Genomic DNA, 72,089 nt, shown 5'->3' on the forward strand with positions numbered 1-72,089 from the left:
TCTGGAGGAGAAAGTGAGGCTAGTGACTTTTGCATAGGTCTCCCTCACTCAAATCCAATTCAATTGCAAGTCATGTTATCATCTTCCTGATGTCATGGCCCTCTTTGAGAATGAAGGACAAACCTCACATACAATCTAAGAACATGTGTTATTAAAGTGGAAAGAATACTGAACTACGAGTCAGAAGACCTCATTTCTAGTCTGGCCTTTACCACCCTGTTTAAGAAACAACATTGACTTTCTATGGCATCTAAGATAAAATACAAACTTCCTAATCTGCCATTCAAATCTGGCTTCAGCCTACTTTTTACAGACATATTAGCTATTACTCTTCTTCGTGCACTTTACATTTTAGCCTAGCAGGAAGACCTACCAAATTGGGGACTACATCTCCTTCCTCTTAACTTTAGCAGAAGCTAAAAAGTGCTAAGGTTTTGGACATCTTTGAAACTTTCCATCATGCCTCTGCAGAAGGGAGTTTCTCCATTCCCCCACCTTTTTCAACTTCCTGTTGTGTGTTGTTTTCCCTATTAGATTGTAAGTTCCTTGAGGGCAAGGACTGTCTTTGTTTTTATTTGTATTTCTATCCTCAGAACTTAGCACAGTGCCTGGCACATAGTAGATGCTTAATAAATGTTTATTGACTTAATGAGTTCTGACTGAGATTCCTGCGTGATACCCCATTCAAAGTATCTATGAGGCAATAGAATCCTTAGCTTCTTTTGAGATTCAGCTCACGTGCCATCTCCTATTGAAGAGGTGTAGAGGTTTTTGGAGTGCTTCTATATGAACAGAGGCACCCCAAGATCACAGTGCCAAGTCTGCCTGAAAGAATTCAACCCAAATCTTCTTCCAGTCAGAGAAAAGGTTTATTAAAGATAAATCACATATTGGCCAGGTGACACCGAGTAAGGATGGGCATGAGAGTCTCAGCCTCTGGGCATGAGGGGTTCTCAGCATCAGAATGAGGGCAAAGGTGGATCTTAAATTCAGAAAGACTGTGGGAGGGATCTAGGAGTGGCCAAGTAGTTTGGGGTGAGGGGAGGAAGGGCCTAGGAAGATCTGGATGGGAGTGGCTAGTAAGCTGGGGTGAATAGAACTCCTGGGTCCTGGACCTCGTGGGGGAGCCTAGCTAGGATTAAGGGTGGGAAATGGCCAGGGGCCATAGGAAGGTAAAACAGTGGAGGGGAGATTGGGTGTAGCCACAATGAAAGGCCAGTTGATGGGAGGAGGTGGTTGGGAAAAAGGGTCCAGGTGAGAGTTCCTTGGAAGGGCTGAGAGATTGAACAGACAATGAGAATAGATATGAAGGGAACTAGAAGGGGGAAGTTTGCTTTCAAAGGGAGCTGGGACCCGTAGACAAACTTCTTTTTAGGGCTAGGGGCAAAGGTGCATTTGAATAAGATCAAAAGCCAAGGCCTTCAAAGAGAGGTAAAGTGAGTCTGCAAGGAATCTAAAAGTTTTAAGGGTTTTCTACAAATGGGAGCCAAATTCCTTTTGGCGAAAAGGGGCAAAGGGAAAAGTGGCAAAGGTCTCTCAGCTTCTGAAACTGAATGAAACCCTCTTCATTATGAGAACTTTTTGGTGCCTTCTACCTCCTCAAACTGTCATGATTTATTTTTCTGTCTGTAAGTCATATCCTCCCTCCATTACAGCGGCTCTTAAACTTTTTGTGTGTGTCATGTTCCCCTTGGGCAATTTGGTGACTCTTAGAGACCTTTTTCAGAATGTTATATTTAAATGTATAAAATAAAATGCAAAAGATATCAGAGAGACCATTTATATTGAAATAACAGTTAAAATATTTTAAAAACAAGTTAGTTCATGGACCCCAGGTTTTAAAAAAAAATAACTTCTCAAAGACAAACACTGGTTTTCTCTTTGCTGCACATAGAGTAAAGGCCTTAATAAATTTTTGTTGGATTGGAAATTGGGTGTGATTGGGTATGTCATTTTCCTTCTCTGGGTCTCAATTTTCTCATCCATGAAATGGAGCTAGTAATACTTGCCTGCCCTTTATACCTCATGTAGGTCATTTCTATTTTTACACATTTCAGGAAAATGGGTATAGATTTGACACGTGGGGGAGACACCTTTTTAGAGACTTTGAAGTCATATTTTGCTTTAATGAATCAAATAATAGTAATGAGGACTTAAATTTTTCAGATAGCTGCTGGAACTCTCATTCTACCAAACACAATTAGCTGATAAATTCATGACTTGTTTCTGGGACAATTTCCTCCTTGAAAAGGGAGAAAAAGCCTTGTGGCAAGGGTGGGGTGGGGGGGATCTCCATAGTATTCTGGTCTTAATTCTAACCAACAAGGAGGAACTGGTTGCTAAAGAAAGAAAAGGAACCTTGGGGAGAAGTAAGTACTCCACCATAGAATTCGTGCCAGAGGAAAGGAAGACCAAGCAATCTAACAAATGGTCTGGATTTTAGGAGAAAAGAGATTTCAAAGGGTTCAGGGCAAGGATAGTTATGATCCTGTGCCTCAAAATTTTACTGGCAAAGTCAGCCCAGGAAAGATGAGAAGCTGTTTGTGAACAGGCAACTTATACTTGAGGGCTGCCACCTATCTATATTGGGATCCTCCTATTCACTTACTTGGTGGTTACAGGACTTTCAAGGTAGAAAATCCCTCTTCACTCCTCACTTCTCCATCCCTAAAGATAAAGCTCTGAGTTTGGGGTTCCTGATGTTGGAATGGAAGGAATCTCAGAACCACAAGACTCTCAACCTCACCCCTCCTCAAAGGGTAGAGGCTATGCTGGTGAGGTCTGGTTTCTTCCTTGACCTTAGCTCTTGGGGACAGGGAAATATTGTATCCAACAAAAGCGAAAACATTGAATTTTAATTAATTGCACCTGGTTCATATCTCCCCTCTCCCACTTACTACTTGTGCGGCCTTGAGTAAGTCACTTTTCCTATCTCTGCCTCAGTTTCCTCATCTATAAAATGAATATTGAAGTAAAATGAATATTGAAGTAGAACGGTTCCTCATAGGCAAGATTAGTTTTTTCTTTTATTTATCTATCTATTTATTTATTTATTTTGTATTTTGCTAGGCAATGGGGTTAAGTGACTTGCCCAGAGTCACACAGCTAGTGAGTGGTAAGTGTCTGAGGCTGGATTTGAACTCAGGTCCTCCTGACTCCATAGTTTTTTCTTTTAAAAGGCAATGAAACTATCATCAATATTTAATTGGTTCAAAGGAATAAGGCTTAAACCTTTGACGTTGCTTTTGAGTTGTCATAAAAAGGCATGACGAGATGGGGCTTCTTAGACTTGAAGTACCCCTACTGCTGTTCAGGGCTTTATTGGAGCCAGCTTGTACCAGCGCTGGAGAGTCAATGGTTAAATTTTCAGAGTGAGCATTTGTATTTCAGAAATTGACAAATGCTTCCAATCAAGACTTAATTTCTTGTTTTGTTGATTGTCTGTAGACTTAAGAAAGCAATGGAGAAAATATTAATAATGCAAATTAAACTTAAAAATGTCTGGTAAGTACATTTCTTGCCCCAGAGAGCTAGCTTTAAACACATTAACCAGCAGACTCTTGTACTTGTTGCAGTATGAGTCACTTGGCATCATTTGTTACGATCATAACGGATGTAAAGGGAGTCACATCCAGCTATTCAAACACTATATCCTTCCCATGCTATTATAAGGCAAACTTTTTTTTATATTGTCTACGAGTGCCTCATCTTTTTTTTTTCTTTTTTCAAAACCTATGCTTGAATCCCTGGCTTGGCTCAGAGCATTTAGAATTACAGTGTTGGTACAGAATGACCTCCTTTGTGTGTTATCTCCTCCAATTAGAATGTGATCTTCTGAGAGTAGGGACTGTCTCAATTTCTTGTTTGTATTTCAAGAGCTTCCTACATAACAAGTGTTTAATAAAAGTTTTTCCTTTTTATCCTATTTGATTTCCAGGATTCAGGGAGTAATGGACTGTGAGAGATGATGCAGTGAAAACCAAGTGATTCCTTGGTTCTCTTCCTCCCCCCATATACACATCATGATGGTTGGGGAGCAGGGGCTCTATCAATTTAAAAGGAGAGATAGATTTTGTTCTTGCACTGGACTATGAATTATCTCTGTATCTCTGTCTCTCTGTGTCTCTCTCTGCCTCTGTCTCTTTGTCTGTCTCTGTGTCTGCTTCTCTCTCTGTCTCTCTGTCTCTCTCTCTCTCTCACACACACACACACACACACACACACACACACACACACACAAAATCCTAGTGAAGAGTGGAGGAGGACCAGTCTTCTCCACTGTAGCAGAAATGACTTGGGCAGATGAAATCTCAAGCTCTTCCCCAGTGACTTTTGAGTGAGGAGTAAGAAATGCTATGAGCATGCTATAACTACCCTATCTTCCCCATCTAGCCACCATGTATCTATGTGTATGATGCCTGGTTACAACTTGGAGTACTTTGAAAAATTCAAAGGACCATCAAAGGTCCTCTCAGGAACTCAATAACCAAGTTTGGAGAGGAGCCAGCCCTGAAAAGGAGCCAGCTGGACTCAACCCATCAGTGAATCAACCTGGCAGTGAAGACACAGTGTCTTTTCATCAAAAGAGTGACTTGTCCATTGACTATGCGATACCTAGAGGTGCACTTGGTGGGGGCTTATCTTGAAGAGTGAAAAAGAACTCTAAGGTCAGGAAATATCCCCACCCCCTGTGAGGGGAATTTTTGGTAGCAGCCACTTTTAAGTTTGAGGTTCCCCTCCACCCCCAAAAGGACCAGGGAGAGTGTGCCCCCTGTTGGGGTTTTCTAATGAAGTAAATGTTCCCTTTGTAAAATCTGATTGTTGTTCATAGATATATGGAGGCATTGATAACTAGTTAAATGATATTGGGAGGGAGAGATTGCATCAGGTAGCGGTTTGTGAGCAACAATAAAACAAAATGAAACGCCACCACCAACAACAAAACCCCAACCCCTTATCAGCTACCCTTTAGATACCTAACATACCAGTTTTAAGAGATTTGAGATAGTGACCTCAGAGCCTTGCTACATAAGAGAAGAACTTCCTAACAATTAAATACATCTCAAGGTGGACTGGTCTTCTTGGGAAGAAGTTTCTTTTGTAGAGAGAATGGCATTTACTCAACTAGGTTTCCTCTGAGAATTCTGCCTCTTATTCCAAATCCTTACCATTGTTCCTTGGCCTGAAAGCCTCCACCCTCTTGAGAGCTAGTAATGAATTTCCCTGGCCTGTTAGCACCTTCCACAGCTATTACAGCTGAGGAGTCAAGGCCTATCTCCATCAGAAACTTGTAGGAGTTTCTGTTTCCTTCTCTTCTGGTACTGATAGTCAGAAATTCCTACTCTGATCCTTGCTCCAGTCACCAGTATTTCTCATAGTAGGGGAGCCCATCATGACAAGGACCAGATAGGTGAAACTAACCTTAAGACCTGCAGGAATTCAGTAAAGGACTGAATTCTGGAGTCCTTAGGAAAGGCTTCATACAGGAGGTAGAACTTAGAGGAAGGAAAGAGAGAAGGCATTTCAGACTTAGGAATGAAGTAGTAGCGACTTATTTTGTTCTCACAGAGGAGCAGGTGTTGGGGAGCCATGGAGAGACCCATTTGACCAGAAAGTTTTCATAAGAGAGAAGTGGAAAATAATGTTGGGGGGATAAGTCGGAAGCAGACTTGTTCTGGGGAATCTCATTCAAAAAATTGAAGTCTGGATTTTATGTGCAGACAATGAGATACTGGATACTTTTGTGCTATGGAGGTGATGCAAAGTGGGTTTTTAAAGGAAGATTAATCTGATAATGTTTTCCAGGATGGATTAGAACGGAAAGAGTCCTAAGGCATTAAAGACTACAAACACAGAAAGGGAGTTACTGTCAATTGAGTTTCTGCCTTCTTTCTTCAACTAAAGTAGTCTCCCTATTAGTGAGTGCTTTAACACATGATACATCCTAAAAGTTACTATTATCCAATAGCTCCCTAAGTTTTGGGGAAATTTCTGCATTTTCTCTCTGCACCCCTTTAGTTCAGTATTTCTGTATCTGATTTCTGCTATGGTAGAAACAGAGACATAGAAAGGGTAAATGTTAGAATCAAAGACAAAAATAGAGTTGGGAGGGACCCCAAAGATCATCGAATTCATTCTACAGAAGAGGAAACTGAGACTAAGATTAAGACTGAGATTAACCCCCAGTCACACAGCACTGCCAGGTATGCTGGTTCATTGTAAGCTCATTTCACGACAGCCATCTCTTCTCCATGACAAAGAGACACCTTGTAGAAACTCCCCCGTATGCCCTTTCAGGGTTTTCCTTCCCCATAGGAAAAGGATAATTATCTAACTTAGCAAATACTTGGTATAGATCAATCTTGTGCTAGGAAAGAAGAGATCTTGGCACTAGTCCCAAATATGTATCTGTCCTATCACATAACCCTGAGAGGGGTTTTTCATCTCTCTGGGCCTCTCTCTCTGATTCAGTAAAATCGGGAAGAGTCTTTCTACCCATTTGCCCCTCATAGAAATACTATGTGAGAAAATAAGTGAAAGTAAGAGACAATAAAATGAAAATGCTTCAAGCTGTTTAGGATGTAAACTTAAAGTATATGAATTAATGTTCCTTCCTCCCCATTTGTGGAGCTTCACCTCAGAGATGATTCCCAAGGGTCATTTTTCATCTTGTTCTCTAGTTCCCCGTGTTCCCCCTTCCCATCATGATATGGGCCAACATAAATATGACATGGGCCAACGTAAAGAGGAGAACCTTGGGGAAGTTCTCGAGAAGGTAATCTGTGTGTGTGTCTCTCTCTCTGTCCCTCTCTCCTTGTTTCTGTCTGTCTCTTGGTCTCTCTCTCTCTCTCTCCCTTTCTTTCTGTTTCAGTCTCTTTCTAACTCTCTCTCTCTCTCTCTCTCTCTCTCTCTCTCTCACACACACACACACACTCACACAATCTAGGGTTTATAATGCTGAGCTTTCCTGAGGTTCTCACAATGTCATTAGGCAGCATGAAAGCTCTTGAACTTGCTTCTGAGAATGTCCTGGGGCCTGAAGGAAATTACCTTGCTAATTCAGGCACAGGTCCAGAGGAGGGGATTTCCTCAACTTGAATTACCTGAATGATTTCAACATCTGAATTTTGACTGTTGGTAACTGTTAGAAGCCTGGCAAATCTGGAGAAGAGAGGTCTCTTGTATTGGGCACTAAAACCAAGTTGGGCTGATGAAGGGACTTGAGATGCCCAAGGAGTTTACCGCAAGTTCAAAAGGTGAGGGTGCCTTCACCAATGCCCTGTCATCAAGGGTGGAGAATGTGATCAATTCTAAATGCTTATTCAATTAACAAGTATATGTTGTGTACCTCCTATGTGCCCAGCACTACTCCAGGGCCTGTGGGAGAGATATGGAAAGGGTCCCTGAATTCCAGTTCTCAATCTAGTTTGGAAAGACAATATTTACAATACAAGAAACAATTTGAGAATAAGACTGTATGAATCAAATTGCTCAACTGACCAGTCTACTCCAGAGGTGTCAAACAAGCAGTCTGTGGACAGCATGTGTACCATATAACTCCTTCATGCAGCTAGAACCCTATTAAACTGTAATTGGGAAATACTTGAAAAATGCAATAAAATATAGGTAATGTTAATATGTGGTTTTCTAAGTCAACATGCAGCCCATAGGGATCCTAATGTATAGTTTAGCGGCCTCCTATTTCTATCTGAATAGGCAAAGCATCCTAGATGAATTTTTTCAGACCTATGGTCACTGGCCTACTCAATTCAACACACATTATTAAGGCTCTACTATGTGCAAAGCACAGTGCTAGGTGCTAGGAAAAGAATGATAGACAAAAAAACAGTCCTTGCTTTCTAGTCGCTTTCATTATACTGGAAGTGGATACAACTGTAACAAGACTACAGTTATCCCTTCCACATTGTAGGAGTTAGGGGCGTGGTGCCCTTGTGATCTGGAATATCTGCCAAAAATATTTTGGCCCTCCCATTGTACCAGAGAAGAAGTCCGAATTATTATGGTATTAAAAGATAAAATATTTTGATATTTTACAATAGCATACATTTATTTTATGTATTTCTGAGTTTAAACTTTTGCTGGCCTTTGAGTGTTGTCTGCTGTCTACCAAACTCCCCCCAAATTCCCGTTTAATTTCTTATGCCAACCCGCAATATATTGAAACTGCAATGGGGAAAATCATGATGTAGACGGGATAACTGTATTCCTTGGAGCATGCTACCACTAGGAAACTTTGGGGCCTGTATCCAGCAATGTATGACTCAGGGCTAAAGGGTCTGTACTTTGAGAAGATGAGGATTCCATGTATTGGCTGCATAGCAAGAATTACTGATAACTCAGTGGATGAACAAAACAGAGTAACTCACCTCTCTGAGTCTCTTCCTTTCTGGCTGTAAAGTATACGAGGACTGTTTCCACCTGCTTCCTGAGAGCTGGGGTGGGGAGGGACAGCTTGCCCTCACCACCCTCTAGCTTCCATGTAACTGTGAGCACATAGTATCTAAAATCTATGTCCTGCCTAGGCAAGCCTCAAACTGGCTTTGGGCTGTCTCTTTTCATTATTGTTGTTTTTTCCCCTCCTGATTTTAGGAGCAAAAGTATCCTGATATAGACACGCTCAAGTTCAGAGGTAACCATGTGAGGTTGACAGGCCCATAGGTCCTATTGGAGGTTAGAGTCTAAAGGAAGCCATCCCTGGCACTACTCCAGTGTTCTTAGGGATGACAGCTAGAGCTACCGCAGACAAGAAAGGGACTGGCCCACACATAGCCATTTTACTGGCAGACATGTGCTGACAATTTTTTGGACAATGTTGAATCCAGATGAAATCTAAATGCCTATTAATACGTCCTGCAGGCTGTTTTATATTCTGATGAGGCTGAATTATTAGCTTCTGAGGAGACTGTAACAGTAGTTATAAGTTAAGTTATTGAATCCTGGTGGGGTTTTTTTTGTTTGTTTTTGCGAGGCAATTGGGGTTAAGTGACTTGCCCAGAGTCACACAGCTAGTAAGTGTTATGTGTCTGAGGTCATATTTGAACTCAGGACCTCCTGACTCCAAGGGCAGAGCTCTATCCACTGCGCCACCTAACTGCCCCACTTGAATCCTGTTTTTAAGTCATTCCGTTGATGCATGTTTGTTAGTGTTCTGTGTTTAGTAATCTTTTTGTGCATAGGAATAAATTACGTATCCCGTTCCTAATTCCCAATAAAAAGGCTTGCACCTTTTTATACCCTATTTTTTGTAAATAAGCTATAATTAAAATTATCCCAGGGGCACCAGGGTAGAATACATGAGGAGTTACAGAATATGAGAATAAGGAGTTTTGCCGTTTTGTTTTTTTTTTTTTTATTAAAAGGCAAGCTCCACAGGAGTAGACCCAATAAAAATCATATGCTTGGATACAGAATGGTATGGAATAGAAAATAGGTGTGGTACCCCAATGCTTGTGGATCCAATTGCGATTCTTCAAGGTAAGGCAAAATTTAAATACATAAAGAAATATGACATAATTTGAGGAGGAAGAGAGCCCTGAAAACTAGGGGAATTAGGAAAGGTTTCCTTGAGGCAGGAGGCCCTTTGGATTGAGCCTTGAAGGAAGCTAAGATAGAGGTAAAAAGGAACTGAATTCCAGTTATAGGGAACCTAAGCAAAGGCTGGAGGTGGAAAATGGGATTGGTGAGTATGGGGTAAGTTGTAGGATATAAAAAAAATAAGATAGGTGAGTAGAACAGTTTGGCTAAAGGTAGAGAACACAAAAGAGAATAACGTGAAATGTTTAGAAAAGTAGGCTAAAGTCAGATCATAAAGGGCTTTAAGCTCTAGGGAAAGTTTATCCTATGGGAGATAAGGAGCAACTAATGTTTCTTGAGCAGGGAAGGAACATGGTCAGATCCATTGTTGTAAGATCGATACTTGTTTTACTCTTTCAGCGGCCACACTGAGGATGGTGGGGTAGAGGGCCATTGCTGAGAAGGAGCAGCCAACCTTCTTAGGTCTCATTCATCACCCACATACCAGGTGGCCCATGCATGTAGGCTGGGCTGGTTCTTTAAGGGCAAGGCCATTTGGCTTTTTTGCCACCTGAAGCCTAACCAAAAGGGAGTTGGTATCAGAGATTTTATTTAAGCTCTATCTCACATGGAATGTCTTCCTGGCCAGCTATGTATTGACTGTGGAGGTAAACAAGAGCAGCATTTTACATCTGTTTTAACTTTAGAAGTTTTTATTGCATTTCATGGAACATAAATCCCTCATTGTATTTTAACCTCAAGCCCAAATCATTGGACTGGCCTGGGTTAGGCCTGTCCTAGAATACAGTACCTGTGCTTTAGAAAGATAATACTGGCAGCTGCATGAATGAAGTATTGGAGGAGGGAGAAACTAAAAGTTGGAAATTCAGTTAGGAGGCTATTTAAATAGATGAGGCAAGAGATGAATGCCTCAAGTAGTTGTGTGAATGGAGATGAAGAAGAGAAGGATGGATGAGAAAGATATTGTGGAAGAAGAACTGATAAGACTTTGCCATTAATTGGATATGAGGGGAAGAGAGGTTGAAGGCAGTGCTAGGGTGACTCTAAGACTGCAAAGCTAGGTGACTAGAAGGATGGTTTTTCAATCAAAATAGGGGCATTTTGAAGAGAGATAGGTTTAATGTAAAATATGAGTTCTGTTTTGTACCTAAGATCAAAGATTTAGAGCTGAAAGGGAGCATAAAGGCTACTGAGTCTAACTCCCTTATTTTATAGTTGAGGAAACAGGCACAGAGAGATTAAATGACTTAATTTTTTTTGTTGTTTGCTTATTTTCTTTTTTTTTTGCTAGGCAATGGGGTTAAGTGACTTGCCCAGGGTCACACAGCTAGTAAGTGTCAAGTGTCTGAGGCTGGATTTGAACTCAGTGACCCCCAAGACTGGAGCTCTATCCACTGCGCCACCTAGCTGCCCCTAAATGACTTTCTTAGGGCCATACAACTAGTAAAGGTCTGAGGCAGGATTCAGACTCAGGACTTCATGACTCCAAGTTCTACACTCTACTATACCACCTAGTTGCCCCAAGTTAAGTTTGAAATGCCTCATGAGACATCCAAGTGGAAATGTACAGTAATATATTACTAAAACTCAGGAGAGAGAATAGGGTTGAATAAATACATTTAGGAGTTGTCTGCATATAGGTGAAAATATAATTCCTTGGCATTAATGACCTCATCAAAAGACAAGATATAGAGAAAAGAAAAGAAAGACCAGAACAGAGACTTGGGGGGACAGCCATGACTTGAGGGTAACATATGGATGGTGGCCCAGCTAAAGGGACAAAGAAGGATGTCATACAGCTAGGGAGATAACCATGAAAGGGCAGTGTCAAGAAAAGTGAAGAAGAGAATATATATATATATATATATATATATATATATATATATATATATGTATATGTGTGTGTTTATTTTTTCTTCCATAAAGAATGAAAACCCCTTGAGTACAGAAACACTTTCAATTTTATCTTTGTACCCTTAGTGCTTAGCTCAAAGTAGTTTCTTAATAAATGCTTGTTGCATGAATGGAAGCAAGGGAGACCTGGTAGGTCACGTCAGTGTTTTCTCTTAACTGTGCCAGTTGGTTCTTAGACTAACAACCCACAGTAGGGTTGAGCCAGGAAGAGGCAACCTGTCACTGAACCAGGCGAAGGCAAGTGTTTATAATCTATGTGTCTGAATTCCACGTTCGAATGTCAGTGATTTTTTACTGGTCACACTTTTTGGATGATCTATGCTTCTTTTCCTTTCTCTTTGTACAGATGATGGAGAACTGAGGGTATTTTGGGACATTAACCACAACCCAAGGGCTATTAGTAATAGTTAGGCAAAAAATTGGGTTTCTATAGGTGATTTCCCAGCCAGACATAACTATCTATGAGCCCTAATTCAATAGTACCTCAGACCTATTGGCAATTCTGGGGAGAAAAAAGCCCCTAAATTTCTGCTGCATTCTCATTTCTCAATGAGCCCCCTTTTCACTAGCTTGCCATTTAGTTTTCATTATTAGCCACAAGTGAAGACCTTTCCAAGTCCTAATCTTTTTCAACTGTCATTTCTGACTTTCAGTCTCTAAATTTCAGACTGACATTTTGAGGAGTTGTAAAACGTAAAAAACTTGTGGCAGAGATGAAACCCACTTTTCTCCAAATCACTAGAAAACCCTATTTTCAGACTCCAGAAAGAGGTGAAACTCACTATTCTGGCTACCATAAATTATTCATTTCCAAAATAAAATGTCCAGTTTATTCTTTCTAGTCCCCCAAGGAGTGTATGTGTGTTGGGGGGAGATTGGGTTAAGGGATACAAGATTTTCTTAATGAAGTAAAAGACCCTCATTGATGATTCTGCTTCACCTAATAACATTACTCTGACTGCCCATGAGTCAACACTGAACCCTCTGGCCTCTGGTCATCCATTATTTAAGAAAAACTCTGGTAATGGGCCATGGTATATGTATGGAACTTTTTTTTCCTCCCTGAAAATTAGGAGCAGATTCCTCCTATCAACTATGTCCTTGCTTTTGATACTTCCTTCATCAGACCACTCAGTTTAATTCTACTGTTATGGGAAGGCCTTAGAGCATGCTTATTCAGTACTTGGTTCCAATCCAACATGTGGAACTTTGGAGAGAATACTTCTGGCCATGAAAGAATCAGGAGTCCATACTATACGATATGAAGAGACTTTTAATTGGCTTAGGAGCTGGAAGGATTGATGGCTCATTAGAGGCACTGAATGTGTATCCAAAATGTTAGAGCAGAGTGGCTTTTGAGAGAGGAAGAACTGCTGTGAGCTACATAGTGAGGATAATGACTTTCTGTGACAGAAAGTTGACTTATGTACCCACTGAGCTGCCACATATCCCTGAATACGTGGTACTTGTTTATTTCATGTTTATTCCTTTCTGATCTTGGGTGAATGAGTGTATAGAGACAGAATTGACCAGGTTATGACCTTGTGAGCTTGGAAAGGTCAGAAGTGATATCACAGGTACCCTAAGTAAACTGAGTTGGTAGCAGACACCACCAGAATCAGTAATGCAGCAGTTGGGTGACCTGATTGACCCAGCTCATCAGATGAAACACTGCATCCTGTAAGGAGCCTGAACAAGGCAGTGACTCTCCCATTGACAACACCTGGCCCCAAACTAAACTTGGTAAAGACTGTGAGAAGGGAAAAACAGATTCCCGGGGCCAGTATTTCCCCTCGGCTTCACATTTTCTCTGTATATATGCATCAATAGCATGGTTCTTTAAATTCATGCCCATTCTTCAACCTCATGAACTCCACTCCTACAGACTTTGTATGCAAGGGGATGACAGTGCCTCCCTGGTTTGGGGAATGCTTTTTGTAACTTCTGTCTTTGCTATACCTTTTCAGAAAATACTCTTATAAAAGCTAATTGAAGTCAATTGGTTGATCAATACTGAGAGGAGTACACTGGATGGCATTTTGTGATCATATGAGAAATCATAACCCTTCAGGGTTACCTCTAGAACCCTAAGAAAAGCAATAACTGAGTCAGTTGCCCTCTAGGGGCCCAAACTGCCAGTGTGAGTTGGGGGATTTATTCAGCATCCTGCTAGACTTTGAGGATATAAGATTTAAAAATTATTTTTTCATCCTTCTCCACCTTTATCCTTTATGAATTATTTGTCACCTCACCCTCCACTGATGGCTCCCATTCATACTCCTTCAATAATTCCTTCCCCCTACCTCTTCCCCAGTCATCCAAAAGTGGAATGAGCTGTCTAGCAAGGGAATGAGCTCCCTCCCCTATCACTGAAGGTTTTCAAGCAGAGTCTGGACCATTTGTTAGAGATATTAGAAGGAGGCATTTCTGTTCAAATTGTTGGACAAGATGAAGAAGTATAGTGGAGGGAGATAATGCATCTCAAGTCATAGGACCCGTGTTCTGATGCAGCTATACTCATTACTGGTGAGATTTTAAATCACTTCAGCTCTCTGGTGAATTAGATTGTAAGCTCCTTGACAGCAGTGACTGGCTTTTGCCTCTCTGTATCCCTGTCACTTAGCACAGTGCCTGGCACATAGTAGGTACTTAATAAATGTTGCTTGATTGATGGGTTCTCAGTTTCCTCATCTGTAAAAGGAGGGAGTTGGATTAGATCTCTAAGGTCCCTTTCAGCTCTAAATACCATGCTTGAGACCTGGGAAACACTTAGCTTCAAAAGGCCAAGGCCTCCCACTGTATCTGGGGCCATCTCCAGTCCTCTTGATCTATATCTTGCCACTGGACACAGATGGCTCTGGAGGAGAGAGAGGCTGGTGACTTTGCACAGCCCTCCTTCATTTAAATCCAGTTCACTTGCAAGTCATAACATCACCTTCCCGATGTCATGGTCCTCTTCAAGAACAAGGACAAATAACAACAACTACGCTACCTCTGTGATTTCCCCAAATTTTTGAAAGTATGATTCTGTGACTCCTCAAAGCCGCCTCCCCACCTTGACAGCAGTACCACCCGCCCAGCTCAGCCAGTGTCCACCTTTCCTCGAACGTCTCATTGGTCACTCACTCTGTCCTATTTAGCCCTTCTCGCCAAGGCCCCGCCCCCAGCCCAGGTCTCCGGTGCGCTGGGCAGCCAATGCTGCGCCTGCGCTCTGGGGTGTGGAGGGCGGCCCCTTAGCAACTGATACCTCCGCAGCCCGAGCTCAAAGCGCTGCCCCCCCCCACCTCCATCCCATCCCGCCTATGCCCCTGACCCTTCTGCCCAGTGGCGGCCAAACATCAAGAGAGAGAGAAAAAACCAGGCCTCAACCTCGTTGCGGATTGGGCCGGCCCAAGGTGGCCAGGTGGGAAGATGAAGCAGGTGAGTGATGGAGGATGGAGTCACCTCCGCCCTAGGAAGTGAGAGTGATGGGAGGGGCCTCGAAGGTTTGGCTGGTGGTGGTGGGGGGTGTTGAAGGATGTTGTGAGGGGCAGGGGGTAGGGCTGGAAGGGGTTAGCGAGAGGAGTGAAGGGTTGGGAGGGGAGATGGAGGAAGGAGGAGGGACTAAAGGAAGAAGAAGGGGTAAGATGGGCTGGAAGAAAAGGGATGAGAGGTGCTGGAGCTGGGGTAGAAGAGAGGGATGGGAGGGGTAGGGGTGGGAGGAGAGAAAAGGGAGGACTGGAGGAAAAGGTAAAGGAAGGGCTCAGGCAGTGGGAGAAGGATGGGAGGGGCTGGGGTAGAGGGAAATGGGAGGGACTGAGACCATGCAGTAGCACAGTGCCTGGCACGTAGTAGGCATTTCACGTAATACATGCTTGTTGACCGACTGACTGACCATAAGGGAGGAAGATAAGTTAGGCTTGTGGTACAAATGCGATTGTTGTTCGTCCTTTTCTCAAAGAGGACCAATGACATCATGGAGAGGGGGATTAATTGAGGCTGGAAGTAGTGGTCTCAAATAGGTAAGGGCAGTTCATAGAGAAGTAGTCAGGGAGGGTGATGGGGCAGAGGGTTAAATAGGAAAGAAGAAACTGAACTCAAACAGTAAGGTGGGACAAGATAAGATCCTAACAGAATAAGCTTTCACTAGAAAGTGTCGTGTGTGTGTGTGTGTGTGTGTGTGTGTGTGTGTGTGTGTGTGCGCGTGCTCCTGCTATTGCTATACCTCCAACTTGAGACGGCATGGTAAAGTATTAGACTTAGAGTTAGGAAAGACCTGGCTTAGAATTCCACTTGACACTTACATGTAACCTCAGACAAGTCACTTCTCTGGGTCTCAGTTTCCTCATCTGTAGAATGAAAGGATTGAGCTCCATCACCTCTACTAAGGTCCCTTTCAGCTCTCAATCTATGATCTATGTATATGACCCTCTGTGATTTCTCTTCATTCCCTATGAGAGGCCAGAAGAAATTTAAGGCAATGTACAGTGTTTCTAGGGGATTACTAGAGTTATGGACTAATATGGTATGAGATAGATAATATGGTTCAGAAGAGTATAACATGTAGGATCAACAATTTAGAGATGGAAGGAATCTTAGAGGATATTTAGTCCAACTTCTTCATTTCACAATTGAGGAAAGAGGGCCAGAGAAGTTAAGGGACTTGCCCAAGGTCACACGCATGGCAGAGTCGGATTGATCTCAACTCTGAATCCAGTACTCTTTCAACTCATAGTAATGGCGTTATTGGTTTTGTTTTCTCCTAGTCCCTGGTGGATGACACAGAGGATGTGTCTCTTGATTTTGGAAATGAAGAGGAAATGGCATTGAGGAAAGCTAAAATCAGGTAAATTCAGATAGTCTTTCCTAGCCTAGGAAATTTTAGTTCTAGTCATATGGCGATGTTTGATTTGGGGAAAGTTTTTTGCCTTCCCTGCTCAATTTATGTAAAATGAGAATAGCAGGGTAGACATTATAAAGAGCAGATAAACCTTTATAAACCCCATTGCAATTTAGAGGGAAAATGAAAAGTACACTGAAGTAAGAGTTAGGTATCCCAGACTTTAGTCTGGAGTCATACATAAGCTAACTGTGTGACTTTGGGAAAATTATCTCACTTTTCTAGACACCAATTAAAATGAGTAGATGATTCCTATCATCCTGTCCAAGGTCTGAAATTTTGTCCCATGGCCAAAAATCGTACTTCTAACTCTAACTGGCCATATCAACAAATCAAAATGTCGATTAGGAGAACTAGGTTCTAGAGTATGAATAGCTCCAGTGGGAAAATAGCTACAAGAGAAATAAATCAAAGTGCCTACCGTAATAGGGGTGCTTCTTCTGGTATATCTTCTTATACAAGGGGCACAGTATAAAATAAACTAAGGAAAGGAAATAATGTTTGGTGATCATGCTATCTTCTCTTTTAGAAAGCCATTTGTTTTCCTGAAATAGAATTGAGTTTTATCAGAACCGGCAGGTTTTAGAGAACTTGCCTGGATTTTGACTTTGGGGAATAAATCATAGTCACTTTGTCCTTCTTAACCTTAAAAAAAAATCTGTTTAAAAATAAAGAAATGTAACAATGTAAGTAATTCCAACAGAGATCAGGTTATTTCATTTTAAGGAACATTCATGATTACCAAGGAAAATAACCCACAGAATCAAGGAACTAAACAAATTTCAGTTCTCCTTGATTAAAGCAGGAAATTACATATTATGAAATTAACTCCTTGCATCTCTTTTGGTTTAACTTCCCTTTTTATTAAGTTTACTTAACATGAAAAAAATTGTGGAAGCTAAGCCATCTGGAAGATGGGTAACTGTTAGATGTTGGGTACCTTCTGATGAGTCAGTGAAAGGTATACCAGGAGTACATTCCGTTCCCTCCCTTCTACCCCAAATCCACACACTACTTCATTTGTCCTATTCTCTAAATACAATTGTATCTGAATCTTTACCTCACGGTTTGACAGGTTTTAGAGGAGTGAATCAAGGGAGTTTCTTAATGAGAGTTAGGTAGGATTTCTTAAGGGATGTCTTCAAATAGGGGGGAAGGATCTTCATTCGAATCTAAGGAGTGGATTCTCCTTCAAATCATGGGGGTTAGAAGACCCAGCCAAGATTATAGCAGCCAGCTAGAATCATCCAACTTGTTCTTGCAGGCTTTCCGCTACTTGGATAGGTGGTTTACCACTTCTCTCTTGGGCCTTATTTTCCAAAAGGAGGAAACATTCCCATCTGACTTTTAGAAGTAAGAGAGCAAGACTTTTTTGTTGAGTGGGTAAACTTTTTTTCCTTTGGTATTTTTCACTCTTTCCTTCTTAGAAGGATTAAAGGTATTCTGCTTGGCTCCAGAGGGCAGAACTAGAACAAATGGATGGAAGTTACAAGGAACAAAAGCTTCTTTTGGCTCAGCAGACAAACTTCCTAACAGTTTATGGAGTGAAATGCTTTCTTTTGTGATTACTCGCCCACCATATAAGTGTTTAAACAGTAGCCATTTAATCATGTATAAATTTTCAGAGGCAAGGAGTTGGATAAATATTTATTGAATAGAGAATTGGGCTAGATAACCTCTGAGAATTCTTGAAGCTATAGGACCGAAGAATTCGAACTGTAAGAGACATTAGAGGACATCAGTTCCAACCCGCTGATTGTATAGAAATTGGAAATTTCCATAATTCATTTTATAGACCTATTAGAAATTTCCTTAATATGGAAATATGGAAATTCTACAAAATTCATTTTCTAGAAATTGAAGTCCAGGGACTTGCAGTGCTTTGCTTAAGGTCACCCAGGCAATAAATGGCAGTGCTGGCATTTGAACCCAGGTCCTCCAACTCCAAATCCCATATTACTTTCACTGTGGCTGCCTCTCTGATTTTGGTGTGGTTTTTATTTTTCTTCTCTCTTTTTGGTGTTGATTTGGCCCTACCCTTCAGCCACTTAGTGCCTGATGTAACTCTGTGGCTGCCCAACACTCCCCATAATAAAATTATGCCCAGACCCCCTCTCCTCCATATGTTTGATGTACCAAGAGTATCTCTCCACAAAAACTTCTATTCTTTCCCTGTTAGGAAGAATGCAATAAGATTAAACTAATTTTCACTCAAATATGAAAGACTGCTACCTTACAGGACATTTCTGAGTGGTAAGTGGGGCAGTGCTTGGGAAGGGAAAGACAAGTAACAGTTTGGGTGCTAGAAATGTTGAAGAGTATATGGATGCTGGTGGAGTCTAGTTGGTCTGAGCAAATACCCAGAAGTGAGAGCCAGCAAAGTTAGAGGAATTCATAGTCTATCAAGTCACAGCACCAGTGATTAGGACATGTGATATGAACCTGAAAACAGAGATGAAATGAATCTGGGGTAGAAAGTCTGAATGGAATCCTTGCCAGGTCAGGAACTGGAGTCAGGGCCCTGATTTCTTTTTTTTGTTTGTTTGTTTTTGTTTTTAGGCAATTGGGGTTAAGTGACTTGCCCAGGGTCACACAGCTAGTAAGTGTCAAGTGTTTGGTCTGAGGCCGGATTTGAACTCAGGTCCTCCTGACTTCAGGGCTGGTGCTCTATCCACTGTGCCACCTAGCTGCCCCACCCCCCCCCTTTTTTTTCTGGTGAGGCGATCAGGGTTAAGTGACTTGCCTAGGGTCACTCAGCTAGTGTGTGTCATATGTCTGAGACTGGATTTGAACTCAGGTTCTCCTGACTGCAGGGCCAGTGCTCTATCCATTGCACCACCTAGCTGCCCCAGGGCCCTGATTTCTAATCCAATAGTCTTTCTACTATAAGGTTCAATCCCAAATGGCTAGAAAGAAGAAAATAGCCAGAATTAAAGGGAGTAGGCCTTGTCTTTCCCCCTGAGAATGTTTTCGTATTAAAAGAAAATGTGTATTAAGCTCAGTGATTATTTTGTTGGTGATTTGAAAAGTTCATTTCGATTTAACATTTATGAAATGCTAATTTTGAATATATAGCATGATGTGAGAGGAAAATAGTTTATGGTCTAAAATGACAACTAAAACAGGGTTGTTTTCTACTGGATTGTAATCTCCTGGAAGATAAAGGCTTGTCTCACTTATCTCTGGTTTCTGTCTCTAGCACAGTGCTTTGCATTTAGTAGATATTTTGTAGGGTATATCATTTTAGGGTAGATCTTAGTTGCTTCGGCTTTTTGGAATATGTTATTCATTTCCCTTCTGTGCTTTCTAATGGATGTATTAATTCAGATCTCCTTTCCTTTATATTTGAAAGTCATTCTCCTGGTCAATTGCTAATTTATCATTGGAATTATTAAATTTTACCTCTATGCATCTTAGACTTTAAAGCATAATAGATTTTTTTTTTTTCCCGGAAGGGCTGTGTGGATTATTTTGATTGCTGCTTTATTTTCTGTATTCAAAAGGTCTGGGTAGGTTGGTTTTTTTTTTGGTTTGTTTTTTGATATGACTTCTTGCATTGTGATGATCAAGTTTTTTAGCTTGTCTTGTTCTTCTGGGAGGCTCTATGGTCCTAAAGGTATCTCTCTACATCCTGTCTTTGAGATCAATGACTTTTTCTCCTATAGAGATCGTGTGTTCTTTTAATATATTTGCCTTTTGATTTTCTCTCTCTCTATTTCTCTCTCTTTGTCTCTCTCTCTGTAGATTGTCCTTCACTGCAGTCTATTTGTTTTTACTAATCTTTTGTTTTCTTTTTCACTTCTTGGAGACTCACCACTATAGATTCACTTTTTTAAAAAAATTCTGCTAATTATTTCTGCTATGCAAGCCATAAATGCTTCCATTTTTTTTCAATAAACATTGAAGTGATAGGGAAGTTTTATTATAAGAAGTATCTGCATTTTATTTCTATTTTTGCAGAGTAATGATTGAAGCCTGATTTGTCTGCATATAGTAGGGATCGTTGATCTGTCAAAGAATAGTGTGATATCAGAATGGGCATGTGAAAGTAATGTGTCTTATCCATAATAACTAGAGAATATTTTTCTCTCTAATCATCAAATGTGATAACACCTGAGAATGTCAAATATATTAACATAATTGGTGCTACCTTATAATTAAGTCTTTTTTGGGAATTGGTCTTTCAAAAAAGTACTTGGAGGTACAGTTGTCCACGTAATAAACAAAAGGGTATTCTGTTTAACAGAGTTAAACAAATGCATCAAATGATTACAATTTGGTGGCTTTCAGAAAAGCTACTAATCAGGTTCAATGATGCACTGTTTGACAATTTCCCAAAAGATTGAGTTCTCTATCAAAGCTGCTACTCTTTCCTTGTCACTGATTTGTTCGTTTATATCTTCTTCTGTGAAATGGGTTCCTTCAAAAATTTATATTTCCAACTTATGTTTGAAAGATAAACTCCTCTGAAGTTTAACTTGTAAGCAAAGCCCAATAAGAGTGGCCAGAGAGCAATGAGGTGCTGTTTGTTAGGTGTGAACCTGATAATAACCAGATAATCTTCTTTTTGGATCTTTTTAACTCCCACACAACTTTTTGTTACCGCTTCCAGTACTTCTAAAATACTGGACTTCTCTGGGTCCCAGATGATTCTAACTAGATGGTACACCTATAGTGCTTTCTTTTCCATGACCTGGGTCTGCCAGGCAGCTCCCAGCTCAGAGCAGCCTGAAAGCCACAGGACTCTGCTTAACACCCAGGAAAACAACCAGGACACTGTCTCCATCCTCCCTTTCTACCATCCCTGGTGTTAGTCTCACCTGAGCACCATCTTCCTGCCACCTCAGTCACGATATTTCAGTTTCCTCATTTGTTCTTTTCTAACTTCACTCAAGATTCTAATTTCCTTCTTGAACCATTCTGGAACATTGTGCTGAGGTTTCATGCTCTTTGGGGAATCCATAGGGTTTTCACTTCATCAGGCGGTGGTTCAGTTTCCTTTGTTTAAAAATATTTATTTAGAAGATTTTATAATCTTTTGGATGTTTTGATAGACAGATCTTCTCATTTAGGCATCTTTTGTACTAATTCGTCTCTTTGGTTTTTAATTGCATTTTCTTCCTCTTGAAATATTTTGTGCTTTTAGCCTTCTTCCTTCATTAACTTTCTGACTCTTAGCTATTTGATTGTACATTTACTCCTGGGGCTAGACAACAAGGCTGCCTCAGCCTCCTCCCATGTTGGGGAATTTGCTTTTCACCAGTTTTGGTCTGGTCTGGTCTCTGGTGTCTTCTAGAGGTTTAGGGCTAGATATGTTTAGAAATCAGTACCACTTCTTCCGGATCAAAATTCAGTTACTTGTTTCTTTCCAGTGTTGCCCAGTTTTCTTTATTCTTTAGTTCCCTGATTGTGCTGAATCAGTACCTGCTGCCTTTTATGAGGTTAGCGGAGTTTGCGTGGGGTGTTCTAGACAGTCTTTGTATCAAACTCTAAAGTTAGGTAACCTAGAAGCCACCCTAGTCAGCAGGAAACCTGATTTCCCTTCTTCTATACCTCTTCATCCTCCTCTCCAGGCTTTGCTTTTCCTATTGCTTATTGTGACAGTATGATAAGGGAAAGACAGATTTGGATGTGCCAGCAGAGATTTTGCAGCAGGAAGGAAATTCCTGGGTGGGTCCAGAAGCAGAGTCCTTGGATTGGTTACAGCAGAGAGGCTGTAGGGGAAAGCCACCAGGTAGGGGTGTTATGGATTAGCATTCTACATTGTTAATTTTTAAGGTTATTACTTTTTGAGGTTTCTTGCTTTCTGTCCTGTGTTTAGCTGTTATTGCTTAACCTGTACCTTAACCTCTTAGCCTCTCTTTTTTTTTTTTTTTTTGAGAGCTGAAGGGGCTAAAGCAAATGTCTAGTCCTCCAGTTTGTGGGTCATAAGCACCACAAGCCCACACATTATAGGTATTTAATAAATGCTTGTTGAATCTATAAAAATGACTTGCCTTAGTTACATTCAAGCTCCTTCTTAAAGCTCCCTCCCCTAATTTAAGACTGCAGTTCTCTAGGATATGTCCTAGCCTTTTGGTCTAATTACATTTTTATTTTTTCTATTGACTCTGTTTACTTGTGCGCAAGTCAGCACTTATTGGAAGCAGTCCTTGCCTTAAATATAGTGTTTAAGATATTCTCCTGTTTCCATAACTACTCTAATAAATCTATGTGCTTGTGTACCACCATACCTTTGTGGCATGTCACATTTTGAAGCCACCATATTAATACATTAATATTGAGCAGCTGAATAAAAGGTTTGGCTTTGTGCTACTAATTGCTGCTTGTTTGAAATTTTCATCAGACTGGATCTCAACACTTCCCTGTCCTCCACTTACAGAAGACACTAGAATGATTGCAGGGGCTAGAGTAACATGAAGAAAAGATTGCCCAAACTGAATCTGTTCATTTTGCTTCCCTTTATTGACTTGTATGGGTTTTGTTCATTCACCTTCCAACAGTTACTACAAGCATCAAAAGCGTGATGTCACTTTAAAGAACAGAAACAAGTGAGAAAAGTAATATGTGGTGATTGAGGAGGGAGCATAAGCTTTTATTCATTTCCATGCCCAAATCTTTATTATTATGACTGTTAGTGGGAATGTATAAGTATTCATTTATATTACCTACTTAGGAGTATCAAGTAGGTCAGAAATAGAATGTTTTCCCTAATTTGGATGGAGGAGGGGTGGGAAGATATGATACCATCTTTAGCAAAATGTAAGAAGGAAATCTTGCCTGTGGAATCTAGACCACAACAACACAATGTAACAGTGGTGAGTGGATTTAATAAATTCAAAGAGGACAGTTGAGTAAAAAAAATTAGTCAATTATATTATTTGACCAAATTCTTTGGTTAAATACAATAAAAATATGTAATCATAACAGTATAGATACAGCTTAGGCTTGTCAGTTGTCATAATCTGATTTCTATTATTTCTGATTTAAGGATACTGATTTTTTTTTGGTCTTGATAAGTATTGATCCTTTTAATGTCTTTAAAATAGAAGCCTGGTTTACTGAATTAGAGCAGGTAATTTCTGAAGAGGCAGCTAAATTGGTATTTTTGTCATTCTGAATGTATTTAACAGCAGTGGTTTTTATAGCTAAGTACAACAACACATTTTTTTCTATAGTATTTAGGACAGTAATGCTATTCTTAATCTGTTGAGTAACTCAGCCCCAGTAGGAAATAACATTTGTTTAAAAAGTGGAGAAACAAACCTAGTGTTGCCAACCTTGACACTTCAATTAAGTAATTTCCTTTCCTCCTTTCAACATGTGTCCCCATATTTAGACATTGACATACTAGCTGGTCAAATAAAGATCTGCTTGGTTCATTAGTTTAAATTTATAGCAAATTATTTTATTTGTAAGTTATAAGAAAAGTGATGAATTCTTATTGGTAGAAAAGGAAAGGTTCTGCTGGGAAAAAATGAAAAAGAAAGATGGAGTGGTAAAGAGGCAGAGATGGGAGGAGGTAGCATAAAGTAGCCAAGCTGAGTTTAGATTGGATTCCATGAATAAGAGAGAACCCACTACAGGCTTTACTTTGAGGAATGGGGCAGGGAGTATGTTGAAGGAGAAAGGAAAGCCTTGTCCTATTTGTTTTTCTGAGTTGTAATTCATGTATTTTTGCAGTGCTGAGAAGTGAATCTGGTCCCTTCAGTGAAGAAGATATTTTAACTTTTAAGATTTTGCTTCTGCCTGAGTACAATATTCTTTTTTTGTGAAAGCAGGGGGAATGCCTAAACCTGTTGGGAATACAAACTTTACTAATACAAGGTTTGTAGGCGTGAAAAAGCAGATTCTAGAGATTGGGGGGATACAAACTGACCCTAAAGAATTTTTAATATGACCTATTCTGAAAGAACAACATGTTCAAATAACCCTCTTGTTTCTCTTGGGATCATTTTCTTTTTGGTCCGGACCTACTGTTTCATTGGTGTGGGGTAAGGGAACCGTATCTACCGATGCAGATCAGTCACTGGTCTGTAACTTGGAGTCTTAAAATAGTTTTTAACTTGTGCTATGTGAACTTGGTGTGTGTGTATATGTGTGTAGACACATATACATATATACACATATGCACACATATACACATACACACATATTTCAGATATGTGCATATATATCCAATATACCATATATATAACTGCATTTCAATATATTTGGTTTCTATTATAATCCTATATATTTTATTTTATGTATTTAAAAGTACCATTCTGAGAAGGTAACCATAGGGCTTCACCAGATTGGCAACCGGTCCATGATACCAATAAGGTGAAGAACCCCTGGTCAGCATCTTAGAGAATTGTTTGAAAGAACTAAAAGGCCATTTGTGGTCTAAGAAAGGTCACATAGTACTTTACATTTATGTCTTAAATAAAACCTTGATTAATCAGAATCCAGTTGACCAAGACACTGAAATTATTGGTAAACCCCTCCCCCCCACCCAAATACCTAGCCTTAAGAAGACAAAAAGACAAGAATACAAGTAGACATCAAACATGAAAAAAACTTCTGGGGTATATCTCAGGGTCGGTGTTTTTTGAGATAATCTCCTAAATCTATGGAGATAACTGATACTCAGAAATGACCAAACTACTGTAAGATCCGCAGTTATTCCAGAAACATTCAGTTAGTATGAAGTAGCTTTATGTGGTGGAAAGTGCTGGACATGGAGTTGGAAAGACCTGGGTGATGTCACATAAAAACCTCAAGAGACAGAGTTTCTGAGTAATTAATAATTTATTAATTAGGCTAGCCAGCAATCAATAAATTGATGGTCAGGGGTTTCTCTTGGTAACCAAAAACCCAAAGGGGGACCCTGAAATGTCTTTAAATCCTTTCTAAAAGGGAAGTCCCCTGGCAAGTAAAACTCAACCCTGATTGGTGGAATTTAATGAGAAGGTGAGTTAAAAGTCTTCAGTTCTTCCTGCTGAGAACATGGCTAGATTGCTAGACTTAGCAGCCTCAAGGCATTTCCTTCCCGACCTGTCTGGCTATTTTTCTTCTTCAACAGCTGGGTTGCCCTAAACTCTAATGGAGGGGGGTAAAGGACAGGAGGTTCCTCCTCCAGGCAAAAGCTCACTCAGATTGGATTCTGTTTATACTATGAACAGAAATTGGGTTTCCCAGTTAGGTGGGGTCCTGAGGTCCCACCCAACCTAGTAAATGAACATGTACCTTGAGGGCTAGGCACAATCTCACTCAGCCATGCCCATAAACCTGACTGACCTTTTCAGAAGTTGGATTTTAACAGAAATAAAAGGAAAAGAGTAGATCAAAAATTAATAATTAGTTATTAATATAATAACATAATGTTGGTTTATCCCAGTAAGAATCTTACATCTGACACTAGTTACTAGTTGTGGGACCCTGGGCAAATTATTTAACTCCTCTGGGTTTGTTTCCTCGTATGTGAAATGAGCGGGTTATACTTGATGTCCTCTGAGGACCCTTCTAGCTCTGCTTCTATGATCTTATGATCCCTAGCACACTGTACAGATTAAAGCAGGAAACAGTACAGTAGAAAGAGTTAACAAGGTTAGAACAAAAAAGGCCATCAAATTAACCTCATTTGATTTAAACACTTGAAGAATGAATATTTAGATCAAATGAGGGTTAACCAAGGTCTCACTGTCTAGTATTTAAGCATTTGGTATGTTTCAAAGGTTGGTTTTTCAGAGTTTACAAAAATAATACAATTGCCAAAAATTGTGAGAACTCAATTTAAAATTTTTTGGTAAATAGTATTTTATTTTTTTCCAATTACAGGTAAAGATAGTTTTCAACATTCATTTTTCTTTATAAGATTTTGAGTTCCAAATTTGTCTCCCCCCTCTCTAGAACATCAAGCAATTATATGCAATCATGTTAAACATATTTCCACATTAGTCACGTTGTCAAAGAAGAAATAGAGCAAAAGGTAAAAAGCACACAAAAAATGAGAATAATATGCTTTGGTCTGCATCCAAACTCCATCAGTTCTTTGGACGTGGATAGCATTTTCCATCATGAGTCTTTTGGAATGTCCTTGGATCATTGTACTGCTGAGAAGAGCTAAGTCTATCATAGTTGATCATTGCACAATGTTGCTGTTACAATGTACAATGTTTTTCTGGTTCTGCTCACTTCACTCAGCATCAGTTAATGTAAGTCTTTCCAGGTTTTTCTGAAATCCACCTGCTCATCATTTCTTATAGCACAGAAGTATTCCATTACATTCATATACCACAACTTGAGAACTCAATTAAAAAAAAACAACTCAGTGGCTAAGATTATTAAGTAAATATGCTGATAGTTTAATAACAGATCTTGCCTCATTCTTTGGAATAATATGAGTAAAAATATTTCCTAAAACATAAGTATTGAATACACATTCACTTACTCTTCCATTAGGTCGGATGGGAACTCTGTATCATATAAACCCATAAATTCTTTCTTCTTACCAGTTTTTTAATCTGAGCAACAACTGATACTTTCTTTTATCATCTCTCCTGACCTAATGACAATTGTATCTAATATTTCATATTCTTCTTATTTTGAGTACTTTTGGTATTCTATAATTATGATTTTTAAAAAAAGTATTGTCCTTTTCATTCGTTGACTAAACATATATTTAAATATTACTTAGAGATTTGTTCTTTGGGCTAGTCAGTGTTTAGATCCTCTCTAACAGTGCAGATTGAAATCATTGGCTTCCCATCCTGCGAAGTTCTTGTCAGTCTTTCCATGAATTCTCCAGAGAGGCCCTGAAATGCTGAGGACTTCCCTTAAGCTCATTTAATAATTGTGAATCCCAGCAGAGCACTCAGGCTGTTCATCTGCTATCCTTTCTTCTCTATACATGGCCATCCCACCACTTTTCCAATTTTACATGATTTCTGATATCTCTTATACCACTTACTACATCCAAATCAATGATAATAATATGGAATTTGATAATAAGCAGCTAGATGGTGAAGTGGATAGAGTGTGGGGTCTGGAGTCAGGAAGATTCATCTTCCTGAGTTCAGGTCTGGCCTCCGACACTAGCTGTGTGTGTGATCTTGAGCAAGTCACTTAACCCTGTTTGCCTCCCAAACAAGGGATAGAGAGAATGACAGAAGAAATAAAATTTCTTTATTGAGAAATAAAATAAAATTGACAATTTTAATTACATAGAATTAGAACATTTTTAGCACCAAAACCTCCAATGAAGCTAAAATTAGAAGAGAGAAAGAATAATGGGGGAGAGAGAAAGCTTTGTAGTTAAGTTTCTTTGATAAAGGTCTCATTTATAAGATGTATAGGCAACAGGTTTAAATTTACATGAATAAGAGCCATTTCCCCATTGAAAAGAGGTCAAAGGATATAAACAAGCAGTTTTCAGAGGAAGAAAGCCAAGCCATCATTAGTCATATGAAAGTTCCCTCTTTCCACCCATCAGATATGCAAAGTTAACAAAAAAGGAAAATGACAAATGCTGGAGGGGCTGTGAGAAAACAAGTATTAGTGCACTGTTGGAACAGCTGAGAATTGGTCCAGGTGTTCTGGAAATCAATTTGGAATCATGCCCCCAATGCTATTAAACCCTTTGACCCAATGATGCAAACTCCTAAGAGATCCAAGAAAGAGAAAAGAGTTGTGTATACTAAAATATTTACAGTAGCCACTCTTTTTGTGGTGGCAAAGAATCAGAAACTGATAGGGTATCCATCAATTGGTGAATGGCTGAACAAGTTATGGTATATGCATGTGATGAAATACTATTGCACTATAAGAAATGATGATGGGGATGATTTCAGAGAAACCTGGGAAAACTTACATGAATTGATACAGAGTGAAGTGAACAGAACCAGGAAAACAATTTCTACAATAACAACAACAAAGACGTGCATTTTTAAAAAAATTTAGGAATTCTGATCACCACAATGACCAACCACAATTCCAGAAGAACCACAAAGAAACATTACCTACCTTCTGATAATGAATGATGGACACAGAATCCAAAATGAGACATTATTTTTCTGGTCATGCAGAACAGGGGAACTTTTTTCATTTAACTATCCCTATTTATAGGAGGTTTTGTCTTTCTTGCTTTGTCAAAAGAGGGTGAGAGGGAAAAAAGGCTCATCTTCATTTGATTTTTTTTTAAATGACTCACCATTTTATTTGTACAAAATAGTGAATAACCCTTGACTAAGAAAAAAAAAATGATGGTTTAAGATAGTAAATTTAAACAAGTCCTTCTGTCCTGAAGCTTCTATTTTGAAGACTTGGGACTATGAAATTTTTTTTTTTTTAAAAATAAGACAATATACACAATGGTTACAACAATGCAAATGGAAAGAACCATAACAAAACAATTGAAAAAGGAATGTTGCAAAATTATAACAAACAAGCTTGGCCTCAAAGAGAGATATGAGAGGATACCTTCCTTTTTTTTTTTTTTGCAGCAGGACGGTAGAAGGAGATTCCATGGTTATGAAATATTGCATATAATTTCATATTCTTTTGATGAATTGCTCAGTTTTGCTGAATTTTTTTCCTTTTCCAAAATTTTTGTTGTAAAGAATGACTGTCTGGGAGGGGGGAGGAGGAGAAGCATGGGGGAAACCTAGGCAATGTAAAAACAAAAGATACTACGGGGTAAATCTAGATAATGTTAAAACAAAAGCTATCAATTTTTAAATCTATTTAAAAAAAACAACAAAAGATGCATTAGTATCAGTAATGCATTTTATTAGACATTTAACTGTTTTCCATCAAATCTACAGTCTAAATTTCCAGCTGTCATAAAATATATTAAAGAATATAAAGTATCTGCATTTGAATGATGCTAATTTAGGGACAGATTCTGCAATCTTGGACTAAAAACGTTTTCATATTTACCTACTAAAGCTAGTAAGTGTTTTGGATTATTTTCCTAGGCATCCACTGGCCACCTTTTTCCACCTCTTTTTCCGAGTGAGTGCTATCATTACCTACTTGTTCTGTGACTGGTTCAGCAAAAGCTTTGTTGCCTGTTTTGTCACTATTCTCCTTCTTCTGTCCTTTGACTTTTGGTCTGTCAAGGTAAGACAAGTCTTGCACCAGCAATGAATTTGTTTCCAATAATTTTATAATTTTTATCTGCTGATTGTGACTTTTTGATTAATTTTGAATTAAAAAACAAATACAATTTGGACAAAGCTATAGGTTTGGGATAGAGAACACACCTGAGATTTCATTGATATAGAGAATGCCTGGATGAGGAAACTGCCTCTGCAGTTTAGAGTCTTAGAGAATTACCCAGGGTGCTGAGGTTAAGTGACTGGCTTGAGTGATCTTAGATTAAGTCCTGTAGTTAAAGCCCTCTATACATTGCACCATATTACTACTTTGATTAAGACTACTATTAAATATTTAAGGATCTGGAAACAGTGTTACCTAACACCGGTGAAAAGTTACAGCATTTATTTCTTTGCTGATGGCAACAAATAAAAATATCACATTTATGAACCTTAGCTAGGATGGCAGTTCTCTGTTATCTACCAGATTCTGGATGATCCTATGTCTCTCTTGTTTTAAAATTGGTCCTGAAATAGATGGGTCAGACTCTATCACTTTTTTTTTAAATTTAAAATCAGATGTCACTAAAAACTAATTTTAAGAAAATAGCATGTTTCAACCTTCCTTCCCTTCCTGTCCCCATGACAGTTATTAATTATGTGACTTACATTTTACCTTCCATTAAAGGGGGTTACTCTTTTTGTGTGGTATGTTTGTAATAACATAAATAGTGAGCTAAAGGAAAAGTGCATCTTATAGTTAATTTGTCCATTTTCATTAGAATGTGACAGGAAGACTCATGGTTGGCTTACGCTGGTGGAACCAGATAGATGAAGATGGAAAAAGTCATTGGATTTTTGAAGCCAAAAAGGTATTAAGAATTGAGTTAAGGAGAAATTAAAAATTGTTAAATTTTTATATTGGTTTGTTTCAGGATTTGTACCTGTCTTGATTCCTGCCCTGCACAAGATGTATCCCTACTGCCTCTTTTCTGGTACATGCATATTGTGAATAGTACAAGTCAAGTCAACATAAACCACAACATATCACATTTTAATTTGAACAACATTCTCTTAACAGGTCTCTTTAAATAATTCAACTGGAACAGAAGCTGAAGCTAGAATCTTCTGGCTTGGTCTAATTATCTGTCCATTGATCTGGACTGTATTCTTCTTTAGCACCTTATTCTCCCTGAAGCTCAAATGGCTTGTAAGTCATTAACATTTTCACTCAAAACTTTTGTTTTGTCTTCTTAAACCTCATAGTCACAGGAGTTTTTGGGTTTTGAAATACCATTTTAAGGCTGCATTCTGCCTCTAACACTGAGCCCATTATTGTGAATGCATAAGTCAGAGTACTAAAGAATACCTAAAGATGCTTGAGCCTATTTACTGCCAAGATTTGGTTTACCTAAAGTTGAAACAAAGTATTAATAGTACAATGAAACCACATTCCATGGTCTTCTGAGAAACAGAATGAGGATAGATTAATATCGGATCAAGGTGGTTGAAATGAAAAAAATCCTTAGGATTTTTTTTTAATACTTTTTTTTTTCTTAACAGGCACTTGTAATTGCTGGAATCTCCCTCCAAACTGCTAATCTATATGGATATATCCACTGTAAAATAGGAGGACAAAAAACTATCACCAAGGTCACATCAAGGTTTCTATCCCAGACAGTATTTCAGAGCGTAAGTTGGAGGTAGTTGTATATCTTGAGTTTGTGCTAAAGCCCCTTAAGTACATCAAAGGAAAGAGCCACTTTATGTATCTACATACCACACCTCAAGTTTTCAATAGTTTGCATGTAAGCCAAGCTATCACTGTTAAGTTTCAAAAGATTTAAATACTATGAAGAAGGAAAGATGAAACCCCAAACTTCCCACTTAATAAGATTAGTATCTTCTGGTAAACACATCTAGATATATTGATTTTAAATTTTGAACAAATTAGTTATGGAATACCATTTATTTCTAAACTGTGATGTCTTATGATGATGCTAATTAATACAACAGTCCTGTGGATTAGTAATCTCTTTCTTAATACTTAAGTAAATGAGCTATTGGTTAGGTTACTGTTTTGTATGCTTAAATCTTTATACACACATAGTACTAAAATGTCAACATATTTTCCATTTTACAGGAGTGTCAAGATGAATTTCAAAAGCCCAGTCTAGAGAGAATGGAAATACACAAAAATTAAATGAGAAGCAGAGGCTCTTCATTACCTCCAGATTAAGGTTCTAACACTAAACTAGCATTGTGATCCACTGAGTAATTTGGCTCCATTTCTCTTTTCAACCTTCCCGGTCTTACTGTACCTTGAACAAGCTATGCATACTTCTTGACTTGGGCCTCATTTAATCCTCATCTTTCCCCCCCCCTGCAGCTTTTCTTGGCTGCTTCCACTCTAGTGCCCTCATATGAATTCATAACTCTTAAATAAATAAGTACCACTTATTTGGTACTTATAGACCATCTTTTGACTTCTTGCTAGTATAATGGAAAAGTGCTGGACTAAGATGACTGGTTCAACTAAACTACTTACTATTTAGTATTATATTGAGTAAGCTTCCTTTCTGGTAAAATGGAGATAATATTATGTTATGCTTCTCAGTGTTGCAAGGATCAAATGAGAATATATGTAAAAGCACTTTGTAAACTTCTGTACAAATAAATGCAAAGTAGTGTTATGTCCAAACCAGACAGTATACTCCTTGAGATCTCAGTTGTCTGTATCTTCCTCAGTGCCTGGCACACTGTAGGTGCTCAAGAGTTTACTAAATATATAAATAACCATTTGTTGGATTTTCCTGATTAAAAACAGTTGTAATTCTCACACTGTTTAGCAGTTTTATAAATGGTAGGGTCAATCAAGAGCTGACAATATATGTGAATGCTTACCTCTCTTCCCCCTCTTCCCAAGAAACTTTAGTCTTATAAAATCTTAGGAAAATGTAAGCCACAACTGTTGGAGATCTTATACAAAGGTACAGAATGGATACAATCTGGGTAGGTGGAGGGAGAATCCATACCATCGAAATAACAGATTCTTAAAGGACATTGAATATATTAATTTAAATTTTTCTTTCTTCTTTTTTTTCTTTTTTTGAGAGGATTGGGAAAATTAGATGAAAGGTTCCCTAACTGAATGCTGCTGCTGCTATTTAGGAAGAATTTAAATGATAACTATTTTGTATATCTGCTTGAAATAAGTCTCAGAAGTTTTAGAGGAGGAAAGATGTTTATTTTTTAAATGGCCTATCTAGAAATACAGTGCCTTACATTATATTAACTCATATCTTAATAAAAAGTTTATCAAAATTAGATGATTAAAGTGTCCTTAAAAAGTGACTTCAAAACCAGGTCAGGCTTTTAAATTTCTAACGTTTATCCCTGCAATTGATTAGATTTTTTTATTATACATAGTACTAGTCCATTTCTTAGAATGTTTATGACTATAGCTAGGGTCCATAAAAATTCATGTTTCAGCAGCTAATCAGCTTTTCTTCTTTTGAACTATGTAAGCCACAAAAGTCTTGAATTCCTAGAAAGAGAAATATTCATACAAGCATTAATATGACACAGAATCCACTACTACTGATTTCCTATAATTTATATTCTTTGCTACGTTTATCACATTTTACTGGAGGTAACTATCTACAAGGAAATAACAGTACTAAAAGCTTTATTCCACAGCTAACTCTGTCTCTACACTTTACATATATAGCTCAACAACTGGTCATAACCACATGGTTGAAGAATTTACATGAATATACCCTAAATTCTAGGATTCTCTGAGCAAAACACTCATTTATCTAAGATATTAGATAAGACAGAACTGTGAACCACAGAGAAATATTTTTAATGAGATAATTATTAACATGTTTTAAACACTTACTTTGGATTATATTTCTATATGCTAACGTAGCTGGTGAATCAGGCACTTCAGTCAAAAAGGATTGTCCATTATCACAACTTTTACCTTGAAAAAAAAAAATCAAATTTAAGCTTATGAACTGAGCATGACATTTTTGTTCTCTTGGTTCTAGTGATTTTTATAATGATCTTACTTTAAAATAAAGGTTTACTTTGAGAATAGTTATCCCGCCCAAACCTACTTTAACTGACATAGTAAAGAGCATAACTGAGTAATTCATCTAACTCATTTTAAGACATTATAGGTCTTTCATATACATGAAGGACCACTCACCTATCTGTGGATCCAGAGGCACTTTACCGAGGAGGGGGACTTTTAAATCTTGGCACATTACCTCTGCGCCCCCTGTTGTTGGAGGAAATATTTGCGATTCATTCTGTAAAGAAAGAACATAGATATAATAAAAAAATTAGTTTTAAAAGCATATTAAATCACTATACTTATAAGTAGGTCATATCATTTCTCTGAAATAGCCTTTGTGGATATTTAATATGCTAAATTAAAGCAGTGTATTCATGAAATCCATAATAAAGAATTTTGTGGACCTACTTTTTGAAATTAAAGAACCCAGAGACAGGTCTATGAAGAAATATTCTTATCATAAAATTATTTCTTCAGTTGTGGAAGATTTTTTAAAAAAATTAACATGTAGCACTATATATACTACACACAGACACACACAGATTCTCTTTCTCTCTCTCACAAAAAAATGTAGATGTTCTTACCTTACATTTGGGGCATATGAAGCCACTCATGTTCTCTACTACACCAATTATTGGCAATTTCACTTTATGACAAAAGTTGATTTCTTTTCGAACATCCTGTAGTGATACTTCCTATCAAAGGAATACAGTCAGTTTTTCAGAACTAACATAAGAAACTACAGTATAATACAGTATAATACTAGTTTCACAGTAGAGAACATGGCTAAGTATCAATTTTGTGCTTAGTATATAAAAAAAGCTATTGATTAAATAGCCACAAGTTCCATATAAGACTGCTAATCTGGAAAAAAGCTCTAGGGGAAGTATGATACTCTAACCTTTCTGGTCTATTTCAAATTGTTGGGCTTACATTTCTAAAGAGTAAGTCCAATAGTAGAGCTGTTTGTCTGGAGTAGATACATTTTAAAAAGGATAGTTCTGGAAATCATTAACTGTCTAGGTAGAAAAAATACCCAATCAAAATGTAAATTTGAAAACTGGGCATTAGTAAAGTTTTGTGAAGAGTAAGTTCTCCAAGACTAGATTTCTGTATCTTGTAATTAACCAAAAGATCAAAGGAAAGAAACAAGTTTATCTTGGCTTTGTATTTTTCCCCACTTAATCTACATATACATATACGTGAGTATTCCTGAGTTACTGTCCTATTATATTTTGTAATGAGAAGACCCTTTACAACCCTATTAGGCATGCCATAAACTTGGAATTTGTTTTCAGAAGAATCAATATTTTTTTTTAAATTAGCTAAGGTAGTAAACTTTTATGGACTTCTTTAAAAATAGACTAGGTTATGATTTATCAGTTATGGTATAATCATGGTACTACATAATATGACCTAAATTGCTCAAAGTTCTTTCCTTTTCTAAGAAGACAGGAGAAAGAATATTAAACATATCATTAGACTGGCACAGATTCAACAATTCACAGAAATTTTGCTATAAACCTGTCCTTGGGTTCAGAACTATTGGATGGTCTAAGGATGATAAAATGAAAGAGACCCTCAAAAACTTACTAATTGAATGAACTAGGTACTTTCAACTTGGTTTCATGCTAAAAATGTCTATCTGCATTAAAACCTATTTCCCTGAACAGCGTTCAAGATAAGTGGTTTTTCTGTCAACTCTCTTTTGATGGACTCTTCCTGCAACTAAAGAGCTTTTTAAAAAAAAAACCAAAAAACTTTATCTACCCTCTTCTCTCACATCTTATCTTGGTTCATATATCCCAGCCTCTTGCCCTCCTGGAAACAACAACATACCTATTCCTCTACTTAACTATGTTAGTCAATTTCTGGATTATTACAAAATTAGCATCTACAAAACCCATGTTTCCATATAAAGCCCACATCCTTTTGGGTTTGTTGGCATAAAGAGATTTAACAGTTACGATATGTCACCTTGTTAGGTCCTTTCAATACTTCAGTAACTAAATCCTTTTAGGTGGGAGTCCATGACAGAATCCTCTTGTGCTCAATTCTGCCCTGCTGTGAATACTGTCATGTAGTGGAATTCTAATGTGTAGATGTGTTTCCTCACAAAAAGCTCCCCAAACATAAAATCTTACTAATTCAATAGGAGAAATGGACCAGAGACTAGAGAAAATTTTCAAATTCAATAAAGTCAATTAACTATTTCTTTCAATTAAATAAGACATTAATAGAAGGTATTTCACAATCACTGATTAAAGTGACCATTGTGAATTTTTCTCATCCCAGACAACTTGAACATTCTTAAGTTAATGTTAAGTTAGATCCAAGATGTTAAGTTTCTCATTCCAAGATTCCTGTCTATTATATTCCTTAGCATCTTCTGTGGAGAAAAATAGGCCCTGAACAGTACTCACTGAGTAGCTAGGTAGTGCAGTAGTTGATAGAGTGCTGGCCCTGCCATCAGGAGGACCTGAGTTCATATCCAGCCTTAGACACTTACTAGCTATGTTGTCTTGGGCAAGTAACTTAACCCTGTTTGCCTCAGTTCCCTCATCTATAAAATGAGCTGGAGAAGGAAATGGCAAACCACTCTAGTATCTTTGCCAAGAAAACCCCAAATGGGGTCACAATGAGTCAGAAACAACTGAAAAAAATGACTAAACAAAAAAAAACTACTCATTAGCAGCTTACATAATCTTTCCAGGCTTCAGAGTTAAATTCATAGGATACTGGGAATATTAATGAACCATTTTTGAAAAATGCAGAAAATGGACCAAAAACTAGGAATTCAGGTTGTTAGCAAGTCTTAATAGGTCTTATGGGAAAGCAGAAACTTTAGCAAAGTAGAATAATACAAAGTTACGTTATGTTTGTGATATAAGTCAAGAGAAAGGGGCTACAGAATAAAAAAGTGTTTAACTTAACAAAGGAAAAAACTGTGTAATGATTTTTTACATTACAGTTGTCTAGATGCAAATAACATGTGTAAAGACAACTGGGCACTGTTCCTAAAGAAATCACAATTTAAAAATCATTATGTTAGATGATCGTACATCCTTCAAGTTTCAAGTACCCAAACAGAAAAATAGGATCACAGATTTTGAACTAGAAGGATCTTTACAGCTAATCAAATCCAAACCTCTCATTTTACGGATAAGGAAACCAAGGCCCAGAGAGATCAAGTGACTTGCCCAAGGACATAAATTGGAAGAGCTAGGATCTGAACTCACATCTTCTGACTCCAAATCCAACATTCTTTAAACTGCTTCACAGCAATGCTTAATATTAGTGTACAGCTTTTAGAAAATAAAAATGGCATTGGTCTCACCTGAGGAGTAGTGATTATTACTGCTCCATCTATGTGTGCTGCACTGAGATACTGGACTATGGATAGATGTTCATCTGAAGTGCCAGGTGGGGTATCTACAATGAGGTAGTCAATCTCTCCCCAATCCACATCACGAAGAAACTGCTTGATCATGCCTTAGAAAGAGAGAAAAGAGAAGGTATAGCTTTCCCCACTTTTATGGCTTCCATTACAAAAAAAAGAAAAGATACGGCTTTAATTTATACTCTATGTAAATAACATTTGTTCATTCATTACAATGGAATCCCACTAAATAAAGAAAATATCAGATGCTACTGATTACACAAGCTTACATTTCTACCTCTAAAGTGCTCATCAGCTCTTTATATTTAAGCTAAATTAAATGCAATGACACAGCAAGGCAAACAGGCACTCAGACAATTACAACTGAGTTTAATAAGATATCTGCATCAACTGAGAGCAACAGTGTGTGTTCTGAAATAATAAGCCAAAATGATTAAAGACTTAGGTGCAAACCATTTTTTTTTGGTCCCCGCCAGATGACAGCATCATCAGGACTGCCAAGCAAGAAGCCTACTGACATCACACCAAGATTTTCTTCAACGTACTACAAAGGGAACAGGCAAAAAGAAATAATCACAGGAAAAATATGTTACTGGAAAAAAAAAATAGGAGAAAAGGCACTTTCTCAGTTTCCTTTTCTGTATCATCATCAAGCTCCCACTCCCTTTAGCAGGAGTATCCCCTAAAGTTCTATCCTGGGGTTTGGCAACCCGCTCAGTGGTCCCACCATTCTCCACAGATTCAGTTATGTGAATTGGTACATATAGTCCTAATCTCTCTCCTGACTAATGTGCCCTACATCTTAACTGATTTCTGGACACATGGTACAGTGGAAAGCATGCATCTGAAGTCAGAGGACTTGACTTTAAATTGTGGCTATGCCATCTCTTATTCACAAGTATATCCACTCCAGGCCTTGTTTCCTTCACTTGAAAATGAGGGGGTTGGACTAGATGACCTCCCAATGCCCTTACCAGCTATAAATCTGGCATCTTCTGACCTCCACCTGGACTATGTCAGTACCTCAAATTTTATGTGTCACAAACTGAACTAATCACTGTTCCCACTAAACACACTACTCCTCCAATCTTCCTTATTTCTGTTGAGGCTTCATGTTCTTTTAGGCTGGAACAAAGAACCCTTCTTCCTTCCTGGCTTTCCTCCAACCCTGGAATACTAGGCCTGCTATCTTTCTTAGTTCAGGCTCTCATCACATCTTGCCTAGACTACTGCAAAGGCCTCCTAACCCATCTCCCTGCTTGAAGTTTCTCCCCACTCCAGTCCATTCTCCACACTGCTGCCAAAGTGATTTTCCTTAAGTGCACACAGAGCTAACTGTGGCACTTTCCTCCCTAATCAATCTACTTGAGTGGTACCCTATTACCTCTAGGATAAAAAAAAAAAATCTTGTTTAGCTTTTAAAGCCCTTCATAATATGGCTCCATCCTGTCTTCTCAGCCTCAATGAACATTGTTCCCCCTGGCATACTGTGTCATATGGCCAAATTGGCCCCCCTTTCCCCTCCTCCATTGTCGTGCCTTTGCACTGGCCACGTCCCATGCCTGGAATGCACTTCCCTCCTCATTTCTGCTTCATAGGATGCCTCTATTCTTTTAAGATATAGCTTAAGCACCACTCTTTCCAAAGCCTTTCCTGATCCCCACAACTACCAGTGCCCTCCCTCCTTCCCACACTCTGTTATAGTTAACTATTTTGCATTAATTTGTATTTATTCTGTATATATCTACAGAAGTGCTTGTTATCATCTTCCTTCACTAGAATTTAAGCTTCTTGCACATAGGGATTGTTTCATTTATTTGTGCACCTAGCACACAGCAGGAGCTTGATAAAATGCTGTTATTGATTTATTTTCCTACTGTATGCTCCCCTCAACACTCATATTTATATGATGCTGAAGTCATCCTTGACACTTTCCTTCACCACAACAACCAATGGGTTGCCAAGTCCTGTTGAAATTGTTCACATATGCCATGTTTTACAAACACAGGGCTGCCACTGTAATTCAGTGCCCTTATCACCTCTTCCTTGACACTTCCTTAAGACATTTCTTAATTGGTGTGTCTCCCACGAGTTTCATTCACTTTCACACAACTGTAAAGTCATGTTCCTAAGCTGTCACTATGTAAATCCCTTGTTCAGGGGTTCCCTACTATGTCGAAGATAAAGTATGAAAACCTTTACCTGGTACTTAGGGCCTTCCACAATCAGGGCCCAATCTTCCTCTTCAGCCCTACCTCACATTATTTCTCTGCACTCCAGTCATAGAGGAAGAAGCAGCATCTTCTACTTCTGTCCCTAACTTTTTTTTTTGGATTTAATATGTTTATTACATAGAGAACAAGTATGGTTCAGTTGTAGGGTCAAAGCCTGGGGATATTATTCCGACTGCCCTCTCTTTACAAGGAAACCAATTTCAGTGCTAACTGTGCAGTGTTAAGGCCTTCAAAGACCTTGGAAATCCTTTTGTAACACAGAATGAACTTGACATACATCACAGTGGAAAGATGGCAGGGAGAAGTGGAGAAGCCAGTCAGCTTTCACCTTGCGCCACACAACTGAGGGGGAGGGGATGGACTCTAGACCTGGGGCTGCCCTCAACAGTGGGCTTCTCTTAGAGGATGGTGAAGCCAGATGGGGGATGCTGAGGCTGCCCCGTACAGCTTTAGAAAGGATGAGATCGGCAGCTGGGAATCTTGTTGGGTTTACTGGAGGACAGATTTTCCCTAAAGTACATCAGCAGCCACAGAGGAGACACCTATTCCATTCTGGCATTCAGTTGTGCCATTTGTCTACATGACGGCAGAACAGTAAGAATTAGACAGGATATCTCCTGCCTCCACGCAACTGTACAAAGCATCCTTCCCTTATACCTAGAACATACTCTCTCTTCTCTGCCTTTCAGAATACTTGCATTCTGTCAGGACTCACTTCAGGGGCCACCTCCTCTGTAAAACCCTCCTTGTTCTTCCCCCTTCCAAGTGATCAGTGCTCTCTCCTTTCATAAATACTCCTGCAGATCTTGTCTGATCTTTCCTTTGTTCTCTTCCCTCCCTGTCCAATACACGTATCTGCCTCACCAGAGGCAGCTGATGGCACAGTGGGTAGAGTGCCAGGCCTGGAATCAGGAAGACCTAAGTTCAAATCCAGCCTCAGAAACTTACTAGATGTGTGACCTTCAGCAAGTCAATTAACCTGTTTGCCTCAGTTTCCTCAACTGAAAAATAAAGCTAATAACAGCATTTACCTTGCAAGGTTGTTGTAAGGATCAAATGAGATAATATTTGTTTTTAAAAATTGCTCAGCACAACACTAGACATATTGTAGGCTCCATAAAAATGCTTATTCCCTTCCCTTTTATCTATGATCAAGTAGGATCTCTCCCAATAGAATGTAAATTTCTTAAGAAGAGGAATTACATTTTTCATCATTAATGACAGCAATAACTAACATTTACATAGAGCTTTAAAATTCACAAAGTGTTCTACATACATTAGCTCATTTAATAGTTGGTGCTTCACTATTTGTTGAACTGAATTCCATTATAGGTTATTCTGTTGCCACTACAACAGAACTGTTTAAAAATAAATGAACAGCTCGGTTCTGAAAAATGTTGTCAAATAAGCAAATAGTTATTAGCCTTTTCTATTACACAAACACAAAATACGTATACATATTTCCCTGTAAATGCAACATGACATACTATCACAAAAATGAAGTAGGTTTAAGTAAAAACTTACCACTGGAGACCACCCAGAACCACTCTGATGAACCTGAACAAATATGAGAATCAAAAATCATTTGTAAAAAATTATACACGTTATACATAATGTATACATTTTTATAGAATATTAGCATCATTTTCGCTGATGGTCATGGGTTACCATGGCCAAAAAAAGTTTAATCACCAGGAAGTGGCTACCCTACAGATAATGTGCCTCTCTAGATAGAAAACAAAGTAGGTGTGTTCCTGAGCCTATTCCTTTTTTTTAATTAATTAATTAATTATTATTATTTAATATTATAATAAAATTATAATTAATTTTTATTAACTTATTTATTCATTTCCACAAGATTTTGAGTTCCAAATTTTCTACCCATTTCATCCCTCCCCCCACCCCAAGATGGCATGCATTCTGAATATTCCTTCCCCTAATGTGCCTTCCCTTCTATCTCTTCTCCACCCCCTTCTCTTATCTCCTTCCCCTTCTATTTTCCTGTAGGGCAGGATAGATTTCTATATCCCACTGCCTGTATATCTTATTTCCCTGGGCCTATTCTTGAAGTGTTTCCAACATAGAAAAATCTGTCAGAGCTTGAGTTCCTCTGGTATAGCCTTTAAGAAGCCAGGTCCCTTCCATGACATGCTGGGACATAAGAGGAGAATTTTTGCAGTGAATTTTTAGGGTAACATAAATGAGAATTTCACAGGATGGGCAGGCATAGATAACTTAGAAGATGCATCATTGGAGGGAACTCCCGAACTGATAAGATCACATATCTATTTTAGTACTAGTATCATGTACTACCACAAAATCTCAATACAGTGTGAACAGCTCTTGAGGGGTATTAGAGAAAGGAAGGTGTGAAAGTATGTCTCTGTTCTCTAAGAAGTTGAGTCTATATCTTTGGGGGAACATGCTAAGTAGGGTTACCTGGATTCAAATACAAGTGAAGGGTCTAAAATATTATTTATTTTTAAAAAGCAATGTAAGTGTCGGGGTAGTAAAATCTATTGTAAAAATGCAAAAATCATGCTATTGTAAAGTTCTCTGGAATAGGAGGGTCAAAAAAGAAAAAAAAAAGGGAAAGGGAAACTGGAATGTTATGAGTCTGAAAACAGAAATGAGCCAGCGAGCCCTACAGAGCCCACAAACTAAAAAGGGAAGAAATAAGATGGAATCAAATCAATCAGCAAACTTGAAGTACCTTATCTATGCATGATGTACTATTTAGGCATTGTGCTAGGTGACCCAGTCCCTGCTCTCAAGGAACTTACATTCTATTGGCAAACAATATGGACACATATAAAGGGATACATAATGCATACAAAGTAAATAAAAAGAAACAATAAGATCATCTGGGGTGAAGGGGAGGCATAAGTAACTGAAGGAGTTCAGAAAAGGCTTCATGGCGGGGATATGAGCTGAGCTCTGAAGGAAGCTAAGGATTCTAAGAGGTGGATGAAGGGGACAGGATGGTAGTGGGAAGATAGCAGACCTTGTGTTCTAATAACAGAGGAAGGGAAAAGGTCCTCTGTTATAAGCTTAAAAGAAAAGAGGATCTTTTTTTTAAATGAATGGCCTAAAAATTGTTTTTGTATAACTTAAAACTAGTAGTTTTAGTGGGGAGGTTGGCTGACTGCATCTAACGTGAAGAATGAGGCTATAAATTGTCTACAGCCTTGGATTTTCAACTTGGTGGTAAATTTTAGTTATATATCAAACTATTTTGCATGCTGGACAAAAAGAATACAGTGAAAGAACGGAAAAGAAGCTACAATAAAGAAACAACATAAAGGGGAAAAGCTGCTCTCTCTTTATCTGTTGTGGCAAGAAATGAAGCTCTACTGGGACAAAAATAGGAGCACCAAAAAGAAAAGAGCAACAACTCTCATGTTTCACCACATAAGATGAAATACATTTTAAAGATAAAAGACTACCAACTAAATTATTAATTTATGCACAACTAAGCTTTTAGACAGACTGGCAGTGGTTAACACTAGAAACATTAGTTCCACTTCTTAACGGCTGCCCCTATGCTTTCACTAAATAGCAAAAGTTGTGGTTTGAACAGAGAGCATCCTTTCTTAGGTCAGGACTGGAGAGTCAAACTACTTTTACCTCTGGCTATGTGATCACAAATTTCTAAATTTCTACTCTGTACAAAAATATTATCTTTTGAGTTATTATTTTTAGTTTACAAAGACAACAAATTTAATGGAGACAATTCTTTAGAATAATTTAAGGAAGCTAAATAGGAAAACTCACGGTTCCTTAATATATCTTTTAAAACTGACTTAACTTCTTCAGGCTTTACATATATTCTCTTTAATTCAGTGTCAGAATTGCCCCCCTGTGGCATTTTTCCTAGGCTCACTTGCATCAAAACCTCTGGCAGTTTACCACAATTTCTGGTTTTAATTGACTTTCCATTAGGGTATCTTTTCTCTATTTCCTGCTGGTCAGAAGGAAGGCACTGGCTTCACATTGATTTTTTCCCATGTTATACACAGCTCTAATTCTGAGCCTAGAAGTTCTTTAAGCTATCATTGGGACATAAGCACCTAATTTCTGTATAAGCCTCTTGAAAATCCTAATCCAGTTTCCTTAATCAAAGCAGTGGGTCACTTCTACATTTCTTATTTTTCCCTCTTTCCCTTTAGGAATCACTCCTGAACACTCCCAAATAGCCTTTTGGGATTTATTTTATAATATGAATTTACTAAATTTACCACTTTAGTTAGCTGGCTCCTTTAGAATACATTTCAGATACAGGAAGATTCTTTTCTTTTAAGAGAAAGTTAATGTCAAAGATGACAAATGATGGGAAATCAATTTAAGAGGAACGATGGAAAGACAGGCTTCCAAATACATGGTTGGTCCCACCACTCTGGAAAGCAATTCAGAATTATACTAATAAAGGGAGTAAAATACCCATACATTTAATCTCACTGCCAAGTATTCCAAAGAGGTCAAATACAGAAAGGCCCCATTGTACCAAATTATTCACTGACGGACTTTTTATGGTAGCAAAGAATAAAGTAGATGCCTGTCAATTGGGAAGTGGTCATACAAAATGTGATGTATTAATATAATGGACTATCACTATGCTGTAAGAAATGCAAAATATGAATTCAGAGAAGCACAGGAAGATTTATATAAACTGATGAAGAGTGAAGTAAGCAGAACCAAGAAAACAAGGGCTACTACAGTATAAATGGAAAGGACAATAAACCTAAGCTGAATGCTGTGTAATTTTAATGATTAAGCTTCTCCCTGAAGAGACAAGAAGATGCAACTTAGATCAGGAACTCTGAGTGTGGAACATTGCATATCATGCCAGATTCATTGCATATCATTCAGATGCGTTGATTTTGATAAAAAGCCTTTTGTTCTTTGCTTTTATTTTTTGGTTACAATATATAATTCTGAATAGGGAAGAAATATATTTAGAAATGTAGGTAATATTAAAAAAAAACTCAATCAAGTTAAAATTTTAAGACAACTGAATAAACTATTAAGCAAAATTTATCAGATTTAATACACTCATTCCCATAAAGATGTACATGCTAAATTCACAATTCTACTGTTTCAAGAGTACACTGTAGTATGTGACTTTGGAGAAAATTCATAATTGCAAACAAGAAGTCATACCTGTTCTCCCTCTAGTCCCATCATTTTGGGAATTGATGGTCCACAAATATCAATATCCAGCAAAGCGATCTAGAAACAATGGATAAGTCAGAATATTTACATAATAAAATGTACAAACATACTATATAAAGCAGGAGGTGAATGAGGGTAGAGGAAGAAGAATCATGAAAGCAAACAGTCAAGTTGGGAGAGTCTTATAAGTAACTACATTCACCTTCTGCATCTAGACAAGTACAAAGAAATATTAAAGAGAATGAAACAAGGCTCACTATGTGCCTTGCTGACTTCAGAAGCTATTTTGGACCTCAGTCTAGTCCTAACATGATCTTATACTGAACTAAGACATTTAGGCCCCTTTAAAATGTACCTGAATCTCTGACTGAACTTTGGAGCTGCTTGAGTTTTGCTGGTATCCTATGAGTAAGCAATGACCAGAGCCTGCCCTTGGGTTCATATCTAAAACTAAAGGTTTCAATAAGGAGATCTTCTGCAAAAACTCTTCAGAGTGAATTAGACACAACCTCAGAAGGCTTCCTAATTCCAAGTAGCATTCTTTCCTCAAAGACAAGAGTCAATTAAAACATCTGCAAACCTTTGAAAAAGTGGTAAATAATTCCTTCTTGAAAATCATGTTTCCATTCCAGTATGGAATAGTCTTCCTTATAACTTTATTCTTGCTCTTCTTTTTAACTCTTTTTGTGTTTGGTATTAGTTTCTTGTTCCTCTTTTTCATTCCTCTCATAAAACACATGACATATATTTATAGTTAGTACAATATTCATGAAATAGATCAGCTTTCTAACTCTAGCTCCCTCTGCTGGTCTGTAAAAACACAAAAGACCAGACTAACCTGTTTCCTTTGTCATTTCAAAGAAGATGATAGATTTATATTTGGAAGACACCTTAGAAGTCATCTAGTCAAATATAAACATATATGTATATATACTTATATGAATGCATGAATTGAGCACTTACTACGCACAAAAGTGCTGTGCTAAGTGCTGAGGATATAAACATAAAAGTCAGCTCTCAAGAAAATAATATTCTTGTTCTTTCTCTGTGTATATGTATATATGTATGTATATACACACACTGCTATTTTACATGTATGAAACTCGAATGACCTAACTTTCCACCAAAAGACTAGGATACAGATTACTCATAGATGCCCCACTGTGATTTTAACATCTGAGAGGTAGTGTGATTCAATGTTGTGTAACTATCATTTTAAGTGCTAAAAGCAATTTAAGATTTATGAAACCTTATTTTTACATTCCACCACAACTTAAAAATTGGTTTGCCTGCCTTTTTACTGCTTGACAGATTAATAGTACTAAGAATAATACTTTCACTATCTACTCAGCTCACAAGGTTGTTGTTAAAGCAGAGGTTCCCAAATTTATTTGGCCTATCACCCCCTTTTCATTTAAAAAAAAAAAATTACTCAGCTCCTCAGGGATATCTACTTTCTTCAACCCTTTAGTGGTTTTCTTAAATTTTCATTTCAAAAAAATGTAAAATTTTTTTAAAAATGATATCTTAAATTCAATAATTTATTGTAAATTTGTGTTTTTTTTCCTGCATTGAAATTTTGATGATGTAGTATTGCGTCATGTAACCATATTGTAAACAAGCCATTACATGCACATATTCCTGCCAAGTCATGCTGGATTTCCCAACAACGTGGGATACGCTTGCTTGCTAACACTTGCTTGCTAACACTTGCTTGTTAAGACCTGTTAGCAGACTTGACCACTGATTGGTTATAACTTGCACTTTATGTGTTTATTTGGAAAACAGTATAGTCCCTACGACTTTAACTCTGTTACACAACAGATGAAACATGTATGAATGGCTTTTCAAAATTTTCTTATCTTTTCTTCTTTCCTTATGCTTTCACTGCCCCCTTATTTTTATTCAATGCCCCAAAATTGCACCTGAGGCTACTACCACTCCCTCAGATCATTCCAGTGCCCCACAGGCGGTGGTATCATCCACTTTGGGAATCTATGTTAAAGAAAGCACTCCGTAAACCTTAAAGCACTATAGAAATTTATTACTACTATTATTATGGCAGCAAAGAGAAACTCTGAAAGGTTCTAATAAGTTGGTTTCGAGTAGGGGCCCTCCAAATAAACAATGTGCTTGCTATAAATGACTAACTGAACTCAACTGGGAAAGGCTCATCCCTAGAGGGCTGACCACCTAGTGACTAATTTTTTTTAGGCACAGCAACCAATAAAGATCACATACTAGGTTACAATCTGGTTCAGAAGAGGGAACACTCACCCTCAATATGGACATGGATGAGGTTTTAAGTGATATAGTACATAAGTATAATGGAGTTCAGAAAAAAGAGAAATTACTAGATTTGGTGTGTCTAATAGGCTAAATTTCCCTGTGTACATAACATGTCCCTTGGTTTCAGAGAAAAGATGTGCAATCTGTAGTTCAAAGATTCTTTGCTAAACTGGCTAGCTATTGGTAGATGGAATCTGGTATTCCATTGAATGCCTTTACAAAGTGACTATCCTACATAAGGTACAAAGACTGTTACTAAACTTGTAGATATAAACTTGTACATTAGCTTACTCTGTACTACACTAGATATGTAAAAAATTCCCTCTGCTTGCCTGTTGAGGATAGGGGATTAGGTATTCCTATCTTAAACCTGAAAAACAAACAAACCCACAACGGATTTACCCCAAAAGTTCCAGAAGCTGAATTCACCAAACTATAGGTGGGTGAAACAATAAATGTAGTGTTTTGTGAAATGATTTAAATATGCCAGAGTACATCAAATATTACATCAATGGAATGTAGTAACATCAATAAGAGGAAATCAGCATCCATTTCCATTACAAGAGTTCAAAGCTTCCAATTCAGAACTACTTAAGTAGTTCCACCAAATGGATCTTTCCAAGTTTTTCCAAAAGGTTCCTACCTGTTTACTTTCATCTTCTGCTAGACCATAAGCAAGATGAGCACTGAATGTGCTTTTGCCAACACCACCTTTCCCAGATAATACCAAGATTTTGTGTTTCACAGTTCTCATCTTCTCTCTGATTTCCTCTATTGCTGTAGAAATCAACATTTTAGGTTAAGATATGGTATAGAAACAAGAGCTCCCTCTGTCTGCCAGATCTCTAAGGCTACATCTCTCACTCGGCCCCTACAAAGTGGCTACGTCTAAGGCTCGGTACAGGGGGCAGGAGTACTGCCCTATTCCTAGTCCTTGCCCCTCACCTAGGATCTTCCATTTGTGTGTGTATGTCAAGTCCCTCTCATCAAATGTATATTAAAATATCTACTACGTGCACGTAGTAAGAGCTTAAGAGATGTTTCGTTCATTCACTGTTAAGGGCTGAGGATACAAAGAGAGTCAAAAAAGTACCTGCCCTCAAGGAAGGCACAATCTAATGGGGGAGATAAATAGGCAAAATGCGTGTGTGTGTGTGTGTGTGTGTGTGTGAGAGAGAGAGATAATACTACAAATTCCAGAGCCTATTCCGTGTCACCATCTAAGCCTTTCCAGACCCTCAGCTACACGCCTCTTACACCTTTCCTTTTTTCTTCCCCAAATCTACCCCTTTCTCCTGACCCCGCCCCCCTTAACTCCTTTCATCTCTTTTCTCGGGGATCTACCAGCCCCCTCCTCCTTTGTCCCCTCTTCTTCCTCTGCTCCCCCTCCCCCTCTTCCTCCACTCCCTCCTCTCTCCCCCCCCTCTCCGATCCTCATTTCCCCCCTCCCTTTCTCCTCTCCTCGCTCCTCGCTTCCTCCACCCCGCCCCCTGGCGCAGTCCTCACCCGGGTCGGGGGCGGCGCCAGCCCCGGAGGCGCACAGACGCTGGTTCGGGCATCCCTGACACGAGGCCCCTTTGCCCGCCTGGGCACTGCTGGTTCCGGGGCAGTCTGGAGGGGACAGAACCACTGTTAAGAATTTTCTCCGCCCACGCCACGCAGGGCCCTCTCCCAGCCCAGGCTCCCTTTCCCGGGCTCACCCTGCGGAACCTCTTCCATTCCAGCACCTTCCTGGCCGCCGGAACCAGCTGCAGCTGCACTTCCGGCCTGCGGCGCCACATTCAGCCCGACAAGAGTAAAAGAAGTCCCGGAGACGAGAGCCCCTTGTGCGCGTGCACAGATTGCTACCTCATCCCGGGCACGCCCCGGGGAGGGGTCACCTAGAGAAGTCGCAAGCTCCATCTTATTTTGTTATTTTTTGGAGACCGTGACGAAGGGTGGCGACCCTATGAAGCACAAAGAGTTGTTTATGTATCTTTCCCTACCAAGGCATGCCAGTCTAACCGCATAGCCCATTTTCAATCATCCATTTTGTAGATGATCCAATTTTAATTTTTAAAACCCCAGCCCAACAACACTGGCTCAGAATGCTGCCAGATCACCTCCCGGGTTACCATTAGGTGTCACCCTCGAGCCATTAGTGTAAAGTAGGAAGGGGGGGATTGGAAAGGGGTTTTAATATTCCAATCATAAAATTTAGAGATGTAATCCCCAACCCCATTTTACAGATTAGAAGACTGAAGCCTTGTAGCAATAGGGAGAGTTGGGATCAGAATCTAGATCTTCTGAATCAAGAATCTGTTCTTTCCTAACGCCATGCTGCCCCAAATCCAAACTAATTTGAAGTGTTAAAGAGAAATATGCTCACACAATACATTCTAAGTTCCACTAGTTCTTTGCCATCCAACAAATGCTTGATTTAAATAGAATTTTGGGTTGTATATTGTTTTTAGGTTAATTAGCAATTCAATTCAAGTAGCATTTATTAGGCTCCTACTATGTGCCAGGTTGGAGAAGGAAATGGCAAACGACTCCAGCATCTTTGCCACGAAAACCCCAAATGGGGTCACCAAGAGTCAGACACAACTGAAACGACTCAACAACAAATGTACCAGGTACCTGGTCGGGATGCTGTGGATGCAAAGACCAAAATGAAACAGTCCTTTCCCTCAAGGAGTTTAAATTTAAGAGGGGAACAATTATATACATTGAAATTAAAAATAAAAGATGTACAAAGTAATTTCAGGAGGAAGACTCTGAGGGGACCCAGGCTTCCTGTAAAAGGTGATGCTTGATCTTGAAAGAAGCTACTGTAGGGAGAACAGCAAACAGTTCAGTTAGGCTTAACATAGAGTCTGTAAATAGGAGCAATGTGCAATAATTCTGGAAAAGGAGACTGGGGCCAGATTGTATTAAAAGCCTTTTTGCATTTTCTCCTGGATGTAATAGGGAACACTGGAGCTTCCTGAACGAGGAAGAGTGACGTGGCCAGTTGTGGACATCTTAAACTCACTATGTCCAACGCTGAACTTATTTACTTTACCTCTGAACCCAGCCCTCTTCCAATTTCCCTATAGCTCTTCATTTGTGTATCCTCCCAATTGCTCGCACTCAAAATCTAGCGCTATCATAGTCCCTAGTACAGTGGAGAAGCAGTATAGCCTAATGGATGAAGAACTGGTCTCAGAGCTAGTCAGACCTGGATTGAAGAAGTCCTGTCTCTGATGTCTGTTCCCTGTGAGTAGACTGGGCAAGTCATTAAACCTCTTAATGTGCAAGATCAGGGGATCATATCTTTTTTTTTTCATCCCTTGGCTTTCATTAAAACATCTCATGCCTCATTCAACATGAAACGATATAAATTCTGGCATTTACTATAAATATGCATGTAAGCAATAAAATAAGATTAGCTAAATTCAATAGGATAATGTAGTTATTTGCCAAATATTCCCTGTAATCTCTTGACAGGCTTTTTGTCCTCCTGGGGATTATGCATGCCCCAAGTGAAGAATCCCCATTCTTTCTAGGACTAAAATTTGGTAGTTTTCTATATCAATGAAATCACAGGTACAGTTTCTATTCCTTATCCCCAGCACCTAGCATAGTTCTAGGCACATAGTAAACACTTAATAAATCCTTTCTGCAATCTCCAATCTAAATATTTGCTGATCAACTGATTGATTGCAATAATAGTCCAAGAAAGAGGTGATAAAGGCCTTAACTAGGGTGGGAGTCAGGTGAGTAAATAGAAGGGGCCTGATTCAAAATGTGTTGTGGAGGTAAGGATTAAAAATCTGCTGTAGTAGATAAGCTATATGTGAATAACAGAGAAGAGGTGGCATTGTCCAAAACAACCAAAGAAATGCTGTCTCCATGAGTTTATCTTGTATGTTAATGGAATGTCAGAAGCCAATGACAGAGAAAGCACCTGCAGACAGATAGAGAAAGACAGCCACCTGAAGAAAGAGGCACCTTCAAGGATTATAAACCCTTATGGCAATGTTGATTCTGGCCATACCCTCAAAATCCAGCACAAAACTACACCTAAGGGGAATTTCATAAGGGCACCATGAAGGGAGAAAAGGATTCCCAGCACCAGGAATCTTGAAGTACCCTTATTCCTACACGTTCTCTATATACATGCCTAACTACCTTTCTGCTTTTAAATTTGACCCCGCTTTCCTTGTGGGCCTTGTGTGTTCAAGGTGAGAGTATGCCCCAGTTTGGGAAGTTTTTTTGTATCAATTGTTCTCGCTAAATCCCTTTTCTAAAATCTGATAGAATTCAACTGATTCTTTGTGATAATGGGCAGCACACTGGTGGGGGTCTCAGGAGCTAGAATACTAAAAACCCCAGCAGTCCTCAGGGTTATCCCCTAAAACTCGAAGGAATAGTCATAATCAGCTAACCACTAGAGACCTGACCTGCTAATGCAAGAGAGAGCTAGGGAAGCAGCGCCTGAAGGTGTGCTACGTTGATTAAAAAAAAAAAGGTTGAAGGAAAAACACTTTCTATGTCCCATAACTCTCAAATCCTCATTTTTGGCAGTTGTACTGACTAAGGCTAATCAAAGATGAAATGTGAATTCCAATCAGTTTGCCTATTCCAGGACAGGCAATCATCACAGCCAAGCAAATAAGAAATCCTTCCAGCCTAGACTGGAAGAATTTTGACATAAACTTTCAAAATCTGGGAGAGTGAAAATATATTTTAAAAGGGACCCAATTCTGTCATCCTGAGCTATAGTCATCTCCCAATAGTCATCTCTGCTAACCAAAAAGATTCTCCCTCATATTCCAGTAACAGATACATTCAAAGCCTTCAAGTCTTTTTTCAATAGAAAATTCTTATGGGAAGAGACCTTAGAGGTCATTCTCGTCCAACCCTCTTATTTTACATATGAGGAAAATGAAACCTGGAGAGGTTAAGTAACTTACCCAAAGTCATTCAAGAGTCAGGATTTGAAACTAGAACCTCTGACTCAAAATATTGTATACTTCTTCTCTATTTCTAAAATTTCTATACTTCCTAGCAATAATGATACTACATTGTATCACTGCTTTCACATATGAACAGTTTGGTTCCTGAAAAGGACAAAAAAAGAACATTTATATAAGGAAAACTGAGAACTTAAGAAGAAACAACATCTCCAATAAAATGTTGAGAGACACAAATTATTTTGAGGACCAGATAGAAATCTGCCCCTCAGAGGAATAGACTCATCTGAAGGCAGAACAATGACTAAGGTAATGGTGGCTGCAGGGTATCAAAGTCATTTGCATTCATTTTTTTTTTTGACTAGACAATGGGGTTAAATGATTTGCCCAGAGTCACACAGCTAGTAAGTGTTATGTGTCTGAGGTCGGATTTGAACTCAGGTCCTCCTGAATCCAGTGCCTGTGTTCTATCCACTGCGCCACTATCTGCCCCGCATGCTTTTTTTTAAAAGAGCTTTGAAAATTATAACTGAGAAATTGGAAATCAAATAACTATTTGGAGGCTATGGGAAGGCCGTACAGTGATTGATATCATACCTGGTAGAAAGGTATAGAAATATTGAGTTTCATATCATAAATTAGAGATGAGTCATTGTGCATGAGAAGACATTGATTTGAGGTATTAGAAACCAGAGAAGTATAGGAAGAGAAAAACAAAAGAAACAAGGAAGTAAATAAGCTGAGTGTCGAAAGAGTCACAAAAAGACATAGACGGCTATGAAGGAAGATGTTTCTAGCTAAGACATCTGAATGATGGACTCTTTAGCTGCTTTGCTGGGAGCCTGATGTTTGGAAGAAAGGAATTTCTTAGTAAACTGGCTGGAGGAATACTGAATTAGCTGAGAGAATTCTTCAGTTGCTATGTTGATTGGAAAAGAGTTGAATCCTGCTTCTGCTATGTATAGATAGAACTATCTGAACACTAGCTGTTCTCCATGCCTTCAATTCCTCACCTCTGACTTGTAGCTCCCATGGATTCCTTCAAGATTCAGCTCAAATCCTACCTTCTGCATGGGGCCTTTCCTGGTTCATCCTTTCCCCTTGCTGCTAGTCCTTTTCCTCTGAGATTGCCTTCCATTTCAGTGTATAGATCTTGTATGTACAAAGTTACTTGCATATTGTCCTCCTCATTGGAACGAGAGCTCCTTGAAAGATTTTTATCCCCAGCATTGGGTAGAGTACCTGGCAAATAGTAAGAGTTCCGTACTGTTATGGCTTTCTAGTGATATCTACAGCCTGAGAAAGAAAAAACTTCTCAGTGGTGTCTGTTTGCTTTCTAGTGCCTTGTAGGGTTTGGGAGGGAAAAATAGAGGGACAAGACAGGCTTTTTATCTGTTTTGCTGTGTGTTGCACCTATTGTAGAGGAGACTGCATTACTAGAAGCTGTTTGGAGTGGAATCCATTTTACTGAAAAACTAGCTGGGTTTGTCTGCACTGCACAGTCAGCCTGAAGAGCTTTTCAGTTATATGACTTGAGGGAACTGCTTGTCACTGAATAAGGTCAATACTGATATATTTTTGACGAAAGAGTACATAATTTGTCTCAGTGTCCTGTTAAGCTTTGAAAGCTTGTCATTGCTTCATTGGCTTAAGAGCAGAAGACTAGCTTTGCTGATCAAGAGAGGACCAGGAAAGGAATTGCTTGGAGTTGAGAGGCTTTGTGCGGTATAACCAAGGACATCATAGCCTATAGTCAAGAGTTGGGAATTACCTGTTAAGTTTCCATCTGTGCCTGCTCTTTCTGATGAACAATGTGCGTTGGTAAGAATGTAACCCAGATTTATAGGCAAACTACTATATTTTATACTTGAGTGAATGTTTCCTTTATGAATTTAGATACTAAGACATTTGGAGCATATTTTAATATTGATATTGACTTGTTAACTATGTTTCAGCATAATGTAGTTTTCTTTTTTATCCATTTTTATTTGTTTGTGTTTGCTTTGTTTGATAGTATGATTGCAACTCCTGGTTTTTTTTTATTCACTTAATGCATAGCAATTTTTTTCCAGCCCCTCATTTTTATTCTAAATATGTCTTTCCTTTTTAAATATGTTTCTTGTAAGCAACACATTATGGGATTTTGTTATCCTATCCGATCTGCCACTCTTTTTCATTTTATTGGACAGTTTAGTCCATTTGCATTTGAACTTATTAGAGTTCTCCATTTTTTCTCCAATATCTTTTTCCTTCTACATTAGGAATTTTTCCTTCTTCCAAACACAGTACTAAGTTTTTCCAGTTATTTTTGATTCCCATTATCTCTCTTTTCTTCATTCTCAACCCTTTCCCCCTTCCAGTTTGGTGCCCCATTCCCTAGGTTTGGAGCTTTACTTATTCATTGCTTTTCAAGCTTACTTTTTTCTAGTTATTTAACTCTTCCTATTTCCCCCATCAGTTAAGTTTTGCTTTGTTTGTTAGTTGTTAAAATGTCATTTTCATATCTTATTTCTAAAAAAAAAAGTTCTTTCCCTCATTCTCTTCATTATTTATTTACTTTTTCAGTCTATACTGGGCTTTTATTCTTTCTTTTGTACCCTTTATACTTACTTAGTCTCTCTTTAATCTTTGTATTTATCAATGAATTAAAGTTTTTAAGGCACCTATTTTGGGGCCTTTCTTCTTAACAATTTCTATGTTATTGCCTTATAGGTATTGTCCCTTGGCCCCTTTTTCTATTGCGCCTCACTTTTAGAAATACCAATTCCTACAGGTGTTAAAGAAAATATTTCCCCATGGTAGGAATTTTCCTATAACCCTAATTGTGCAATTCGTTACTGACTCCTCTTCCCCATGGTCATTTTTGCCCTGTTTGCCTTGAAAGTCCCAGGTGGTTCATGCCCTCCTATTTCATCAAGTGTCAGTTGCCTCTAGGAACTCTAATTCCCCTTTTCTTGAGGCAGCATGAATGATCTCTCTAAGCACCAAATCTTTGCAGATTATACCCATTTTAAGGTCCTAATCTCTCTTTATAGAGTATCTCACTTCTTCTATAGGAGCATTCATAGGTACCCCTCCCACTCCTGAAACAAAATTTCCTTATTTCTTTCTTCCCTATTCAGTTCCTCCTTTTGCTTTCTTGCGCATTGTTCTGTAGGATCTCTTCTTGCTGAGAGACCACTGGAGTTATTTTAACTTCATTGTCAGCCTTTGCTTTGTTTAGAGTACATCACATCTCCATCCCTTCTATTTTCTTTCTCCATTTCCATCTTTGATGCACGCTCCCACTCTGTAATTTAGTACTAGAAAAAGACAAAAAGCAAAAAACATTGATTCACCTGTATGTGGAAGTGTTGTGAGGTTTAATCCATGATGTTTTAGGCCTGTTTCAACACTGTTACTTCTGTTTGACTTCCATTTTTCCCCTTGTCTCCTTGTAAGAATTTGAAAAAAAAAACCTTGACAGTCTTTATGTTGTCCTCAATTACTGCATTTGTTTACCTTTCTTGTATTTCTGTTGTCTGGGGTGTTTGAGAAGCAAATAATTTCCTGAGGTCTGGTTTTATTTCTAAGAATTTTTTAATGCTTTTTTCCCCCCAAGATCCATCTTTTCTCATTAATGGTTATGCTTAGATTTATTTGCAAGGTGGGTTACTTTAGTAAGAGAAGCAATTATTTTTCTATTGTATTAATAACCAATTACTAAACAGGATTAAGGTTTTTCCTTTCTATTTTCTCATTCAGGGACCAGCCCCTGTAGATCATTCAACCAGTCTCTGAAGGACAAGGCTGATAGATAAGATTGGCCTGATCTTTGGGGTATATGCTCCATGATTTGGGGCAGGACCTCACCCAACTAGGAGACCTTACTTTTGTTTAGATTATAAACAGGATCTAATCTAGGTGAATTCCAGTCCCAAAGCATCAAGTCTATGCCCTTGTACCCTTTTATTGGAGTCTAGGGTAACTCTGTTTATGAAGGAGAAAACCAACCAGTGGTCTGGGTAGAGATGGATTCCTTTGTCCAGATTGCTGGAGGTGGCTGAGTCTCTTGATCAAGCCACATTCTCAAGAGGAGACACTGAAGGCTTTTAGTTCACCTCTTTATTTGAAAAACCACTCCCTCATTATTAGTTCACCAGTCAGGGTTGATTTTCACCTGTCAGGGACACCCCTTTTCCAAAGACACTTAAGTATTTAGTAATCTTTATACTTTTGTCTTTGGTTACGAATAGAAACCACTGAGCATCAATTTATTGATTATCAGCTAGCCTAATTAATAAAATGATTATTAATAACTCAGAAATTCTGTCTCTCTGGCTTTTTATTTGTCCATTAGGTTGCATCTTGAACTCCTTTGCTCTTCAGGACACAATATTCCATTCTCCTCTATGGTTTCTGGGATGAAGAATAGTCTCAAGTTATTTGAGTTTTCTTTCCTTTATATCAGAATGTCTTTCTCCTGGACGTTTGCAGAATTTGTTTGTCAGTAGAATTGTTCAATTTAACCATTATGTGTCCTGGAGTTTGCAGCATAGTTTGCGGTATGTTCCTACCTTCACCCCATCCCCACCCTGGGAGGCAATCTGTCGATTCTTTCTATTGGCATTTTGTTTTCTGTGTTCATAAATTCTGGACAGTTATCTTGTATTATTTCTTGCATTATAGTGTTCAGGTTTTCTGGCTTGTCATGTTCTTCTGGAGACCTATAATTCTTAAGTTTTCTGTGCATCCTATATTTGTGATCAATATGTTTTGCTTGAACATGCTTTCTTTTATTGTTATTGCTTCTTTTCTTTAAGATGGTCCTTCACTTCTGTGTATTTGCATTGCCAATCGGTTATTATCTTTCATTTCTTTGGCAAGACTTACTGTATATTAAAATTTTTCTAAATTCTGCCAGTTATTTTTGCTGTGCAGGCCATAATTTCTGCTTTCACAATTCTTATTTCTTTTTTAAACCATTCAATAACATACTATTGTGGTTCCATATTCTCTTGGGAATCCATAGGATCCTCCCTGCCTTAGCAGATATTGATTCATGTTCCTTTGTTTTGCAATATTTATTCATAGATGCCTGGACTCTTTTACTTGATCTGGAAACCACTTTCCGTTCTGTTATTAATATCTTCCCTGTTTTATCTGCCTGTGCTCACAGTCTTTAACTGAGTTTTCCTCCTCCTGAGATGTTTGATAATTTCAATCCTTCCTCCCTTGCTTTCTTTTACTTCTCACTTTGTGACTCCCTCCCCTTTAATGGTGGTTTCTCTGGGGCCTGTATTTCAAAGTGTGTCAGCTTCCTCCCATGCCGGGCAATTTACAGTTCACCAACATTGGTCTTTGCCTCAAGTTACTTCTGAGGGAATAGGATTGTCCCCGACCGGATGCTGGCCCCTTTCCCTTGAACTTAGTACAGTGCTACATAGCTCTATACATCTATCCTGCCCAACTTCCTTTTGTGCCTCAGTTCTCTGGCTGCACTGTGCACTGCTGTCCTAGTCTGAGCAAACTCCTGTCTTTTGGCCTTCCAAAGCACTGAGGCTCATAGAGTCGGGTTCTATTGAGAGCTCATTGGTGGGCTTATGCAGCCCTGCTGCCAGAGTATAGTGGGTGGTAGAAGACAGGATGCTGAGTGAGCACATTAGGGGTTATGGATCATTAGCATTCTCTGTTTTTAGTTGCTTGAGTTTTTACACTATTTGTGTTCTTATTGTCCTGTAGCATGGAGACAGCTGAAATTGCTTTATCTCTTATGTATCTCTATTTTGAAGAGGTTTGGGGGGTCATGGGTGTCAGAAAAAAAGTCTAGGTGTCCATATTTTTGTCAAATGACCAGGAGATTGAACTATTACATTTTAATTGCTGTCATTTCTGCTTTTATCTTATATTGAATAAATGTTATGCTTATTACTGCTTTTGCTTTTTCTTGATTAAATATTATAAGTATTCTTGTTTTTTGCCTTGTCATTAGGTAAATGGTTCCTATCTTTCCCAATTCCTCTTGATTTTAATGCCTACCCTCTTTTATTTCCTATTTATCTTGTCTATAGCTTGTTTGTACATATTTATTTGCTTCTTGTTTCCCCCATTAGATTGTGAACTCCTTGAGGGCAGAGACTGTATTTGGCCTCTTTTTGTATTTCCAGTGCTTAGCACATTGCCTGGCACATAATAGGTGCTTAATAAATATATATTGACTGACTTACTGAATTGTGTCAAGTTGACTGATTTGGTATAAATGGGAAGCATACCAGTAGGGGCTCAGGAGTTATAGTGGAAAGTAGTAGAAAGTGAAGTGCACATGTGTAACCCTTCCCCATCACCACACCTGTGTTATCCCATAGGACCCTGAGAAAGAGTGTGAACTGTAGCCACATGATAGGGTATATGACCACTCTTCTAACCTTTCCTCTTCTCCAAACACAAATTCTAGGAAGACCCCCATGGCCAGCTTAAGTGGGTGAAGGTTGTAGTTAGTGACACAGTCCAGAGAGAGAAGGGGAGTATGGGTGTCATTCTAGATGCCATAACTGTGGACTAAACTGTCTCCATGGGTGAGTCTACTGCCATACCTGAGCTACAGTAGCTTTGATTGCCAAAAGACTGTTGCAGCATATTGGACTCCTCTGTATTGTATCTGTATCTTCAGAATAGCTACCCCAATTTTACAATATGCATAGGTCTACCTCCACTTAAAATTATAGCTATTAAGTCCCAACCAGTATGTTTACTTTGTCTCTGAGTCAGCCAACTGGACACCATTAGTTCTAAAGCAAAGGCATTTAATGAAATAGTAAGAATGTAATAATAAGCATGGTAATTTTTGCACAAAGGCAATGCAACCAAGATTGGAAGGAGAGTAGAAAATTGGGAAATAATTTTTACAACCAGTGTCTCTGATAAGGGCCTCATTTCTAAAACATGTAGAGAATTAAGTCAAATTTATAAGAATACAAATCATTCCCCAATTGATAAGTGGTCAAAGGATATGAACAGGCAGTTCTCAGATGAAGAAATTAAAGCTATCTATAGTTATATGAAAAAATGCTCTAAATCACTATTGATTAGAGAAATGCAAATCAAAACAACTCTGAGGTACCATATCACACCTATCAGATTGGCCAACATGACGAAACAGGAAAATGATAAATGTTGGAGAAGATGTGGGAAAATTGGAACACTGATGCATTGTTGATGGAGTTGTGAAATGATCCAGCCATTCTGGAGAGCAATTTGGAACTATGCCCAAAGGGCTATAAAAATGTGAATACCCTTTGACCCAGCAATAGCACTTCTAGGGCTGTATCCCAAAGACATCATACAAATGGGAAAAGGATCCACATGTACAAAAATATTTATAGCAGCTCTTTCTGTGGTGGCGAAGAATTGGAAATTGAGATGATGCCCATCAATTGGGGAATGGCTGAACAAGTGGTATATTAATGTAATGGAATACTATTGAGCTATAAGAAATGATGAACAGGCTGACTTCAGAAAGATTTGTATGGTCTGATGCTGAGTGAAGTGAGCAGAACCAGGAGAACGCTGTACACAGTAACAGCCACGTTGTGCGATGACTAATATTGATAGACCTAACCCTTCTCAGCAGTACAAGGATCTAAGACATCTCCAAAGGCCTTATGATAGAAAATGCTATCCACATCCAAAGAAAGAACTATGGAGTTTAAATGCAGATCAAAATATACTATTTGCTAATTTTTTTCTTCTGTTGTGTTTTGCTTCCTCTTTCTGATGGTTCCTCCTATTGGTTCTAATTCTTACTTACAACATCACTAATGTGAAAATATGTTTAATAGGAATGTATATGTATAGCCTATATCAGATTGTGTGCCATCTTGGGGAGGGAAGTGGGGAAGGATGGGGAGAAAAATTTAAAGCTCAAAAGCTTATGGAAGTGATTGTTGATAAATCAAAATAAATTAATAAAAAAAATGATAAGTATGGTAAGAAAATTTGAAACAGAACATTCCCCCCATAAACTGCACAAATTCTATCAGAGGGGGCAGGGTTCATGCATAGGCATTATGCATAAGAGGTACACACATGAGGAACATTCATGGCTAGGCCATACTGTGAAGGGACCACTCACACCTCTGAAGCTACAGGACCACCAGTGTCTTCTCATGGTATCTCTCTGCTCACCAGTCAGAAGTTCAGAGTCTCCAAAGTAGAAGCCTAAGTTCCATTTGGAGGTGAAAGCTGGAAAGCAGGCAGAATGGAATGGAGATGATGCCTGGAAAATGGATCCGTGATTGGGTTAAATTGTGTCTGTAATGACTGTTGGGAGTGGTATGAAGCATTGGATATTTTCATATGTGTTAGTCTTGTATCCCCCATTAGACTGTCAACTCATTGAAGAAAGGGACCGTATCTTATACTTTTTCTGCATCTAACAGAGAACCTAACACATGTTTGATCTCGTATTAAAAACCACCATGGTGGTATTCACTGAAAACTTGCTTATTAATTTAAAGAAAAGGAATGGACACTGTGTAAAACAAAATATTTCTGTACACTCATAAGGATTAGAAAAGGTTACAGTTTGTTATTTTTGTTGCTGTTGATGATAAAGACAATTTTGGCTTTTGTTTTCAATCCCCAGTGCTTAGCACAGTGCCAGACAGTTAAATATACTTGTTGATCAATTGAGTTTATGTATATGTGAATCTTTATTATAAAGTTGATGAAACAAAATAGAAATTACTGTAAATGTTGAAATTTACTTGTCCTGCTATCATGCAGTAGATTTTTCAATCTGGTACTGTTTTAACTGAATCTGAGAATTGGAAGTTAGCCCAGAGGCCACTGATTCCCCACAATGGCCCAGCTTTTGCTTGATGACCGATAGTAAAGCTTGATGACCTTCTGAGGCAGTCCATTCCACTTTGGAATCTTCAATTGTTAGAAGTGTTTCCTTACGTCCAGTATAAATCTACAACTTTCACCCACTGGTCTTCTGGGACCAAGTAGATCAAATTTAATACCCTTTTCACATGACAGCACCTCAGATCCCTGATAATAGTGGCCACGTCCCCCTAAGTCTTCTTTGTTCCAGGCTAAATGTTCCTGGTTTCTTCAAACATCGCATATGAAATCGTCTCAATGTCTTCAATCATCCTGCATACCCTTTCTTGATATTCTTCAGATTATCAATATTATTACTAAAATGTGGTACCCAAAAGTGAATATGATACTACAGATGTAGTCAGAGCAGGTCAGAATATACTGGGATGGTCACTTTCTTTGCCTAGACTATTTCTCTCTTAATGCAGTCTAAGATGGTGCTGGATTTTTTGCCAGCTGTATGCCATTGAGAAATACTGAGTTTACTATCCACTAAAACCTCTCAAATTTTTTCGTATGAATGTAGCCATATCATCCCCGTCTTGAACTTGTGGAATTGATTTTTGAATCTGTGTAACACTATATTTATACTTACAAAAGTTTTAAAAATGTTTTATAGATGCCTTCTGTCATTAGCTTACATTCATTTTACTCTCCTCAATGAACCATCCCTTGGGACAAAGAAAAACAATTAAGCCCCCCTCCCCCAAATCTGATACAATGAGTATATCAGACAATGAATCTAAATATCCTACCCCAGTAGTTTCCCATTCCTCTGCTTAAGTGAGGAAGTATGTTCTGTTATCTATGTGGCATAATGGATGGAGCTCTGATTTCAAATCCTGTCTCAAATATTTACTAGGCCTGCGATCCTAGGAAATCCACTAAACTTCTTTCAGCCTCAGCTTCTTTACCTGTAAAATGGGACAATAACAGTATTTACCTCATAGGGTTGGTGTGAGAATCAAATGGGATAATAATACATGTAAAACACTCTGCAAACCTTAGTCCATTTCCTTGTCACCTCTCACCTGGACTATTGCCGTGGCGTTTTAAGTGAACTTTCTGCCTCAAATCTTTCCCTCCTTCAGTCCATGCTCCATCAGCCAGGTGTGACTTACCCTGCTCAATAAACTCAATAAATTACAAATGGCCCCCTAGTGCTTCTAGAATCATGTATAAATTGCTCTGTTTCATATTTAAAGTCCTTTAAAACCTGACTCCAACCCAACTTTTCAGCATTTCTATAGACCTTCCCAAACTGCATTCTTGCTATTCCTTATACACTACATTCTATCTCTCATTTCTAGCTGCACAGGCAGTTCAGAATGCCCTCCCTCTTCACCAATACCTCTTAGAACCCCTAGTTACCTTCAAAGTTCAGTTCAATCACTACCTTCTGCATGAAGCTTTTCCTGGCCCTTTCCTTCCCTCCCAACCCAATACTGCTTCCTGCAAAAAAAATTCCTTTGTTCTACTTTACTTATTTATATACATATTGCCTCCCCCAATAGCACTTAAACTCCTTGTGTCAAAACACGTTTACTTTTTGGCTTTGCAGCTCCAGTGCTTACCACAGTGCATGGCATAGGGTAAGGACTTAATAAATGCTCATTGGTTGATTTATATCTCTCTTAATACTAATGGTTTGGAATATGTTTTATGTGGTCATTCAGAGTTTGCAATTTTTCTTTTGAAAACTTGGTTTATATCCTTAGATGAAAAATTTATTGTGGAATGCCTCTTATCTAACATATTTGTGTTTATAATCTATACATTTTGGATATCCAATTTTGATCAGTGATGCTTGGTGCAAATACTTTCTTCACTGTACTATTTTTCTTCTAATTTTTCATTGATTTATTCATTCAAAAACTTTTAAATTCAATATAAGATGTTGGTCTAAACCTATTGTTTGCCTAACAATTTTTTCAGTTTTCATGTCAAGAAAAAAGTCCTCCCAATAATTTGAGGTTTGGGGGGTTTATTTATCAAAGACTGAGCTGCTGTTTTTGATTACTTCTGTTTCTTGTTACTATTGTTTTTTTTCTAGTTCAAGGAAATATCCTCTTGGAATTTGACTTAGTTCTAAATTTATAAATTAATTTAGGTAGTGCTGTCATTTTTATTAAATTAGCCCAACCTAAACCACAAGCAATGACTATCTTTCAATTACTTGTCTCCCTTTATTTTCATAAAGAATATTATATGATTGTGGTTATATAAATCTTGCATGTGTCTAGATAGGTTAACTTCTGATACTTGAGGAATTTTTATAATTATATTAATTGAATATTTCTTATTTTCATTGATTCCTGGCTTCTGCTACTACAATATGTAAATGCTGATGATTTGGAGGGATTTATTTTTGTATCCTACCACGCTGAAGCTATTAAGCTGAAACTATTGTCTGAATTAGTTCTTTTGCTGCTTGTCTGGGGTTTGATAAGTACATCCTCTAGTCATCTGCAAATAGGGACAGTTTGTCTTCCCTTTGTCAATGGTTGTTCCTAAGTATGATGTGGTGGATAGGGCATTGGACTGGAAGTCAGGAAGACCCAGTTCAATACCCACCTTGGAGTCTTTTTAGTTGTGTACAAGTCACTTAACCTCTCTGTTCTTGTTTTCTTCCTCTGTGAAATAAGGGTTTGGACTCCATATCTTCTAAAGACCATTCCAGCTTTAAATGTGTGATCTTATGACCCATCTTAGTAGATATGATTCATTTCTGTCATCCAGCACATTCACTCTACCTTCCAGTTCATGCCATTTGCATATTTGATAAACACTTCACCTAGTCTTTTATCCAAATCATTGATAAGAATTTTAAATAGCACAGAGTAAAACACAGCTACCTAGGGCATTCCACTAAAGAATTCCTTACGACCTTAATTTTTTGGGTCTACTTGTTAATCCAGTTCCAAATCTACCTAACTATACACTTAACCCATTTACTTTCCATCTTATAACATGGAAATGATAGCATGAAAGACTTTGTCAAATACTTTGCTGAAATTTAGGTAAATTATATCTGTAACATTCTTCTGATCTACCCATTTTGTCTAGTACAAGTTCTCAACTTTTTTTTTCTTATCATGGACTACTTTGGAAGTCTGGTGAAACCTATGAGCCCCTTCTCAGACTGTTTATTGTCCCTATTCATAATGAAAGGAAAGGTTAAATTTCAATTAGAAGTCAATGAAAATAAAGATGTATTTTTCCCCATACAGGTTCATAGACCCCCTGAAATATATCCATGGATATATACTATGGATCCCTTGGGGTTCTATGGACCCCAAATTAAGAATCCCTCAACCTAGAAGAAGGTCTAATATGACCTGTTCTTCATAAAAAAAAAACATTCCAGCCCTTTGTGATCACTATATTCTTAGTGACCTCCTTTCTTAAAGAGATCAGTTCTCTCATAAACATATTCATTCTAGATTTCTGCCAGGAATCAAAGTCAAGTTTGCTGCTCTATATAGTTTGTGGATTTCATTATCTTCCCTTTTTGAAATTCAGGACATTTTCTCTTCTCCAGTCCTCCTATACTGATTCTATTCTCTATAATTAAAAATTATTTTAACAATAAATTGTGTTGATATATTTTAATTTTACTTTTCCCAATGAATCCCTTCCTCTCCACCATTTTCCAAAGAGCCATCTTTTATAATAAAGTATGAAGAAAGGGAAAAAAAAACAACTTTAGCAAACTAATAAAGAATATATCAAAAAATTTTGATGTTACCACATCACATATCCATTATTGCTGACTTGTGCAAAGTAAATACTTGAACTTATTGAGGAGCAACTAGGTATTCTCTTACACTTTCCCCTTTCCCATCTCAGTCTCTGGGGAGAGTGGACTCAAACTTAAAGGGATTGCTACAAAGCTTCTGTCACCTCCAGGTTCATTTTCAAATGCAACAAAGCCACTGGATGAGTTACTCCTCTCCTGCAGGACTTGGTATGTCAGCTTCCAGGTTAATTTCCTGCTGGGCTTGATCTCACAGATCATTCCTCAGGGCTGCACTGGTCCATCAGCCAGCTCAACTATGCTGGCTACAACAGTTTCTGCCATGGATCCCCATCACTGGACCTCTGGAGGCTCTCCAGCCTTCATTAAGTCATAGTCTAGTTCATTCTATCTCCAACACTTCTTCATGTAAGACCAGGAAAGAATAGACCCAACAAGAACAGAAGTATCAGCCTGGTCATGAATTCAGAGGTCACAAGGCGGGCTAGGTAGAAAGACAAAGGTCTTGAGGCCTTTCTCCCCACCTGGAGGCTTTGTCATCCCCTCAGCCCAATGCAACCAGGAAAAAAGGAAGACTAAATCAACCAGTCAGTGCCTTTTTTATACACGCTCAATTCCAGCTCACCAGCTTATCAAAAATATTTTTATTCACAGTAAGCAGACAGGAAACAGTCAGAAAGCACATGTGCGTATTTTGAAGTGGAGAGCCAAGCTCCTTCATTCCATGTCATCATGAACTTCCGAAAGCAGGCTCACAAAATACCCACATGGGTCCTCTGTGTATGCTTTCAGGACTAGGTCCTCGTTGGACAGTCCCCTTTAACACTTATTTTGTGTTTCAGCTGTCTAGAAACAATTTTTGTCCTGTTCTTTACAATGAAAAGAATATTCTCCTTGGCAGAGGAAGCAGTCAAAATAAGAGCTGAGTAGTTCTACCTTCTTTCCCTTCTCCATTATCATTGCACTATCCACCTCTAAGCTGTGGCCATATTCCTTCTTTGACCTTACTGTTTTCCCCAATATAGCTTTAAAAATTCCTTTTTTCCCTTACTATCATGGTAAAATGGCAGGTCAAGGTGGTTAACTAGAAATCTCTGGAAAATTATGGCACTTTTGTTTTCCTTGATTATCACAACCACATTCTTGAGAGTCTAGATTTTCTCCTGGCTGACCTGAACATTTAATCTATCATTGATTAGTCATTTCCCAAGTGTTCTGGGTAATAATGCCCCATTACACTATAACATTTAACTGACTTCTTTCCATAGGTCCCTTTCCCCAACTTGGATAAAGGCATAGATGGAAGGCTTATCAAATTTGCTGTTAGCACAAAACAAAAGAAGATGCATCCCCTTATCCCCATGAACTCTTTTTCTAGGGAGCAGGACATAAATATGGACTCATTAGCCAAGAACAGAGTTTAAGATTAATCTTTTTTTTTCATGGCATCAGCTGTTTTGGAAACAAAAACAAAACCCCCAAACTTTAAAAAGGCAGACATTGATTGGCCCATAACAACTTTGTTGTATTTCATGGATGATGTACTTTAAATAGGAATTGCACTGACATCATTCACAAAATCCGTCAAGCGAGAAATGGTGAGAATTTCCCTCCCCCCTCCCCCTGCAATCCCCTACTGAGCTGAGTAAGCATACAGCTTGTTCTGGAACATAGAAAAGTTGGCCACCATTAGTGATAGATTGCAATACACTAAGTATTTTCCTTCTGGTCTCCTTTGTTATCCTTGGGCATCTAGGTCTGAACCTGAGTTTTCCCTTTTCAATCCAGGCCTGCAGATAAGTGCTGGGTGGGCCATGACTGGGGAACATTTTCTTTCCCAGAGTTCATACCTGAGTTCACATTCAGTGTTGACTGCCAAGAGCAACCAACTGGAGTTACCATACCTTACCAGGAATGGTCAGATTCTGAATCATGGACTTTCCTTAAGCAAGGCTAAAGAAAAACACTATTAAGCTTTCATCCGGGCTCAGGGCTGAGAGGAAGTTTTAGGGAATTGTTCAGGGAAATTTGGAGAAAGGTTAGCTAAAAAGAAAGGAAAAAAAGAATAATCTTCTTGGATAGAGTATTGAATCTATACTTTCTTCCCAGGTTTTTATAGCATATAAGCTCACTGAAGTTACTTTCCATATTCTTGAACTTTCCCTAATTACCCACTCTGCCCAGTCAGTTCACCATCTGTTCTTCATTCCCAAAATGATGTATCTGTATCATATGTAATAGTGTGGCTATCAATGGCTATAATGGTTTAGGAAGATGGCTAGGGTACTGAAAATGGATCCCAGAAGGTATACCTGCACCAGTAGAGGAAGTAGACCAGGTCATTGATACAATCAGTGGTGATGTAGACCTGTCAATTGGCGGAGATCAATTTTGAAAATCACAATTGTATGTATGTGTGTGGGTGGGGGGGTGGGGTTGTGTCTGTGAGACACTAGGGGAAAATAGCCAAGGAAAGTTCTAGGAAGTTTTCAGTTGCTCAGCTGGGTTGGTCTAATAGTCCCTTACGTTCCCCTGTGTTTTCTTTCCGTAGTACTCGCTGCTGACACACTAGAAGAGGTGGTTAAGAATTCATGTATTCCTGGGACAACTTGGTGGCACAGCAGATAGAGGACTGGCCCTGGAGTAATGAGGACAGGAGTTCAAATTTGGCCTCAGACATTTACTAGTTATGTGACCTGGGGCAAGTCATTTAACTCTGATTGTCTCCCCAAAAAAAAAAAAAGAGTTCGTGTGTTTCCACGAGTATTTGTGGGTCTATAGTCAGATCTAGTACTGCTCTGGAGCCCAGAATCATAGCAAAACAAAGATAAAACTTAAGTTGTAATGATAGCCCCAACAAATTTAACCTAGATCTGAGTATCTGATTCAGTCCTCTACAACTCAGCTTCATTTCCAGTTTTCAAATGATTTCAACCCAACAGTTATCTAATGTAGTAATTTACTAATAAGGGTTACTGGAAAATCAACTCCAACCACTCACCACCTTTCTTGTTTTATTTTGAACAAAAATTTATTGAAAAATTGCTCTCTTAAAACCACGCTTGCCTACCTGCAAATTGGCAGTTTCACAAAATAGATCTTAGACTATTGAGCTGAAAGGAACCTAAGAAGTAATCTAGTCCAACCCATTCATTTTAAAGGTCTCCATATTAGTTTTCCAAAGGGTGAAATTTATATATTTCTCCCATTGAAAAATAGATACAAAGGCTATCTATCCACCACTTAATTGAGATAGTTATTGAGAGGTACCTAGTGGTATGGGAGCCGGCCTGAGAGAAAGGAAGACATGTATTCATCTTCCATTTCTAATGCTTACTAACTTTAGGCAAATCATTTAAATTCTCCACACCCTAGGCAATTCTCTAATAATATAAAATCATGAAAAAGTGCTGATCTATAATGGCCAAAGAAGTTCCTCACTGGAACCACTACATTTGGAAGAGAACTTGGGGTCACAAAAGCTTTGTAGAATCACCTTTTAAGTTTGAGCCACTTTCCACAAAGACTGAGGTGGTAAATGGGAGAGTGAAAGAGAGTACCTAATTACCCTTGATGAATTCAAGTCCTTTGCACAAGTAGGGAACAACAGGTGTGTGATATTGCATATAACATTAGACATTTTTGATTTATTGCATATATATACATACATACAGGGGAACTATATTCTAATTGTATATATCTTGTATGTAACTAACTATTTACATGTTATTCTCCATCTTCCATTAGAATATATATGCCTTAAAGGCAGGGAATGTTTTTGTATTTTTTTCCTTTTTTTGTTTGTTTCCCCAGCACTTAGCACAATGCATACATGGTAAGCATATAATAAATCCTTATTGAACTTCCAGGTCATGTGAGCAGATCTCTCTGAAACAGAAATTATGTGCCAAAGATAAAGCAACTTTAGCTGTCTCCAGGTCTAGGACAACTAGAATCCCTTTCTCTTTCATGAGAGATACTGGCTCCAGGCTGAGAAATTTGGCTGGGTCATGACAGCCAGCCAGCATAGCTGCAGCCCTTCAGAATCAAAAGCCTGCCAGTGGCCACAACACCATAGCACTAAGTGCTTCAGAGCTCTGAATTGCTGGTTCTAGGCTAGAGAACTAAGGACCAGAGACAGCAAGGATATTAAGGACAGGATCTCAGGTGTCAGCTATGCAGCACTCCACTAAGCCTGAGGGAAAAAATCATAGAATCCACCTGAGGCGAGTTCTGACAACAAAAATTCATTTGGGGCAGAGACCTAGGTTGGTGAACCATGAATTACCCAGCATGATAGAAGACTAAGATTCTTTGAGATCCAGCCCCCATGATAAGGAAAATGAATGGAAAAGAAATACTGAAGTTACCAAAGATTTCAGGAAGAAGAAAACTCAAAGACCTTAAATACAAACAGATAAATCAACAGAAAAAAACAGTAACAACATAAGAAAATAGGTCCTCTAAATCTAGTAAACATGTTCTGGCATCTATGAATAACTACTACAAAATAAAGAAAAATGATCCAACACTTGATGAGACAGAGGACTTGGAGAATATTAGGAGAACATGAAGCCCCAATGCACTGTTTTTGAGTGATTCAAAAGAGAAATTAGAATAAGAACAGGATTTATGGCCTCAATAGCAAAAGCAATGGGTAAAGTAGAAAAACTGTAATCTGTGATGGCAAATCTCACCAAAGAAATAAAAGAGAGAACAATATGTTGGGAATGCAAATATACAGAAGTGAAGGACAATTTAGAAGAAGAGAAGCAAAAAACAATAACATTTAAAGAAAATGTGCTTATTATGCAAGCAAAACATACTGATCTTGAAGACCGAATGTATAGAGACAACCTAAGGATCACAACTCTCCCAGAAAAGAAAAAGGTAGGACAAAAATCCTTAACACCATAACGCAGAAAATAATAGAAGAGAACTGCCCAGAACTTCTGGACATAGAAAATGAAATATACTATTTGAAAGAATTCATGGACACTTTCAGAAAAACCCCCAAAGTTGCAAACTTCAAGACATAGTGGTTAAATTGAACTGTTCAGTACAGAAACAAGTTCTTCAAGTGATCAGGAGAAAGACTTTCAAATACAAAGGAAAATAAATGTGAATAACATCAGACTATTCTGCACCCACCAGAAAATGTAGGAGGGAATAGAATAATATGTTCCAAAGAGCAATGGAGCTCAGAATGACCTACCCTGCAAATCTGAACTTAACCATACGTGAAAAAAGATGATGTTAACATTAAAGAGGCGTTGGAAACATTTTTAGAAAGAAAAACCAGAACTGAAGAGATTATTTGCTTTTTGAATACCTTAAACAACAGAAATTCAGGGAGAATGAATAAATGTAGCTGCCAATGATAGCAAGAGCAACAGACGAACAGAAGAGATACTAGTGAGAAACTTCTTTCTAAATGTACAGAAGGAGACGGGATGAAGGAGGAAGTCTGGTGGAAATAACAGTGAAGAGGCAGGCATGGAGCATTATGTGCAATAACTGGTGACATCCTACCTATGAGTGAATCAATGTTATTTTTTGTTTGTTTGTTTTGTTTTGCGATTACATTACAATGTGGGAGTGTACACGAAAGAGGGAGAGGGAAGCAAGGGGATAAAGGAATGTATGACGTGCCCAGATCGAACTGAGGGGTAGCAATGAGATGAAGATGACTCCTGTGGTCTCAGAAAGAGAAGAGCCTCAAAGGGAAGGAGGAGGAGGAAGGCTGAAAAAGGGGGTGGAAGGAAGGAGACCTTTCTTTGGTGGTCAGAGAGGGTTCCACTGATGAATGCTCGTGTGAATGAAGAGAGGTGGTTTATGAAGGGAGATGGGGACCTTGTTCTGGGTGTGGCCTGGAGAATTTAGTGCTTGAAAAGTCTGCTTGTTCTCCCTCAGGGGAGGGGAGAGCTGGAACTCCTGAAGGCAACTGGTGTCTGAGGGAATAGGAGAACGTGGACCCTCAGATGAGATTTTGAGGCAAATATGGAAAAAAGGTAATCAAGGGACGGTATAGATTAGTAGTGGGTTGCATATTCAGGAACTTGGTGGAGTCTAATAATGGGGAATTGTCCTCTTTGACACCTAAAATAATTGGCATTGGTCTGGTAGTGAGGCACAACGGAAAAAGGAAATCCACAGGGCAAGCTCTACAAGGTAGTGACAGAAGCTGCCAAGAGGGGAGAGTGTAGAGTGGATACATTGAAAGCTTTGATCCCATGAGGAATACAGAGAAAATAGAGATCAGATAATTATAGGAGTCATGAATCAGAGAATGAAAGTTCAGAGTGGAGAGAACGGGGTGGGGGGGGATGAATAATGAAAAGAGTGAGAGAAATCCTTTTTGAAAATGGGCACAAATCCATCAGATTCAGGAGTTTTTTTCTTTGATAGTTCCTTTACAGCTAGATAGATTTCCTTTTCTGAGATGGGGTTATTGAAGATCTCTATCTGGTCTTCTGATAATTTGAGTATTATTATTTTGAAGGTATTCCTCTATTTTTTTGTGTCCTCAGTTTTGTTAGCATATAAATATGTATAATATATTCTGATTATTCTTTTTATTATATATTACACATATTGCATAATAGTATTTATTTATTATTTTGCTATTTGCTATTTTATTTATTGGATTTTCTGCTCTATCCTTTTTAGTAAGATTAGCTAAGGATTTATCGATTTTACTAGTCTTTTCAAAGAACCAGCTTTTAGTTTTATTTACTATTTCTATAGAGTTTTTGTTCCCAACTTATTTATTTCCCCTCTAATTTTGAATATCTCCTCTTTTGTGTTTTAGATTTTTTTGTTGGCTTTCTAATTTTTTAAATGTATATTCAGTTCATTAATCCTCTCTTTTTCTATTTTGTTAATGTTGTGGTGGGCAAAAAATGAAATGACTGAGGAAAACAAAGGTTTGGTCTTCTGAGCATATCAGTTTATTAAGCAATGCATGTCAATTGCCCAGCAAACTGGGATCAGATCTCCTCTGCTTTTAATTAGAGCCTCATATTCATTTAATTAGAAAAGTTTTCCATTACATTTCTGTCTTATTACTTTGTCTAGTTCTTCATTTAACATTTACTCTCCCCCTTCTCTACTTGGAAAGTCCCTAATCTTTTCCCCAACTAGAAATCAGATTACCAAATGTTGTACTGTTTCCTTTTAATTAATTGGCCTTATTTGATTAATTGCTTTTAATGTATAAAAATCTCTCTCCCCTTATATTGGGGTCTAGCCCTAAGTTGAGGAGATCTGGTCCTGGTTTATTTGGCAATTGGCATGCATTGCTTAATAAATCAATACGTTCAGAAGACCAAACCTTTGTTTTCCTTAGTTACTTCATCTTTTACCCACCACAATGAATGCTTATATGACTATGATATTTACCCCATGAGGACTACTTTAATCGCATCCTAGAAATTTTGTTATATTGTTTCATTATTGTAATTTTCTTTTACATAGTTATCAATTGTTTCTCTCATCTGTTCTTTGACCCACTCGTAATTTAGGATTTCATTGTTCATAACAATAGGTCTATATCTTTTACATGTAAAGGTCCCTAAACAAATTTTAATTTTATTGCATTATGATCTGTAAATGATGTATTTACTGTTTCTTCTCTTTTACGTTTATTTGCAAGTACATGGTCAATTTTTGTAAAAGTTTCATATGGTGCTGAGAATATGTATATTCTTTTGCTGTCCCATTTGGAAGACACTATGATTCTTTAAACTTTAATTTCTCCAGCAATTTGTTTAGTTCCATATTTTTCCTTTTGTTTTTCTTTCTCTTACCAGGGGTGGGGAGCCTGCAGCCTCGAGGCCACATGTGGCCTTCTGGGTCCTTGGGTGCAGCCTTTTGACTAAGTTCAAGTTTTACAGAACACATCTTTTTATTAAGGGGATTTGTTCTG

At 38.3% G+C, this 72,089-nt stretch overlaps 2 protein-coding genes and 1 pseudogene across 2 annotated transcripts; 1 reads left to right on the forward strand and 2 right to left on the reverse strand.

Moving 5' to 3' along the window:
• Positions 1 to 14,758: 14,758 nt before the first annotated feature.
• TVP23A (trans-golgi network vesicle protein 23 homolog A) lies at positions 14,759 to 32,564 on the forward strand. The gene is made up of 7 exons (XM_027839632.1): positions 14,759 to 14,889; positions 16,215 to 16,294; positions 29,308 to 29,452; positions 30,210 to 30,299; positions 30,509 to 30,637; positions 30,991 to 31,119; positions 31,571 to 32,564. Exons 1-7 carry the CDS (start codon positions 14,881 to 14,883, stop codon positions 31,628 to 31,630), a joined length of 642 nt encoding a protein of 213 aa, XP_027695433.1. The 5' UTR covers positions 14,759 to 14,880; the 3' UTR covers positions 31,631 to 32,564.
• Positions 20,647 to 21,134, reverse strand: LOC114026035 (annotated as a pseudogene).
• Positions 32,565 to 32,678: 114 nt separating the features above from the next.
• On the reverse strand, positions 32,679 to 48,403 carry NUBP1 (nucleotide binding protein 1). Its single transcript, XM_027839630.1, has 11 exons — positions 48,304 to 48,403; positions 48,110 to 48,214; positions 47,247 to 47,380; positions 44,303 to 44,371; positions 40,667 to 40,699; positions 37,362 to 37,452; positions 36,846 to 37,000; positions 34,093 to 34,203; positions 33,641 to 33,743; positions 33,329 to 33,412; positions 32,679 to 32,974 (listed from the first exon to the last, which is right to left on the reverse strand). The coding sequence occupies exons 1-11, from the start codon at positions 48,320 to 48,322 to the stop codon at positions 32,916 to 32,918; spliced, it is 963 nt and encodes a 320-aa protein (XP_027695431.1). The 5' UTR covers positions 48,323 to 48,403; the 3' UTR covers positions 32,679 to 32,915.
• Positions 48,404 to 72,089: the final 23,686 nt, after the last annotated feature.

The sequence above is a fragment of the Vombatus ursinus genome, unplaced genomic scaffold (assembly GCF_900497805.2).
Source record: "Vombatus ursinus unplaced genomic scaffold, bare-nosed wombat genome assembly UNPS02014832.1, whole genome shotgun sequence".
NCBI lineage: Eukaryota > Metazoa > Chordata > Mammalia > Diprotodontia > Vombatidae > Vombatus > Vombatus ursinus.

Coding starts and splice junctions, on each gene's coding strand:
- TVP23A (XM_027839632.1), top strand. Junction 16,295..29,307: donor TTGAGGAAAGCTAAAATCAG/GTAAATTCAGAT, acceptor TTATTTTCCTAG/GCATCCACTGGCCACCTTTT. Junction 30,300..30,508: donor GGATTTTTGAAGCCAAAAAG/GTATTAAGAATT, acceptor TTCTCTTAACAG/GTCTCTTTAAATAATTCAAC.
- NUBP1 (XM_027839630.1), bottom strand. Junction 37,001..37,361: donor GCGGGGACCAAAAAAAAATG/GTTTGCACCTAA, acceptor TCTCTTTCTAAG/GCATGATCAAGCAGTTTCTT. Junction 33,744..34,092: donor TCATATGCCCCAAATGTAAG/GTAAGAACATCT, acceptor CTTTCTTTACAG/AATGAATCGCAAATATTTCC.